This window comes from Papio anubis, chromosome 8 (genome assembly GCF_008728515.1).
Source record: "Papio anubis isolate 15944 chromosome 8, Panubis1.0, whole genome shotgun sequence".
In the NCBI taxonomy this organism is placed as follows: domain Eukaryota; kingdom Metazoa; phylum Chordata; class Mammalia; order Primates; family Cercopithecidae; genus Papio; species Papio anubis.
This window is the reverse complement of record NC_044983.1, coordinates 14656360-14728448: the sequence shown is the minus strand read 5'-3', so window position 1 is coordinate 14728448 and position 72089 is coordinate 14656360.

The window sequence follows — 72089 nt, the reverse complement described above, 5'->3', positions numbered from 1 at the left end:
AGCTAACGATAGGTATAGTTGCATTTCCTGACATTAGTTTTGTGTTACAGATGAGAAGGCAGTTAAGAATGGTCTAGTCTGGATGTTAATTATGCCAAGAAATCCACTGGCTTTGTTTTGAAGATAGCTGAGAATTTGGGATAGGATTAGAGGGGTTATAATTGCAAAGGAAAGCCCTTGCTTGGGAATTCCTTTGGCTTTTCTGACTTAGGTATCTAAATATTGCAAAACAATTAAAATAAGTGTAACTTGAACATTGGCTTTAGGCATAGTAGGATTTTAGAGATGAGGAAAAGTTGTCCATATATGAATATCTGCCAACATTTCCTCCATCATCTCAGTATTAACTTTCTTTTCTGAGAAATGAATTCATTCATTCATTCCACAACCAGAAAGAAGGATGATTCATCCATTTTAGGTGGAGTAGAGAGGAAGGTTCAGGTGAATTTCCTTTGGACAGGTGAGAAATTTCTAAACAGGGCCTCAAATTGGAACCTGTGTATATTGCTGTGCAGGGAGGTGTAAGCAAGCTGGGTGGTCGTTCTGGGAAAGTCAGATCTTTTGTTGCATCACAATTTATAGCCCTGACTTTAAGATATGTGTAATAATTTCGCAAGTATTTTCAGTCTCTTGGGCACAGTGGCTCTAAATGAAAGTGTGAAGAAGGTGGTTACATCAGCATACTCCCACCTGCTTTAAAATATTTCCTCCTTTCCCCACTTTGGCAAATGGCCTAAAGGTGCTGCTAGCTTCCATGTCCCACCTGGTGTCCTAAAACTTTTCAGCAGCTCTCTTTGATCTATGTTCCTCAGTGTCTTCTGAAGCCTGCTTTAAATCCGGGTATTCAGTACTAATTCATTGACTATAGTACAGTCAATACCATACCAAGAATCTGATGAAATAATACACAATTATATACCAGTAGGTAAAAATATCTTTCTTTCTAGGGTTTCTTGCATTTTAATGAAGAGCAATCGTGATTAACTTTAAAAGACCTACTGTGGTGGAATTTGAGGAACAAAGGTAGTCCAGTTAGAGAGATGGTTGGAAAAGAGTAGGTTCTAGGAACTCCCAAATAGTTGTTTAGTTAGCTTTCATTTAATGTGGGCTCTATATCTGGGAATATAAGAGAAACCAAAATGTAAAAATAAAATATTCCTGTCATGAGGACATTAGGAGATTGGTATTAGGACAGTTAACATGCTTCAGAAATATAGGCTTAAATATGCTTTGATTTATTTTCACGACCAATGCCAGCAGCATTATGTGATGATTGCCTCAAAATTGTGAATTCAAGTAACCACAATGCAAATTATATTTGAAGAGCTGGATACAGGTTTCCTCAAATAGATGTCCCAGCTAAATGTAGGGATTTAGACAGTTTACCTAGAACTTTGCAATTTATCTGTAGTTTAAGGTTTAACAGTATTTAAATCTATTTTTTCTTTTGTAACATATTTTATTGCTATTTTTATGAAATTCAACTTTTATTTTAGATATGGGGGTACATGTTTAGCTTTCTTACATAGGTATATTGTACCCAGGTAGTGAGCATAATACCCAAATAGTTTTATCAACCCGTGTCCCCCTCTCTCCCTCCCCTCTCTAGTAATCTGCTGTGTCTATTGTTCCTATGTTTCTGTTCGTGTATGCTCAATGTTTAGCTCCCACTTATAAGTGAAAACATGCCATATTTGGGTTTCTGTTTCTGTGATAATTCACCTATGATTATGACCTCCAGCTCCATTCATGTTGCTGCAGAGGACAGGATTTCCTTCTTTTCTATGGCTATGTTGTAGTCCATAGTGTATATATACTACATTTTAAAAATTCAGTCCACCATTGATGGGCATCTAGGTTGATTCCATGTCTTTGCTATTGTGATTAGCACAGAGATGAACATATGAGTGCCTGTGTCTTTTGGTATAATAATTTCTTTTCATTTGGGGTCATACAAAACAATGGGATTACTGGGTCAAATGGTAGCTCACTTTATACAGATATTAACTCAAGATGGATTTAAGATTTAAATGTAAGACCTCAAACTCTTAAACTTCTAGAAGAAAGCCTCGGAAATACCCTTCTCAACATTGTCCTTGGCAAAGAATTTTTGGCAAAGTCCCCAGAAGCAATTGCAACAAAACCAAAAATTGACAAGTAAGACCTAAAGAACTTCTACACGGCAAAAGAAACAAAGTATTGATAAACAGACAACCTATACCATAGGGAAAAATATTTACAAACTCTGCATATAGCAAAGGCCTAATATCCAGAATCTATAAGGAACTCAATTCAACAAGCAAGAAACAAGTAATTCCATTAAAAAAATAGGCAAAGAACATGGACACACACTTCTCAAAAGAAGACACACAAGTGGCCAACAGACATGAAAACATACTCATCATCACTAATCATCAGAGAAATACAAATCAAAACCACAGTGAGATACTGTCTCACACCAGTCAGAATGTCTGTTATTAAAAAGTTAAAAAAAAAAAAAAAAAGATGCTGGTAAGGGTGTTGAGAAAATGCTTTTCCACTGCAGGTGGCTATGTAAAGTAGTTCAGCCACTGTGAAAAGCAGTTTGAAGATTTCTCAAATTTGTTTTTCATTCTTTACTAAAACAAAAATAATTTTAAGTCAAGTTTTAAGTCAAAATTTAAAGTAATTTAAACTTTAAACTATAAAACTTCTTTAATTTATTCTGCACTTTAAAATTGTCTATCTAGTCCATTCACTTGAGACCATATTGTTAAAGGAATTAACAGTTAAGTATTCCAGCAGGGTAGTCACATGTAGAATTAGATGTTTGAGGTTTCTTCCAGAATTTGGATCTTATATATCTCAGAAGACTATTCAATAGTCTACTTTGAGTCTATTACGGCAGTGTTGTCTTCTGTTTCCTGTTCATAAACCCGCTTGGAGGAGAGTTTCCAATTTATGCCAAGACTGCAAATTAGCACAAGCTGCTGCTGCTCTCCAGCAAATCAACCCGAGGGAAACTGTGGGGGAGAAGGAAAACTCGATGCAGACTCATAAAAATGTGAGAAATCCTTAGAAAAGAAAGATGGCTACATTGAACTGGTATGTGGCAAGGCAGGTAGGTGCCTGTAGCTGACAGCAAAGGGCTTTTGGCTCAGCTGTTAAAGCATAAATTAGTAAAGAGCAGTTGAAATAGTGTCTTGGCTTCCCCCTTGCCTTCTTGTTTGTTGCGGGATTTGGCAATGGTTGCCCAAACCTTTGAAGGCCAATACTTCCAATGGCCCATCCTTCTGCTGGAGGTGCCAATAGGGATAAAATCAAGGCAATGCAAAATCCCTGACACGGTGGAGAATTGAGGAAAACTAATGGATGAGGACTCACCAGCCTTGGCTTTCTCTCTTTCATTCAGTTTCCTCCAAACTTCCAGGACTGATGGATGACAATTTAAGCAGTCTTCCTTTTCCTTGCTGTTTGAAGGTAGCAAGTTTGACTTGAAAAGTTACTTGGTGCAGTGAAACCAAATAGGAGTGGTTAATTCTGCTTTGTGGTAACTTGAGTTCTTCACCTGAAAGCCCATCCCGTCATAAACATTGGACCTCTAAGGATTGACCTAGGTTCCTTCTTCTGCCCTTCCCCAGTTCATATTAACAGGCAACATATCTATCTCGTCAGGGATAAGCCAAATTAATACTATTATTAAATGCCAAAATACTAAGATATAATTTATTTAAATTAAAAATTTCAGGAATATATCTTCTTTAAATTAAAAACTGTAAATTAGACAACGTATCAGCAGATGTATTAAAATTGAAGAGTCAGAATTTGAAATAGACAAAATATGCAACAAGATACAGGGGAAGGTATTATCAATAGGAAACAAAAATAAGATATAATGAAAAATAATCAAATAGAAACACTAGAGGCAAAGAAGTTAACAGTTGAATAAAAAACAATAGATAGATTGCATATGAGAATAAATATAGCTGAAGAAAGAATTCCTCAGTTGTAAGGTGGGATACCAGTACATTCTTAGAAGGAAACAAATATGATTGAACAGCTGAGAAATATCCACAGAAGTGCAAATATTCAGATATAGAAGTTCTAGACAGAAAATAATAATAAAGGTAATGTCTAAGAATTAAAATTCAAAAGTCCATAAAATTAAAATATCCCTTACAGTGTAAAACAAAAACAAAGGCTTGGGCTTTTTGCAATGGCTTGGTGAAGTGATCTGCAGGTGGTATGCAAACTTCTTAGGGTCACCAGATACGGAACTAGATGTCCAGTAATCCCTGTGTGGCATACAGAAGATGCTCTGAAAGCAGGGTAGGGGTACGTTTGCTAATGGGAAAATGTGACTGGAGACAACTTTGGTGGTATACAATAAATACAAACTCTCTTGAAGTAATGAGAGATTGTTGTTCTGATTAAGGAAATGGTTGAAGTAGACGTTTTGGTTCCCCTAACTCTCTTTTCCAAAGTCTTGTCTGGTCAGTGCATAAGACAGATGGATCTTTGAGGTGAACAGTATCAAGGATTAAGCAAGTTGGTATTTCTGATGACCTTCATTGTAACTGGTATTGTACTAACTATAAAGGAAGTGCCTCAGATCATGGGGGATGGTATGCTATCGTTAAGAAAAACTTTATAGACAAATTAAATTTCATAGACTTTAATTGAGCAGAGAGTGATTCACAAATTGGACAGCACTCAGAACCAGGGAAGGTTCAGGGAACTTCGTCCAGCCATGTGGCAAGTAGTTTTTATAGAGAGGGAAAGGAAGTAACATACAGAAACAGATTTATTGGTTACAGTTGAGTGTTTGCCTAATTTGCATGCTGTGATGAGGCGTTGGCCCTATATGGACATGGTCTGATATGTTGGCAGCCTGTGCTTGTCTGGAGCTCAGTGGCTGTGATTGGCTGAGACTCAACTATCTGTTATAAAAATAAACTCTTACTCAGGTTGCAGTTCATTCCTTAGGGACTCAATGTATGAAGGTTCTTCAGGCCAAATTTAATTTAATTTAGCAGTATTATAGCCATTCCAATTTTGGAATTCAGCCAGTCACAATTTGCATTCTTATAGAAAGTGAATCAGTATTTATTTCATGCATTGATATGGGGATTTTAAAATTTAGTAGCCTTTTGTCATATTCTCATGAAGGATTTGGAGTTAAAAATCACTAATAGAAAGTCAGTTTGCTACACTGACAGTATGAGAATTGCCTCTTCAGAGAAAGATCAGGTTGAGCTAAAGATGAGAGGCACCTAAATGAAAATCAGAGGCTGGCTGAGAAATCCTGCTAAAATTTAAGGTCCAGTCCAACCATGAAATTCTGAGGAATTTATATAGACTGGAGAAACCAGAGATAGTTCTTCTACTTTGAGAAATAAATTACTGATTCTCCCATATACTGAAAATAGGCAAGAAACTTAAGAGACTAGCAGGAGTTTTGGGGTTTTGGTTGAATGAACCATAATGTCACTAAAACTAAATCTGAATCCGAGTGGGGCTTTTGCAGAAACAAGTGTTAAAGATATACCAAGGGTGTTGGCACAGACATTTTCACTGGACACTTATGATCCATCTACTCAGATAATATTTGAAGTTATTGTGACCAGTACATGTGCAGATTGTAGGAATTTGCAGAAATTGAATAGTCCAGTGAGTTCTCTTGAAGTTTGGCTAAAACTGCTGGAGTTGTTTAGCATATACCAGTTAAGAGAGAAAAGTGAGATTGTTACTGAAGGTTGGTTCAAACCACTCCCACGACTGAAGAGCATCAGAAAATTCTGAGGACAGAAATACTGATTGGCCATGGGTGATAGCAGGGAGACCTTCAAATAGGAAGAGTGCAGCATAGCAAATCTTGTTCACAAAGTAGAGACAGTATATTAGAAGGATGCTAAGAGGATAACATCAGGGGAGCCTACTGTTTATATTAGCAGTTGCTTCACTGACTATAGAACCAAAAATAGAGCCCACTAAGGATACTGTGTAGTCTGGGTCTTACGATTTTCTCCCAGTCATGGGAAAGGTGGCTTCTTAGTCCACTGAAAGGGTCCTACAGAGTGAGAATACAGAATAAGGGCAACAGGGCTGTTGTGTAAAGCCTTGAAGAAGAAAGCAAGTTCGGGTTTGCACAAGGGCAATAGCAGTGGAATTAGCAGGGGAAGAATTGTTAGACGTTCACAGGGGAGTGTTTGGATACTTACAGACTATTGCACTTTAACCGAAGGTCCTACTGTATGATCTGGCAAATGGGTCCTAAATGAATGAACAGTGAAGCGCACATCTGCATGGTTTCTTGTGTGGACATATCTGGAAGCTTACAGGAAAAATTAAAGTGATTGTCTTTAATGCCTGCCCACAATAACAACACAAATCCTAGGTCTTGTGACTTCTGCCTAAGAATGTAGACATCTAGAAGGAGTACCCATCTGCCTTATAGCAAGAAAAAGATTGATGGTGCTCAAAATCCTAATTTGTCTGGAACCTATTGGAGAGCTAATGTTGCAGGACAACAAGTAGCCTGGAATCTGAGGAAAGACAGGTGCCTCTGTGGACAGATAGAGAACGAGCATGGATTCATCTGTGTAAGAGCACAAGAGGAAGGGAAGACCACCATACAAGTGAATAAAAAGAATTCACAGTGACTTTTAATTAATTTTCAAGGACTGCTTGTCTGATACTGTAAGAGTATGGAACCTGTGAAGTCAGCCAGTTGCAGGCATTTCTCCACAGACCTCAGTGTGTGCTGATGAAAAAAGTTTGTTGGCAGGGCAGGTACTGATATAGACTACTTTGGAGATGCAGCCTGAAGAAGAGGTACATCAATCACTGTGGGAAACACAGGAACCCCTCTTTGGTTTTTTCTCACATAAGGCAAAAAAGACTTATAAGATGCTAGGGAATAGCAGAAAGCTCTTGGCCCAGTGCAAGGAGAAGATGTCTTTATTGTAGGTAGGGGAAGGAGAAAAAAAAAAAAAAAAAGAAAAAGAAATGCTTTATCCATAGGTAGGAGCAAGAAATGTGCTCAGAAGAACCCAGACCATTAAAGTTCTCCTTCCATTGAGCTTGGAACGAGATCACTGAGAAAAATCCATATTCTGAGACTCAGGGAGACAATGATTGCTTAAACTGAGGCTGAATCAGGATGACAGAGAACCTCCTCCACAACCATGACACCTTAACCTCCAAGACAGAAGCAACAGATTAACACTGGAGAGGACTAGAGAGTTTCCCTTTGAGGGGCTGTTGCACAGGGAAGCCCTAATAAGTGGAGCAGAAACATTGTGAAAACCCACCAGCAAACTATCTCCAACCTAAGAACAAACAGAAATTTAAAGACAGTGGTGAACAAAACTAAATATTGCAACAACAAAATCCAAACCGGGCTCAACTCTTGAGTTAAATTTGCTCAATTTCCCACAATAATAACCTACTAGAAAAAAATGACATTTACCTATTGCATAAATACTACTTTTATCAGTCTCTACCACTCTGAATGCTATGTCCGGATATCAATTAAAAAAATTAACAGACACAAAAATCCAGTGAAAAACAAAAGAAAGCCACCCTTACTGTCAAGGAACAAAGCAATCAACTGAACAAGACTTAGGGATGATCCAGATGTTGTAACAATCAGACAGGTAATTGAAAATAACTATGGTTAATAGGTTAAAGAGGCCGGGTGCTGGTGGTTCAAGCCTATAATCCCAGCACTTTGGGAGGCTGAGGCGGGCGGATCATGAGGTCAGGAGATCGAGACCATCCTGGCTAACACGGTGGACCCCCGTCTCTACTAAACAAAATACAAAACATTAGCCAGGCCTAGCGGCGAGCACCTGTAGTCCCAGCTACTCTGGAGGCTGAGGCAGGAGAATGGCTTGAACCCGGGAGGCGGAGCTTGCAGTGAGCTGAGATCCGGCCACTGCACTCCAGCCTGCGCGACAGAGCTAGACTCCGTCTCAAAAAACAAAAACAAACAACAACAACAACGGAAAGAAAGTGCCAGAAATGAAAACTTTGATAAGAAATATGGAGAATGCCTTTGGTGGGCTCACCAGCAGACTTGACACAGCTAAGGAAAGTGATAGAGGAAGTGAAAGTGAGTTAATAGTAATTACCTAAACTGTCAAAGGGGAAACGAAACACACATGTGCCATAAGAAAATATCATCGTGTGATATATGTGTCCTCGAAATCCCAGAGAAAACAGAGAAAGAACGTGAGGCAGGACAAATATTTGAAGAGGTAGTGGTTACGAAACTTTAAAAAATAATTTATCAAACTACAGATCCAATAACTTCAGAGAACCCAAAGTAATTGATTGGATAGCAATTGATTGACTAGAAATTAATAAGGAATTGGCAGATGTAAATAATATTATCAACGCCTTCACCAACCAAATCGACTTTTATTGAACACTAAATATAAGCAGAATATACATAATTTTCAAGTGCATGTGGAACATATTGTATAGTCTATATATCATGGTTCTGGCCATAATTCAGATCTCAATACATTTAAAAAAATGTACATAGTATATTCTTTGATCATAATGGCATTAAAATAGAAATCACAAACAGATATCTGAAATAATTACCAGATATTTTTCACTGATGAAAAAACATCTAAATATCACTTTAAATGGCAAAAAACACAATTATTTTTGCACCAACCTAATAACTTACAGGTCAAAGAGAAAATCAGAGGAGACATCTGAAAAATACTTTGAACTGAATAAAAGAAAATAATTTCTCTATCTTGCAAAATTTGTGGGATGCAAATAAAGCAAAATTTAAAGAGAAATGTGTAGCATTTCATGTTTATATGAAAAAATTTTTAAATCAGTGATTTAAAATTTCTCCTTAAGAAACTTGAAAAAAAGTAAATTAAAACCAAAGTAAGCAGGTGCAAAGTAATAATAAAGAACATAAATAAAATTGGAAACGGAAGAGCAGAGAAAAGTCAATGAAACCCAAAGCCTGTGATCAGACTCACCAACAAGGAAGAAGACTTAAATTATTACATCACGAAGTAAAAAGAGGACATTGTTGCAGACCCTACATACATTAAAAAGAGAGAAAAGTTATTCTCTATAGATATAGAAAAATAATTTTATAAAATTCAATATCCATTCATGATAAACTTTGTAAATTTTAGATAGAATGGAATTTACCCAACATAAGAAATGGCTACAGAAAACTTGCAGCTAACATCATACTTACTGATAAAAGACTGAACACTCACTCTAAGGTAAAAAGTAAATGTACTTGCCACTCATATTCAACATCGTACTGGAGGTACTAGGCAGTGTAATAAGAAAAGAAAAAGAAGTACCTATACAAATAGAAAAAAAAATGTGAGATGGTTATTATTCACTTTCAACATGATTGTATTTGAAGAAGATTTCAAAGAATCTACAAAACAAAGTTACCGAAGATACAAGATCACAATTTAAAAATTTAATGGTATTTTTAGGTACTGGCAATGAATAATAAGAAATGGGAATACCACCATTGATGGTAGCAGTGGAAAAACATGAGCTACTTAGGCGTAAATCTAACAAAATATTTAAAAAATATGTATGGTAAAGGCTGCAAAACAGTGAAGAAAGAAATCGAAAAGGCTGAAGTAAATGGAGAGACATATTATATTCTTTCATGTATTGAAAGACTCAGTAGTGTTAAGATACCAAATATGTCCAAATTCCAAATTGATCTAAAGAAATACAATCCAAATCAATGTCATGGCAATATTTGTCATAGAAATGCACAAGAGATTATACAATTTATATGGAATGGCAAGTGAACAAGAATAACCAAAATTATTTTGCCTAGAAAAACAAACTTGACATTCACGTGCTTCCTTATTTCAAGACTTTTTACAAAGCTAGAGATAATAACTCAGTATGGAATTGGCCCATGATTAGGCATATAGAGTGTAACTGAAATAAGAGTTCAGAAACAGACTCACACATATACAGTTAATTGACATTTGCCAAAGTGCAGAGGCAAATAAATGGAAAAAGTGATAGTCGTTTAAAAAATTGTGCTGGAATAACTTAATATCCATATGCAATAAATTTTTTAACTTAATGGGCAAACCCTAAATCTCTTTCTCATCTGTTTTAAGTAACAAGTATTCTTTCATTTTACATTCACGGAGTTAGAAAATATATGTGATATTTTTCCAGGGAGCCATTTCTTACAAATTCACAGACTCAAGGTTTCTTTACCATAAACGATACTAACTAGGATTATTTTACTCAAAAGATTCCTGAGATTAGGACTTTTCTGCTAGTAAGTACCATTAGTTTATTTACCATAAAGTCTCTTATTTACACGTTTACAACACAGTGTGACCAGATCATCTGCCTTCTTTTATTCTCAAAATTGTCTTCCAGATATGGTAATGAAATGATTGAAGAGTAGCCTCATAGCCTCTTCCTTTCCATATCCCTTCCAAAGCCTGTTAGAATATGTTCTGAGGTAATTGTTTCAAAAGGAGTTCGTAGCAGGCCAACTTTGAATTCCTGCTGGTTTGGAAAATCCTTTATTATGCCCATGATTCATTTATAATATGTCTGGGTATATAGAATTCAGAATGCTTTTTGTTTTGTTATGTTGCTTTCTTGCTTGTTTTCTTTCATTTGTTTGAATCCATTGCTGCTTGGCATTCTGGGAGAAAGTGTTACAGTTGAGAAATATGACAATGGTCTTCTTTTCATTCAATTGTAGTCAATCTGATTTTTTTCTTGGAATTTTAGCCATTCTTGTGTATCTTTAGTGTTCTGATAATTTTTAAAAACATACGAAAGTATGAGCCCTACGTTTTTTGTTGTTAAGAACTTTCATTAAAGGGCTATCACTGCTTAGTAATCAGTGTCTCTCTTTTCTGGTTCATTTTATGCTTTATTTTCTCTTATACATTTTCTCACTTTCACTTTATGTAACTCTCATTAGATGAATACTGAAAGTATTCAATACATGCTTTGTTTCTTGTTTCTTTCATTTATTTTATATTTTCATCTCATTCTATATTCTAGATCTCAGATTTATTTTCTATTCCTTCACTGTCTAAAACAATAGCCCTTAGTCATAGGTAACTATTGAAATTTACATTAACTTAATTAAAATTTGTTATAAAATCAGTTTTTAAATGCTTTATAGCCACTGTGGCTAAGGGTTACCATATTGGACAGCACAGATCTAGGGCTGTTCCATCATTACAGAAAAGTCTATTGGATAGTGCTATTCCAGTCTGTATCTATGGAATATTTCATGCTTGATATTTAAATATCCTAGACTCTGAATGTTCAGGTATTTCATTGAAAACTATTTTTTGCATTATTAAAAGAATATTTTTTCAATGCTTTTTAAAATACCAATTGAATTGTTATTAGTATTTTCTTATATTCCTGACTTGTCTTTGTTATTCTCACTTTATGTCTTCAGTTTTTTCTGAAGTATTTTTCTCATTTGCTGACATATTTTTCTTATTTATCTGGGAATCTTTAGTAGAACAAGTATGACTCTCTGGTCACAAATTTAGGCACATGAGAAATATAACTTCTTTATTTTGTTCTAATCAGATTCAATGTCTATTTCTATTTCTTCATCATTGCAGGATATCCTCTCTTTCCCGGTGGTTGTAAATGATAACTTATGGAGTTGCATAGCACTGTGGCATTTGGATGGGGTTGGCATACGTGCTGTTGTTTTCATTTATCTATGCTGGCATGTAGTTAAGTATAATAATTCCCAACTGATATTCAGTTGTTAGTTCATGCATGTGTCTGCTATTTCCACCTTGTCTTAACTTGGAGTAGTCTTTAGGTCCATTGGCTCTCTCTCCGGTGACTTTCGTTACCCTGATAGGAACAAAGGACACTAACTCTACCTTCAGTCCATCCCCCTACTTTTTTGCTGTGCACTTGGCCACTCTGGTACTTTGTTGTCCCTTACACTTATGCTGGGTCTGAGATTTACATCATTTCTCCTAGCTGAAACAATTTTTCCACATACTTTGGGACTTTCTCTGTGGAGTAGTGGGGCGTGGCGTGCTTTCTCAGGAATCCCAATGACATTTCAGTTCTCTCTCCTTTCCTTTCCTTTCTGCTCTCTCTTTCTCTTTCATATATTCTGGGCAAGAGAACATTACTTGTGATAAGTCAAGGATTCTTCGAGACCTTTTCTTATTTCTGAATCATCACTTTTGAAAGTCAAAATATAAAAAATTGGATCTTTTATTGTCTATATTCCTCCTTTTTTTTTTTTTTTCCTGAGAACAGAGCCCCACCTCTGTCAGGGAGGAAAATACAGGAAGAAGGACTGAAGTGTGACTGATATTTCCATTAGAAAAACGGCACTTACAACTAACTTACAGTTAGAACTCTGTCTTGAATAGCTTCCATTGCAGGTATAGCATACATTTATTTTGTGCGTATTCTGGATGGCAACTACCTCTGCTCTAATTTATTCATCAACTCAATAGTATCCTCTTTATGTCTTGCAGAAACCTCTTCAAATATAAAGTAGTTTGATTTAGGCTAACACACTCTTCCATCACAGCTTTATTGTATTGTCTAAAACTTTACTTTTCTTAAACCCTTAATTGAAGCTTAACACATATACATATAGTAAAGGGCAGAAAGTATACTGGTTGTAAATACACAAGCCATTAATTTAAACCTCAGGGCATTTTTACATATACATAAGCTTATAGAACTCCGTCACCCTATAATGTTCTCTTCTGCTACTTCCATGTCATTAACTACCTTTCTTCACTCCCACCAATGAGGTAACCTATATTCTGACTTTTATTACTATAGATTAGTTTTGTCCGTTCATGAATTTTGTATACGTGAAATCATAGTTTGTGTTATTTTTTGGTGACTAGCTTCTTCCACTCAAATAGTGCTTGTGAGCTTTATCCTTTCTGGTGCATCTATCAACAGTTTTTATCTTTCTTTTTAAAACTGCAATGTAGTAGTCCATTGTATGAATATATCAGTGAATTATTTAAATTGAAAATGGAGGACAGGACCTTGTATGTGTGCAGTCAGCTATCTTGCGTGAAAGTTGTATGGTTCTCATAATATAGTACATCAAAGCTGTCTTATGTTGCATGTGGTTATACTGTCACCCTCAAAAGACTGAGTGACTTGAGTAGAGAAATATGGATTGTTATGTTTTCTGTTTTAAAAGTGTCTTACATATATCATGTAGTTAGAATTCAATTAATATATGCTCAAAAGCAGAAACTTTAAGTACATTTTTGCATCAAAAAACAGGTTAAATGAAAAATAATACTTTTTTTACCCCATGGGCTAAGTAGGATGTCCTTAATATCAAATGGTATAGCAAATTAAGCATATTATTTATGTGTGCTGATTTATATCTGCGCCCAAATTACACCCCATTTTGAGGATTTACTTAAAGTCTAATAGCACTGAAAAGGAAATTTTAAAACATAACATTTTTTCAATCTGTATTGTAGAAACTTCCAGAGAATGTATAATTTACATGAGCATTGATGTAGCGAACTGGTTTGGTAGAGAAAAAGTCTAAAAACATTTACAGCATAAATTGTTGTTGCTGACCATCCGTGATTACTGTTACTGAAATTTTAAAATACAAGATAATTTAAATTAACTTTTCCTTGAATGGCCTATTTTCATAAATAGATGTAATAAGGGCTATTACAGCATTTTGCCAATGCATTAGCATTTAAGAGAAGATAAATTGAGTAATACTGTATATCATTTTGAACAGACTATGTGTGGTGATAGAATCTGATCTGCGAAGACAAACTAACGGGGGAAGATAGATGTTGGGAAATATCCGTGAGATATTATTTGCCCTCAAGGAGCAAGAGCCACTGCTTTGCAGATTATACTGTGATTGTATCCTGTGTTCATTGTTTTAGTATTTTCTCCTCATATAGAAATATATTCAGTAACTAGTATTTTTGTGGTAGATTTTCTGGTTACAAGAAGAGATTTTAGCTGAGACAACATAGGCCTGCTTCCAGTGCATTAAATTCAGACACGTTAAAATCTGGGGATGTGCTGAGGAAAACAAAATACTGTTAAAGTTTCTGTGTCTCTGTGATATCCCCAGGGAGATTTCTCTCAGCTGAAAACTTATCTTTCACAAAGCTACTTCTAAAGCCATTCAACAGCTTGCCTCCTGTTAATAGAACCTTAGTGGAAATAAAACCTAATGCATAAGGCAAAACAACAACAAAATTTCTATTGAAGACTTTACAAAAGCTAAAGTATAAACTAAGTGGCAAAATAAATGTGAAGAATGCAGCATTAATTAATATTTGAGGTAGGATTTGACATGAAAAAGAGAATACTTCCTTCAGGTGTGGCTATAATGTCATTTCTATGGCCAATGAAGGAGGTATTTCATGTTTATATGTGAACACGACACTCTTCAGTGGCAAACAATAGAATGTGGATTAGAAAAAATTCCTCATATTAATCAGTTATTGAGATAGCAGTTGTGAGGATTAATCCAAAACCATCCTGTCCTGAAAAGGAAAATGAAATTGTTTATAATTAATTTCATTAAGGCCAAAACTACATAAGGTTTTTATGATCAGAAATCTGCTTTGGTTAGATTCATTCTAATCTTCTGCATTCCAGAGAGACAGCTAAACAGAACCCAATGTGGACATTTTAATCAAGTATTAAAGGAAGTAACAAATACATAAATAGGTACAAAGAACACGGTGTTTTGTCATTTATCTGTATGAATTTTAAGCAAGTTAACTTGCTTTAGTATTGTCTGTAACAATAGATATACTCCTAATTTTCAAAAGAATTTTACTAAATAAAAAGGATAAATATTAGGAAACTATTCAGACAAATGCCTGAAACAGAGTAAGCCACATATCATTTTCAATTCGGGCTTTGTTTTGAAATAGACAATTTTTATTGACAGGCAGACATATAATAAATGCACATTTCTTAACTGTATTTTGACAAAAATGTAGATCCTTTACTGAAAAAATAAACAATGTAGGATTCGACATAAACGTTGTAGGATAGTATCTTTCAATAAGGAAGCTAAAGCTTCTGGTTTTCAAACATGGCTTTTCTTGGAAACATCAGAATATGTTCTTGGGTTCCTCTGGAGTTGGTTATCTCATGATAAATATTTGCAATTTTTCATAGCTTTCCATTTAAGGGAATGAATTACCTACTTTTCTACAAATTGGTTATTTGTTGGAATTTTCCAATAATCACAGTCTCAAAATAAAAGTAAGTTTTTAAGAGAATAATAAATAAATCCCCCATTTCCCTCTCCAAATAAACAAACAAACAAACTTGAGCAAATTCTTGGGAGGGATTTGGATGGAAAATACCTTTAGAAATATACTCACTGTAGCCTTGGTCTCCTGATAAATGGACCCTAAATCGCAGGAAATTTGGCCACCAATTATTCATACAGTTATTTATTATGCTGAAGAGTCGGCAACTCTTCTTAGAAAAGTCACAAAAGAGTATTTCTTGTACCAAAAACAATGAGCGATTATCTCAACATTGTTTAGATTGAATTCAATAACTTCTTCAATTTTTACAGGATGGGAAATTGATGTTGCAACCATGAACCTCCCCTCCACTTTTGAAGAAATGTCAGAATAGTTTGATTTTAAAGAATATTCCATTTATAAATATATTCTTCTATACATATGTTTTTCTTGAGACTGTGATTTAGAGTAGGGCAAAATGATGTGAAAATAAGCTAAAAAGCTAGAAATATAATTGAAATATAAAACAATATTTTAAGAAAATTAAGCAAATCCAATTCATGATCATGAAATAAGAGAAAGTCTTATCTGTCACATTCCAGAAATTCAATAATATTTACATCATATTTATGTATAACATGGTGATCCTCTATATAAAATAAGGATAATAGTAATACTTTACTATTGCTATTGGGAGGATCATATAAATAAATAAATAAATCAAAACATATAGAACAATGCTTGACACTTAGTAAACCCTGAAAAAAGGTTACTGGTTCCTTAATTGTATGGAGTTTCAGTTTTAAACTAACTCTATTGTGAATTTTAATTTTGCTTTGGACATTTTAGTTTCTTGGAAATCTTTCATGAACCTCAACTCCATAATTATCTCTATTTGTGTTTGTATTTCCCTGATGGAAAAAGTGCTGTAGTGTTAAGTATGAGGCTTTCGGAGCCAGAATCTCTTGATTCAAATCCCAGTTCTACGAATTCACTTTTGTACAATTATGGCCAAGTTACCTAAATCTTTTGTTTCTCAGTTTCCATGTCTGCAAAACTGGGAGAGGAGTAATAACAATTTCATAGAGCTGTACAGAGAGAATTGAATTTATAAATCGCCATAAAAATACCTTAATCTAGCATGCGACTTTAACTGTTATTTTCACTTAAAAAAATAATAAACAAGCTTTATTCCTAGACATGCTTTTCTGTTCTTGTCTATTAGCATCTCTTTTGCATCTTATCACAGGAGAGCAAGCTCACATTTTAAGTTTCTTTTTATTTTATGTTAAAGCATTTTTATGTCTGCTTTTCAATATGACTCCTTTACACGCTTTAAAAAATGGATACAAATGCTCACTTCTTTTAGGGACAGGAGAGATTTTATTGGGCCCCCAATTTGCTGTTGAGATATTAGAAAATTTGTAGATTACACTTGGCTTGGTCACTTTGTTCATGAACTGGCTGAATCCTTTTTCCTATTTATAGCTGAAGGGAGTTTGAATGTGAGTGCTTTTTTTTCTTCTTCTTTTTCTTTTTCTTTTCTTTTTTTTTTTTTTTTGAGACAGCGTTTTGCTCTTGTTGCCCAGGCTGGAGTGTAATGGCACGATCTCAGCTCACCGCTACCTCTGCCTCCTGGATTCAAGTGATTTTCCTGCCTCAGCCTCCCGAGTGGCTGGGATTACAGGCATGCACCACCATACCCGGCTAATTTTGTATTTTTAGTAGAGACGGGGTTTCTCCATATTGTCAGGCTGGTCTCAAACTCCCGACCTCAGGTGATCCACCCACCTAGGCCTCCCAAAGTGCTGGGATTACAGGCGTGAGCCACCGAGTCCTGCCATAATACGAGCGCTTCTTAACCCAAATACTGCAGCGTTGCAAGCCTTTAGTGGATTCTGTCTTAATTCCAGTGATTACTTCTTTGATGGAATCTGCGGAGGAATTGTCAAACTCTAATGCTTGAAATCAGATACTCTTTCTTTCATGTGATCAGTAGTAATCACTCTTTTGTTTTTCATGAGTTTCATGAGTTTCTAGTTCAATGCAGTCTCAACCTCCTGGGTTCAGGTCCAGCCTCAACCTTCCGAGTGGCTGGGAATATAGGCACACACCACCATGCCCAGCTAATATTTTTAAAATTTTTTTGTAGCGATGGGGTCTCACTATGATGCCCAGGCTGGTCTCAAACTCCTGGGCTCAAGTGGTTCGCCCACCTCGGCCTCCCAAAGTGCTGGGAATATAAGTGTGAGCCAGTGCACCAGGCCCTGCAACTCTTAAATAGAAATGTCTACTGTTGGTATCTTTGGAGAGAAGGGTCCATACTTCTTTTTACCCAGTGATCTGAAACTAGGAAAAGTGATTGGTTTATACACACGTGATGCAAATTCTTTCTTCCTTATTGTGGAGCACCCTGTCTGGAGCACTCGGTGTTCCTCCCTCCTTCCTACAACACTTACTGAGACAACTCTCTCTCCAAGGTGACAGTATACCATTGCCCATGTATTCTGATGGTGACCACAGGGGTAAATTTACTTGTGGGGATAGATTATTTATGTTCTGTAGCCTAATTTTATCAGTGATAAAGTTAATGTTTTTAATATTCCTCTGACTTAATTCTCTGCTTGTTTTCCCCCTTTTCTCTTTCTTCTCTCCCTTCTTTTTTTCTTCTTATCTTTCTTCCTATTTTTTTTCCCTCCTCTTCCTTCTGTTCCTTTTGTTTTGTAAATGTTTTATGTCCCATTAAAGAATATGGGGTAGTGCTCTATAATTATGAATGAGAAAGGGTTAGAAAAAAATGTTTAAATATTTCATAGCTTCGCTGATGTTTTATTTTGTTGTTCTGTTAGTTACTGACAGAGGTGTGTTCAAACTCTAAACTCAGGTTAAGAATTTTTCAATTACTCCTCTTAGGTCTATCAATTTTTATTTTGAAGCCCATGTTATTAAATACTTACAGATTCAGGATTATTATTTCTTCATGATGAATTGGACCTTAATCATTATGAAATTCACTTTCTCTAGTAGCACTTTTTCTCTTTAAACCTATTTTGTCTGATATTAATGTAGCTACACCATGTTTAGTTAATGTTTTCATGGTATTCCCTTTCCCATACCCTTTCTTCCAACATGAGGACTTTCAACATATTCTTTAAATATAAGATCCTTATATTTAAAGTGTAAACAGCATAGATTGTGCCTTTTTTCAGAACTCTTCTGAAAATATTTCTCTTTTAATTGAGGTGCATAATTTATTTACATTTATTACAATTACAGACGTGTTTGAGCTTAGTTCTGCCACCTTTCTATTTGTTTCCAATTTTACAATCTTTCTTTGGTCCTTTTCTTATGTTTCCATTCCTTCTTTTGGGTTCATTAGGATTAAAAAAAAAAAAGACTTACGTCCTTTATCAGCATTTTATCATTATGTTTTTAAAATTTATTTATTGATCACCTGGAGATTACAATATGCATTTTGTCTTTTTATAATTTGCCTTAATGATTTTACAACTTTCCATACAAGAAACTTCAAACAGTAATTTCTTTTACCTATACCCCTACCTTTGAGCTATTGTCATATATGGTACTTCAGTATATCTTATCAACCCCAAGACATTTATATTGCTGGTCTAAGCAGTTAAGATTATTTTATATTTGCTCTCATATTTGACCTTTCTGGTTCTCTTTAGTCCTTTCTAAAGTTTTGTCCTTTTTCTCTGGTGTGAGACTACTTATGACAAATGTTCTTGTCTTGACCTCACCTTAATTTTTGGAACTCTTTGTTTTTTGACTTACAGAAAAGTTCCACAGATAGTACTGATTATTCCTATATGCCCTTCACTCAGTTTTCTCTAATGTTAGCATTGTATATAATCATGGTATAATTTTGAAAATTGAGAGTTAACAATAATATGATTCTATTAGCTAAACTATAGACTTTGTGTGGATTTCATAAATTTTTACATCAATGTCTCTTTTTTGTTTAAGGATCCAATCTGGGACACCACTCTGCATTTAGTTGTCACGTCTATTTTGTCTATCCCAGTCTATGACACTTTCTCAGTCTTTATGTGTTTTTTTGTAATCTTGATCCTTTCGAAGAGTACTGGTTAGAAATTTTGTAGAATGTCCTTCATTTGGGGCTTGTCTGATGTTTTCTCATAATTAATTAAGCTTATATATTTTGGGAGAATACTACAAAGGTGATGTGCCCTTATAATTTCAAGAGTAGCATGATATCAACATGACTTATTATTGGTGATGCCAACCTTAAATTCACTTTATTACAGTGGTATCTGCCAGTTTCTCTGCTGTGAAGTTACTGTTGTTCCCTTTCTATTCTCTCTTTGTTGAAAGTGAGTCATTAAGAGAAGTAATTCTGCACTCAAGGAGAGACAAATTAAGTTCCACCCCTTAAAGAGAGAATTACCAAAAATTTCATGAGTGTATATTAAAATCACAAAAAGAATTAAAAAAAATAGGGCGATATTTGAAGCTAGGCCACTATCCTATTTTTATTTTTTACAATGAAATTGTACATAAAAATAATTCATTATAATCTGAGTGTAACTAGCTCATTAAATCTGAATTTCATATGCAGATTTGTTGTATTTATATTCTGTTCCATATTTCAGTTTTGTATTTACCAAAAATTCATTTATGTGTAATTTTTACATGTAACATAATGTTTTCTATCACTGCTACTTTAAAATATGTACTGCTTGCAACTATACTTTTTAGTAGGATAACAACATGATGTGATCACCTAATTATTTGACTGAATTGAATTGGTCTTCCAAGAGTCTTGTTTGAAAAGGGCAGATACATTTTCTTGGAGATGGGCTATTTGACATTTGGCCAAAAGAATGGGTGAATCAATGCACCATGAAGATGTCTCTTTGCTTGAAGTCATATAACAATTAAATATTAATGAAGAAGTTGTGGATATTGTTTTGACACAGATCAATATTCAACTTAGCAAGAATGAGATGAAAGGAATTGATTTGTGTTCAAGCTCAGAAGCAGTTTCATTCAGCGACTTTTTCTGGTGAGACAGCAGTTCCTCTAGTACAGAACATGAAGGACTGACAAGTTACACTCAAGCATGGCAAAGAGAGGAAAAAAAGACATTGCAGAGGGAAAAATAACTCTCTAGTCTTAGAGACCATGGAAGAAATAGAGATAATAACTGTTCCAACAGATTTCTGACAAAAAGAAGAGCATAGAAAAATTTGAAAAGAAATAGGAAAGAACAAAAGTCTAGGATTATAAGAATAGTTGTCTGCTTACCAGCATGTGCCTTCATTAAAAACTGAAAACCATTTAGAATATTTAACTTCAACACTAATTCTTTCAGCACAAGATATATGTCAACTAAGGAGCCAAGCCAAAGGAGATACAATGAGCATTACTGGTAGTACCTGCCAGTAAGCCTACCTTCCAGTCTCAAACATAGGTGGGAATATGGTCTCAGTGGAACCTATCAGACTTTCTCCTGAAATTATGAGTGATAGACAGAGGTTACGAAGCATATGAATCTATTGGGTGCTATGCTATCTTGACAATAGTCAAGGTCCATGAGTTCCTGCTATAGAGAGAAGAGTTGGCCTTGGTTCTAGATTTTATTTTTTATTTTTAAATTTTATTTTTGTAGAGACAGTGTCTTGCTATGTTGTCCAGGCTGGTCTCGAACTCCTGGGCTCAAGCAATCCTCCTGCATTGGCCTCCCAAAGAGCTGGGATTAAAGGTGTGAGCTACCATGGCTGGCTGATTCCAGATTTTTTTAAAGGCCTGATGATTCCAATTTTTATTTGATATTGTAAGATTCTCAGTATCTTTCAAAATAAATTTTCTTAATGAATCATTGAGGTATTCAGAATAACCCAATCCACTGAGAACCTGAACAGAAGAAAAAGGCAAAGGAAGGGAGAATTTGCTTTTTCTGCTTGAGTTGTAGTGTCCATATTCTCCTGCCCTTGGACATGGGATAGGAGCTCCTAGTTCTCCACGCTCTGGACCCAGGCTGTATTCCACCACTGGATTTCCTGATTTTCCAGTTTGCAGATGGTAGATCAAGGAACTTCTTGGCTCCATAATCACTTGAGCCAATTCCTATAATTAATGTCCTATTGTATATGCACATATCCTAGTGGTTCTCTTTCTCTGGTGAACCTTAATACAGCCACACTGTTCATAATGTAGTGGCTCCTTGAGCTTTTGCAGTTCTGCTTCTGTATCATTTTTGGGGTCCTGCATTCCTGGTAAACTAAGAAATATCTGTCTGAGGTCTGAATACCTCATCAGACACTACCTTGGACTAGTTAGTGCCCCAGTCTCTGGTCCAAAAATTGAAGACTCTCTCTTTTCCCTGTTTAGTGGGAACTTGCATCTGCTGTAAAGATATTCTCTCTGCTCCCTTCTGCCCGGGTCTGCTATCAGTCTCTTCATTTTGCTTAGGCTTTTGTGAAAGATAGGCTTCTTTGGCCTTCTCTTAACGTTTTTGCTTCCAAAATCTCTGATTCACAAAATTTAAAAAGTCTGGCTAATTGAAATGAAAAGAGTAGACAGGTTTGAAATAAATTCAGGTTTGAGATAAATTTACAAAGCAAGATAAAATGTAATATCTCAAAAGATCAATGTATCAGAATTAAGTACTAGGCAATGAGTGTGCAATAATTTGAAAATATATTGTGTGGTCACTCAGTAGAGGTGGTTAATAGTTGAAAGATGAGGATGTTTATTGACTCTGGCTGCTGACTTCCATATTTTTCTAAATGCCAAATTGACCTTCACCTGTAAATATAGGCCAACCCCTTCATCTAGATCAATTTTGATCCCAGATAAATTGCTCTCTGAAACAGCCTGGAATCAAAATTGTATTGAAGCCCTTCTAACTCTGATGCTCTGGTTTCTCGATTCCTGGTGTGCCCTCTGGTTATCCACCTCCCTGTGTTGAAATCCCAGATTCCTGATGCTAATAACTTGTCTCTTTGCACCTCTATTGCTGTCAATTGTTGGACACTTTTGCTTTATAACCATCTGGATTGACATCCCAGATAATCATTCTATGTGCATATTTTAACCTCTGGTTAATCTTTCATTTTCTGATCAGTTCTCGGACTCATGTTCATGAAATCCATCCTTAGATTGGCATCACCTTAGCCATATCCTTACAAAGCCTTTCATAATTAGACATATTTGGATCGGACTTAGAAGACGATTTCAGTCAATTCTGCTGACTTTAAGTCCTGGAAATGGCAGAATGGTGAAAAATAATTAGTAGATGTTCCAGATCTCCTGGTACTTAGGCAACCATTGATGGACGTCTTCACTTCTGTCTTTGTTCTGGATATTTAGGTAAGGTATTAATCAAAAGGTAAAAAGGGCCTTGATGGGGACAAACAGTTTCTTTCACAGTGGAAATTTACCCATTTCAAGGACACTGCTGCTAAATGAATCTGATTTGTGATTTTATCCTTGTGAGCTAGTTGCAGTACTTAGTTTTGTTATTAGAAGATGGTTTTAAAAGGGCAGCACAAATTTGTCTGGTAATAAGATAAGCAGACAAAAGGTCAAAGAGCCACTGCCAAAGAGACTGTTTGCTGAGAATTGAAGACAGGCTTCCCATTTCAAATGGTATCTAGGGAAATTTCCACTAACTCCAATGCCGGTAGAATGAAACCAAAAGTGAAATTGGTAGGTCAGCAGTACTGTGCCAACATCAAAGTAGGTCGAAATTTACTTAGTTTCTCCTTTGCTGAATGCACCTCACCAAAACTGCAGGACCTCTAGCAAACATAAAAAGCAGAGTAGCCATCCTTCTACAGAAAAAAAATGCACATGAATATAGCTAATTTATTGGGCACCCAACCCCACATATCACATTAAAACTATGCAGCATACTTTCTCCACATAATTAGTCTCATAAAACTGAGTGGGTACAGGAAGAATCCTGGTGGCAGACAGAAGAGTGGATTTCAATTTTTCTCAAAGTTCAGAATATTTAGTAAATGCTAGGAAGAAATCTTATTTACAACACATGGGTGGCTGTTAAGAGGCTGAAAGTTGTTACAGAAATCCTACTGTCCAACCGCATCTGCAAGGAAGGGATTTGAAACACGTCCAAGTGGTTCTTGAGTGGGAGAATAGTAATCATATGCTTCCCATTTTGACAAAACTTGTGTTTGGAAGGATTTTATAGTTGTTTAAGGATAAATACAAAGGAAATAGCATATTGGAACAGAAAGATTAGGTTTAGAGGGTGTATTAGTTTTCTATTGCTGCTCTAATGAATTACCACAATTTAAAACAACACACATTTATAATCTTAAAGTTCATTAAGTCCTAAATCTGACATGGATCTTTCTGGGCTATAATTAAGGAGTCAGCAGTGCCACATTCCTTCTGGAGACCCTAGGGAGGATCCATTCCTTTTTCTTCTTGTGCAGATCACCCACATTCCTTGGCTCATGTCCCCCTTTCTCCGTCATAAAACCCAGCATATGACAGTCTGTCCTACTGCCATCTCTCTAGTGTTTTCACATTTCTGTCCCCTTTCACTTATAAGGACCCCTGTGGTTACACTGGCCCTGCCCTGTTAATCCTACATAATGTCCCCATCTCAAAAGTCAATTAACTTTAACTATCTCTGCCACCTAAATTCCTCTTTGCCCTGCAATTCTAACTTATTTGTGGGTTCTAGAGATTTAGACTTGGACACCTCTGCATCTCTGTTATTCTGCCAAACATAGAGGGCAATATAATTAAGGCTGTACATTCAAAGCTCTATAAATTACTTATTATATGAATGGGAGGGAAATTTTAGAAATTAAAATCTCAAAAAATGTTTTTAATAGGTAAATGACAATATACTCTCTGTGATAATTGCTAATTTTACTTCTTCCTTCTTAACTTTTATAATTATTATTATATCATCTACATTTCTGGAACAATAGAAAATAATAGTGATGATGAAGGAAAAGACAAAAAAACCCCAACAATATCAACAGTATAAAAATTAAATAAGTGGCTGGGTAAAAAAGAAATATATGGAAATTATTGAAACAGGAAAAGTTTTCCCTTATCCCCTTCACAGGGCATGTGAGGAGGGGAGTGACTCGCTTCTTCAGTGCCCCACAGCAAAGAACCCCTAAGGGGAAGTGTGCACAAGGGCTGGTCGTGGAGAGCGTGGGCTTCAACCCTACCACAGCCTCTAGCGTTGAGTGTTTACAGCTCCCAAAGCCCCAGTGGGCATGTGTTACAGTGCTCTCTTTCAGCTTAGCAGTCCACAGGTGGCTTGTGTTAATTAGCTCAATGAAACCCTCTGCCTTATTCCAAGGACAGAGGGCTTTCTGTATCCTGGGGTTCTTGCCCTAGCATGCCAGAAAAATCGGATCAAACGTGGGCTTGGAGAATGAGTGCGAGGTGTTATTGAATGGTGGAAGTGGCTCTCAGCAGATGAATCTCAGCAGGTGGAAGTGACTCTCAGCTAGGAGAGGGATGGAGTGGGAAGATGGCCTTCTCCTGGGTCTGCCGCTCATTCAGCCGCCGGTTCTCCTCCCACTGCCCTTGGCTCAGTCTTCCTCGGCATCCATGTGGTTCCCGCCGGCCTTGTCTGTTGGTGTGTTCTTCTGCTGGTGTTCCTCTCAATGTCCAACTGTTTGTGTGTGCGCCTGCTAGATTCTCAGGGTGGTTTTTTATAGGCATAGGAATGGGCATGGGGGGTGGTTGGCCAGGGTGGTCTTGAAAAATGCAACAGTTGGGTGTGAAAACAGGAGTGCCTCTCCTCACATAAGTCCATGGGCACAGGCCCGAGGGTGAAGCCTTCGCCAGGGACCCTGCTTTTCTTTACCCAGCACTTCCCTGCCTACCTCTTGTGTCATTACAATACATAGATACAAATATAATGCAATTTATTTATATGTGTATAATATCATATACACAATAATGTGCATATATAATTTAAGTGTAGATATTATAATATAATCATATACATGTTTATATATGCACCTATATATATCATTTTTATACATGTACAAATAATATTTTAGAGCAAAAGACCTCATATCAATAGGAAGAGAAATTTCATTCCCATGTTTACAAAATGACATATGTGAAACAGTACTCCTTGAAGCAATATTATAATAGAAAAAGATTAGAAACAACGTAAAATTTTTAAGTATCTCACAATCAAATAATCTCATGACAAGTAATGTTTATTGTCCCACACTAAAATGGAAACATTTCCAGTTTTCAGCAGTAAGTATCCTACTGGCTTTTTATTCTAGGACTAAATTTAGTTTAGGAATAGGAAAATGAAGAAAGCCATTCTTCTACAAACCCAAGGCTATAAATATAAATTTTAAATTCATCTCTATATGCACACTAAGAGACATTCATGTCATATAGGCATAGTAAACATTACATTAAGGAAAATGTTAACAGGGTGTACTTCTGGTGAATGCAAATTAGATTTCCGAGAAAAGATTTCACTTTGTCATACTCTACACTTCTAGATTTTACCATGAATATTATTAAAGTTTAAAAATGTTACGATACTCTTAAAAATAACAAGATTGAAATGGGCATTTTCTGTCATAAGAAGAATTGATACTTCTTTAAGCTACACAGTGTCAAAAATGAGGAGCTCTTTAAGAAGGTGTAGAAAAACCATAAATAGTGTAAAAACTGTGAAGGAGAAAAAGGATGTGGAAGACAAAACAAAGAACTGACAAAACCAAGTAATGATATTTCTACAGTAGGCCAAAAGTTACAAATAGAAGCAATTTTCAGATACTAAAGAGAACATTTCATTTCTTCTGATTTGAAGCAAGATCTGGATATATACATTGATGAAATCTTAGCATTCCAGGAAAAATCAATGAATGAGCCATATCTACACACTTGTCCTTTGCATTAATAGAAAGGATTCTAGTCATATGGGAACTTTACTTTTGAGAGAATGCATAAATTGGATTTCTTTGGGTTACCTATGGCAAATTCCAAATAAATTGATTTGTAAAACTAAGGGGCACAAATCATTAACTTTTATAGTTTTGAGAAAAACAAATGATGGCCTTAATTTTGGTTTTATTATTATTATTATTTTACCTAGAAATTGGTTAATGTGGTAGGCAATGTAAAAACATGGACATATCTAAGGCTACTGTTAATATTCCACTGTGGTACCTATAACAAAGGAAATGCAAAAATCATAGTTATCATGCTACTTGATTATTTAGCATCACAGTCTAAGTACTTGGCATGAGGACTAACTTTTTTTTACTTCTAGCAGGATATAATTGAGCAGAGTCAAGAGCTCCGTATTATATTTAACATATGCAGAACTTTTTCCTTACAATGTCTCACCTGCAGTGTGTTCTAGTTTTTTCCCGCTCTGCAAAGCCTGATCCCTGCAGCAACAATAGAATCATGATCTGTGACGCTGTTTCTGCTGTGGAGAGGTGAAACATCAGTGTGATATAAAATTTATCATTATTAATATTGGCCAGGAGTCACATATATGTCATATGTATATATAATGCTGTTATTCATCCTGAAATTAGTGTTGTGTTGCCCTGCAGACCTATTCGATTGATTACTTTTAAATTAAAAGTAAATAAAAAAAATTGACCTTTGGGTACTCAAAAGGTACTCTAAAGGAAAAATGAATAAGAAGAACTAAAGTTTTAGAAATAAAATCTTATATTTAATAATTTGGGTTTTAGAATTTGTGAGAGAAGATTTTTCTTGAAGATTTTTTTCCTCCAGGGGAAAAATATTACTAAACTTTATCCAAGTCTATCTGGATGTGTACATCTTCATAGGAACACATTGGATGCCATGGGTGCTACGGAAATGAAATGTGATTTGCTCTATCTGTGATGAGAGTTCAAGATGGAGTTTTTGATATTATTATCAGTCTAGAGAATGGTGAGCCCTGAGGTAAACTTTGGGCTAGTCTTCACTTCCCCACATGATCTCCAGGAATTATACCACTGACTTCAAATTCTTTGATGTAAAACAAATAGATTTTCAGTCTTCTGTAAAGGGTCACCAAGATGTAGATTAAGAAAAGTCCCCATATGCCGCCCAACACAAAAACCAGGCAATCACTGGAAGCCCCTCTGACTTACTAAATCTGTATCTGCCACTGACTACTGAAATACTTCAGACATACTTTGCAATTAGATAATTACTACACTCCAAGAGACACCTTCAGCTCTTAATAGTACATTTTGTCTTTTCTGGGAGCAGCAAAGGAGTTGTGAATGGGTGTGAAAATAGTATTTGTTCAGTAAATATGGTTTTGCTAGAGCACAGTTTTGGTGGCTGCAATCAGTAGAGTGACCCCTTCTAAATCTTGATGTGATATTACTGGAACTTCATGAAATAGAAGAGATCACTCCTTTGTTCTGATTTTTACAGGAAAATGCGTGGCTGGAAGCTTTGTAACCTCTGTTTTCTCTCTGGAGGTTTGATAGTTCAGCCCTTTCAGATGTGGATCAGACATACACTCTATGGGAGGTGAAGTGGGCAGAAGGAAAGACAATAGGAAAAATCATCTTAAATGACATTAGCAATCCGCACAATTTACAAGAGTTAAAGTTCCCATAGGAACACAGAATGGGAAAGTTTACTGCCAGAATTAAGTAGGTACACCACACACACACACACACACACACACACAGAGAGAGAGAGAGAAGCACACAGGCTTCCAGAAGTCACAGATTTTTTATTTTTGTTTTTCTGCTTTTTAACTGTATCCCCAGTGCCCACAACTTTGCTATGAAGACAAAGGCACTGTGGAATTGAGTGTCTGCGTTTGAAAAGTCAGCTTGTACCTAAATGGGGTTTGAAGATATCAGACATTCTAGGATTGAGACTGGGAATTCCTTTTCTTACAACAGGCAAGAGTAAGAGCCAATAAATAAAAGAATGCTACATTTTAATTTTCAAAGATACTATTTTATTTTTACATATAATATCTCACATCAGGATGTATCTTGGAATCAATAGTATGTTCCATGTGAATTGCCAGTGTTTAAAAAAAAATGTTTATGGTAAATCAGATAACAGTGCATCTTATAACTGATGGTATCTTTAGAGAAGATGAAATACAGTATTTTGATAGTATGTAATATGTTTTTGATTTGCAATTTATCAGTTTATTTTACTTTTCTGTGGCTGCTGATGTAGTTGCCTGGTGATTTATTTCAATTTGAGCTTTCAGAGTTTGAAGGTGAACTCATTAGCCAAGTAAGTGCATATCCATCTCAGTCGGTGTACGGTACTCACAGCATCAAACAGCTACAGCTTTCTTCCTAGGCTATCCAGTGTATTTGTAATAGTCATTTTTTGGAAAATTGTATTTAACATGTTTAGGCTGTACTGCCGCATTTAAAAATCATCAGCTACTTTGTCAATATGGTAAAATTAAAGGTCACTTTTATATCTTTATGTGTCCTTTATATTTTATTCTGTTACTTTTACAGTAATTTAAATTCCAAATATACCCTGATTCTAAATGGAGTAAAGAAGGATGACTAAGTTGAAGAATCAGATGACAAAGGGGTCCTGAAAATCTGAAAAGTAAAGAGAGTTAATCTGATGCTAATCATGTAGACACTTTAGGAAGTTGTGCATTTGATATAAAATTTCTGAGAGATGACATTACTGTAGACACAGATTTTAATAGTTCCTTTTTTGGTTGTAAATATCGTGTTTTATAGAAAATGTATACATTTATAATATAATTTAATTTAATGACATACAATTGACAGCCAGCTGGTCATTTCTATGGTTCTGTTTTTAGAAGGAGAGTTGCTCTTTCTGCTAGTTTGGAAATTACATTTTATTTTTCCGCAGGGTGACAGAAAATTATCAGAACTAAGAGGGCAATTTTATTCCTTCTAAAGTAGTTAAAATTCATTCAGTCAATTTGTGTCTCCCTTGTATATCATTTGCAGCCTACTTTTAGTTTTTCCTCTTCTGTTAAAATGCAGTCCGTACGTTTCTCCCGATAGAGGCCTCAGACATATTTTTCTTGATCTGAACTTGAATTCTTGCTCTGTGTTATTGTAACCACTGCTTTTTTGTTGGAGAATAGCTTATATTTACTTACTCCCATTTAACCGTGTGGAATATGGATTCCCATGAAGAAAAATCAAGCATATTTCAGGTATTATCATATTTTCTGTGGTTCGATTATTCATCTGTAATCTAGAGAAGTGGTCATGGGCAGAGGCTCTCTGAATAGCTTCTTTGAGGTAGGAAAGAGAGTGTTTGGCCCTCTAACCCCTATGGAATATGGGAGAAACCACACTTATTTCTATTTTTCCTCTGGATTCTCTCCAAGTTAAAGGATAAAATAGTATGTGGAAAGGAATGGAAGGAAGAAAAATTATGAAATGTTTGCACTGTCAGAGGTAGTTCAGAGAAAAGATAACTTCTAATGTCTATTGAACTCTTGCAATGCTATAAAAAGAAGACAATTATCTTCTTAATACTCTCCATAGTTAGTACTTTACTTCTTATTTAATCTTCAAAACACTTTTTTATGTTAGGTGTTCATACCATGCTTGCTTTAGAGATTAGACAATTGAAGCTTAGAACTTAAGAAGCTTGCCCAAACTCATGCAGCTATTGTTAGAGTGAGGGGATTCGAAATGAGGTTTATTTTGCTATAAAGTTCATATTCACTTTATTTTTTCTACATAATGTTATCTGTATGCAGTGAAGTTATTAAATAATTTAAAACATTTAAGTGACATTATTGGATTTTTGTATTGGAATATCACCCTGGTAGCAGTGTAGAGACAGGTTTGATGCAAGGGAGTAATAAGAGAGCCAAGAAGCCTTGAAAGCCAGGAAGAGACTTAGTTCAGTCGATGATTAATGCGTGAATGACAGTGGTAGTAATAATAACATAAATAATATTTATAAGTAACAAATATTCTTTGTAATATTAGTATTATTGTAATTGTAATTTTTGTCTTATTTATAATATTTGTAAGTAACAAAACACTGGATAAAAGACAATCCTCTGCTGAGGACAACTTGAAAAACTGGATTAAACAATACAAACAAAAGCCCTCTATTTAGAAAGGCATCAGAGTGTTAATGAAGAAATACCAGCCCAGGATTCAAGAACAGAAGAAAACCAAGATTGGCAAATTCTAGCACTTGGGCTATTTTCCTTCTGGATGATTGATAATCCTGGGGCAGTTGACAGGCAGTTGAATTTTGCTATTGACAGCCTCACAGAGCTAGGGTAATAGGGTTTAGAGTCCAGATCCCGTCAAAAGCAGTGGTTCTGCTAAGCACCCTTTACCTTTAATGAGGGGCCGAAAATTACACCTTTGGAAAAAAAAAAAAAAGAACTAGGAATAGATAGACCTTTGCAGGGACTACAGCTCAGCTATGAATCATTTTAATCTTCAGAATGAAATTGAGTGATCCCAGATTGTTAGTGCATCCAAGAACCTGAGAAAAGCAGTCTAATTCTTTTCTAGAGGAAGGTGATGTGGTAGCTCTCAAATAATTTTCTACAACAATTTTACAAATTTAATGTCAGGTACAAAGAAAGGAATCAGGTACAAAGAATACAAGACACCGTGGATGACAGTGAAAAGCAGACAAAACAAACAGATTCAGAAGTGCCTTAGGTAATAAAGACAGATTTAAAATAACAGCTTATCTCCTAAAAGAGAAAATAAGCGATTGAGAATTTTTTGAGAAAAACTTAAAAAAAATGTAACTGAAAACTACAATGTTGTTATTGAAAATATCAAAGGATTTTTTTCTTTTCTTTTCTTTTTCTCTTGAGATGGGGCCTCGCTCTGTCACCCAGGCTGGAGTGCAGTGGTAGATCATAGCTCACTGCAGCCCTGACCTTCTGGACTCAAGCAATCCTCCCACCTCAGCCTTCCCAGTAGCTGGGACCACAGGTGCATACCACCATGCCTGGCTACTTTTTAAAATTTTTTGTAGGACAGAATCTTTCCATGTTGCCCACCCAGCCTGATCTCAAACTCCCAGGCTCAAGTGATCCTCCCACCTTGACCTCTCGAAGTGTTAGGATTAGAGGCATGAGCCACTGCACCGAGCTCAAGGATAGTTTTTAGGAGAAGAAGAAATGCAAATGAAGAAAAAAATATATAAAAGATACCAAATGTGAATGAAAAGGTAAGAAACCCTAAGCTTTGTAGTTAGAGTTGGGAAAAACCAGATGGATGCAAGATTTGAAGGAATGTTTTGCTTTGCTGATACTTATTAAAATTAACAGAAGATATCATACAACAGAGGCAAGAGGTCTTATGTATGAGAAAAACTCAAATCCGAGTATACATCTTTCAGCTATACATTTTATGAATAGCTTAGAAGGTGAATTAGAAAGTAATCTCAAAGATCACATTCTATAGTTGTCTTACTGACATTTCACTTTGACCATGTTGGGTGTTTACTTCATAAACATCTCATTCTTTCAACCTACGGCCAAATGTAGAAGAAGCTTTGGGACCTTGATGTTCATTCATTTGTATATTCTAGCAGATCTAAGACCATTTTCTGAGAAAAATCCCATCGCTGTCATCAGGTTTTACCTTAGTTTGACTTGGAAGGGCTTTTCATGGCCCCTTGCAATCTCCCTCTCTTAGAGATTCACGGTGCAAACTGCTTGGATGACTTGAAGACATTCTAAAGTGAAAAACAAAATTGTTTTAATTGTTTAATTTAGCTAAACCTTAAACTGTCCAAGCTAGACATCAGAACCCTTTTTGTGTATTAACAGTTGTAACCCAGGGACATCCCTTGGGGAACATTATTCAACTCAATTTTGTTCTTACTAAGTTAAGAACAGCTGACTCAGAGTTAAAAGTGAATCTCTTAAGGTCTCACAGTGAAGAACAGAGCAAGGATGAAAGTTTGCTTATTATTTGGTTTGATTTTTGTTTTTCTTTTAATTTGGCCTAGTTTTTTCTTTTTCTTAAAAAATATAGCTCTGTTAAAGTGAAAATCCTAAAGTGCTCAGTCCCACTTGACAACTGAAATCACTTTGTAACCTTACTAGCTATATCTTCTGGTGGCAATCGCTATATTTCTAAATTATATGCATGTGTATATAATGTATATATATGTTATATATGTATATATAGTTTCATATGCATATAGTGTTATATATATTATAATACAAATTATAATTATCTATAATGTATTATGATTTATTGATTTTAGACTATATCTAATAATTTGTATTTGTGTTAGATTAAGACTTAACTTACTTGGAGGACCTCACCTCATCCCCTATCTTCTCAAGTAAATTATAACACATTAGTTATATTATGAACTGTTTAGATAGTTCATATTGAACTGTCATATTGTTCAACTTATATATATGTAAGAATTATCCCAATATCTTTCTATAATAAAGACTGATTCCTATTTTGATGTTTGATCACTGATAGCTTTAAAGCTCTACACCTCTCTCTTTACCTTTTGCCCCGCATCTGGGAAAACGTATTTACAAAAAAGCTCCCTCCCTTGGCATTGGCAGAGAAATTCAAACCATGTAGATCCCTGTCTGGTTTCACCTCTTAATCCAAAATAAGCTAGGGTCATCTATTCCCCTTATGGTTGTTTTACTACAGAAGGAACCTGAGCCCTTTTCTCAGAGAATACTTTTGCCATTTACTATGTGAGTAATAAACTTTATTTCGTATTTATTAGTGTCTGTATGTCCTTCTTCCTGTTATACCCAAATTTCTAGGCAGAACATAATGGAATATACTAGTTTCCCAAATAAAACACATTCAGCTATTGATCAGATTCCATTGTGGTAAGAGAGGATTTCAATCCTTTTATTATGGAATGAGATTTGTTTTATGGCCTCGCATATTTTTCATTTGGGTTGAATGTTTCGTGAATACTTGAAAGTAAAGTATTTCCCGTTGTTCTTGGGTAGAGGATTTTGTATATCTCAACTAGGTCAAAATGGCTGATAGTGTTATTGAAAGTTTCTATGCTCTTACTAATCTTATATCCATGTATTCTGTCAATTACTGAGAGACGGTAGTTTAAGTCTCCAAGTAGAATTGTAGATTTGTCTATTTCTCCTTTCATTTCAGTTCCATCAGTTTTTGTTTTACATACATTGGAGTTTGTAATGTACACATATTTACCATTAATTTTTTTGATGAATTGGTTTCTTTATCATTAGGCGATGTTCTTCTTTATCCCTGATAACATTTTCTTTTCAAAAGATATCCCCAGTATATCTTTTCTCTTCAAAAGATTACTTAGTATGATGTTCATGGCACCACTCCAGTCTTCATTTGATTAGTGCTTGGTATGTGTGTATATGTATATTTGTGTGTATATATACATATATATGTGGGTATGTGTGTATATATATATTTGTGTGTTTGCATATATTATTTCTGTGTACATATTTGTGTGTGTATATATATATATGAATATGCATCTATATTTATGGATATATGTGTATTTGTGTGTGTGTAGATATATGTGTGTACACACAAATATACATATACACACATGTATATATACACATATATATACATATACACATTTTTTTCCTCTCTAATACCTTTATTTATGTCTTCATAAAGTTTTTACCCCTACAACATGTAGTTGGATCCGCTGTTTTATGCAATCTAGCAATCTCTCCTTTTCATTCAGGCTGTTTAGACCATTTATTATTAATGTAATAATTGGCATAGCTGGATTTCAGTCTGCCATTTTAATAATTGTGTCTTTTCACCTTATCTAGGGCTTTGGTCTTTTTTTCCCTTTCAGACGTTTTAAAAAATAGTGAGTGGTATGTATAATCCCTTTTTATTTCTACCATTGGTTTACTAAATACATAGCTTTATTACTATTCTATATATGTGAATTTTGATAATATAAATGTTGCTAAAGGTTGCTAATATACAGGCATACCTTGGAGCTATTGCAGTATTGGTTCCAGTTCATCACAAACATAAAAATTTTACAATAAAGAGTGTCACACAAATGTTTTTGTGTCCCAGTGCATATAAAAGTTATGTTTATACTATAATGTGCAATGGCATTATGTCCAAAAGATGTATACACCTAAATTTAAAAATAATTAAAAATGCTTTCATTAAAAAATACTGAGAAAGAGACAGTACCTGCTGTTGGGAAAATGGCTTCACTGATGAATTTTCTTCATGCAGTTTTGCCACAAACCTTCAATTTGTAAAGAACACGGTGTCTGCAAAGCATGATAAAACAAAGCTATAAAACAAGGTATGCGTGTATGTCTTTAATTTACCACAGTTTACTTTCAAATAATATTGTGCCACTTCACATATAGTATATGAACGTTGGAACTGTATACCTCAATTTCCTTATTTTATCCTCTGGGCTATTGTTGCCGTATAGTTAATTAATACATATATTATAAACCTCACAATATATAGTTACTCTTCAGAAAGTAAAATTCTTTTAAACAACTAAATTTTTTTTGGGAAAAAAGGACATTTACATCTACCCTTATTTTAACAATTACTGGCAGACTTAATTCTACCCTTATTTTAATGATTACTGGCAGACTTAATTCCTTTGTGTAGATCCACATTCCTTCTGCCTGAAAAAGATAATATTTAATCTAACATTTCTGGTAGTGCAGTTCAACTGGCAATGAGGTCTTTGAACGATTGTCTGAAAAGTCCTTTATCTCACTACCATTTTTGAATGATAGTTTGCCAGATATAGAATTTTGAGTTGACAGATTTTATTTTAGTGCTTTAAAGACTTCTTTTATGTTTGGGTTTGCATAGTTTTGAAAAAGGAGTCTCATATCATTTCTCTCTTTTTTATTTCCATGTAACAGTTCTTTTTTTTTCCTAGCTGTCTTCAAAAGCTTCCTTTTTTCTTTCTTTCTTGATTTTTTTTTTTAGCAAAGTAATCATGATTCATCTAGGTTTTTAAAAAGTTCATCTGATTTTTCAAGTTCAGTAAACTTCTTGGATCTATGATTTAACATTGTTCACTAATTTTCTGAAGAAAATTCTTGGCTATTATCCCTTCAAGTATTTATTTGCCCCATTCTCTTTCTTTATGCCTTTTGAGACTCCGGTTGCACATGTGATAGACTGGTATTGTTTCACATATCTTGGAATCTCCATTTGTTTTCTTTCTTTGTTTTCCCTCTTTGTGTTTCAGCTCAGACAATTTCTATTGCCTGTCCTCTAGGTCTATGATTGTTTCTTTAGATGTGTGTAATGCCCTGATAATTCCATCTAAGGAATTACTAATTTTTGACATTGTGATTTTAGGTATATTTCAATTTGGCTGTTCTTAAAATAATTTCTTACTTTTGGTTGAAATACCCCATCTATTCATCCTTTTTTTTTTTAACCTTTTCCCCTAGATCTTTAACATATTAAATACAATTACTTTAACGTCCCTCTCTGATAATTTCAACTGTGCAATATAGTTTACTCCAGGAATTCTTGGTTAAAGGATAGTGAAGGTTCCTACTTAGAGAATAGGTGTATGGTTCCTAGTTTAGGTTGTTCCTTCTTTCCCCATTCAAAAAATTGGGTTTCTCCTCCTGATTCTTATGTTTTGAGTAATTGGTTTAGTTAAATAAGCTCCTAAAAAAAAGAGAAGGGAATAATAGAAGAAAAGGCGAGAAAATGTTTCCTGGGATACCTTGACTCTGGAGTTAATAAAATCAGATATTAAATTTTCACCAAGATGAATGCTGCAAAGCACTCAAGGATGAAGATTTTGATTTTGATTTTTAACTTTTAAGTTCAGGAGTACATGTGTAGGCTTGTTATATATGTAAACGTGTGTCATGGGCGTTTGCTGTACAGAATATTTCATCATCCGAGTATTAAGCCTAGTACCCCTTGGTTATTATTATTGATCCTCTCCCTCCTCCCACCCTCCATCCTCCAATAGGGTCCAGTGTCTGTGGTTTCCCTCTCTGTATCCAAGAGTTCTCATCATTAAGCTCCTACTTATAAGTGAGGACATGTGGTATTTAGTTTTTGTTCCTGTGTTAGTTTGTTAAGGATAATGGCCTCCAGCTCCATCCATGTTCCTGCAAAGGACATGAATTCATTGTTTTTCATGGCTGCATATTATTCCATGGTGTATATGTACCACATTTACTTTATCCAGTTTATCATCAATGGGCATTTAGATTGATTCCATGTCTTTGCTATTGTGAATAGTGCTACAATGAATATTCACATGCCTGTGTCTTTATGGTAGAAAAATTTACATTCCTTTGGGTATATACCCGCTAATGGAATTGCTAGGTGAAATGGTAGTTCTGTTTTTAGGTCTTTGAGGAATTGCTACACTGTTCTGTACCATGATTGAACTAATTTACACTCCCACCAGTAGTACAAGTGTTCCCTTTTCTCTGTAACCTCACCAGCACCTGTTATTTTTTGACATTTTGATATATAGCCATTCTGACTGAGGTGGTGAGATAGTATCTCATTGTGGTTTTGCTTTGCATTTAGCTAATGATCAGTAATGTTGAGCTTTTTTTCATATGCTTGTTGGCTTCATGTATGTTTTCTTTTACAAGTGTCTGTTCATAAACTTTGCCTACTTTTTAATGAGGTTGTATTTTTTTCTTGTAAATTTGTTTAAGTTCCTGATAGATGCTGGATATTAGACCTTTGTCAGATTCATAGTTTGTAAAAATTTTCTACCATTCAGTAGGTTATCTGTTTGCTGATAGTTTCTTCTGCTGTGCAGAAGCTCTTTAATTTAAAAGAGAGAAAGATGGATATTTTTATTATGATAGGGATAAGAAGCAAATGTTTTATGGTACCACAGGACTTTGCATATGGTACTCAGTGGTAGAGGGATAAGAATAAGTCTTCAGAGGATAAAAAAATGCACTAAACATTCATGTTGCTTATTTCTCAGTAAATATATTGGAATTAGTGTTAAATGCTAAAATATTTACCTTTTCCAACTCCAGCCTATTTTTTTCATTGAAAAGAATTCCCCCATCCATCTCACCATTATTTTATATAATTCTTTTATTGAAAGAAAAATTAAAGGTAAAAAGTAGTTTGAGGGAGAGAAAGAGCACAATATAAGTAAAATATCTCCTCCATTTCTGTAATGGTGTACTTTACTGTACATAAAATCTATTTTTACCACATTCAGAACATAACCACAGTTAGCATTTGTATAGTATGGTAGAGATTGCAAAGTGTTTTTAGATGCCCTGCGTCATTGAACCTCAGGCAAAAACTTGAGATAAGCAGCAGATGAAATAGATCGTAAAAGATAATATGACTAACCCAGAGTAATATCACTAGAAAATGGCAGAGTTAGGCCTCAAAAATAGCTTTTCTCTCAACATCCCTTCATGATAAAAATGCTTAACAAACTGGATACAGAAGAAGCATACCTTAACATGATAAACACCTTATACAGCAGATGCACAACTAGTGTCATACTGAATGAGGGAAAACTGAAAGCCTTTCCTCTAAGATTTGGAACAAGTCAAGGATGCCCACTTTCACCACTGTTATTCAATATAGTACTATAAGTTCTAGCCAGAGCAATTAAACAAAATAAAGAATTAAAGTATATCCAAGTTGGAAAGGAAGAAGTCAAATTATCCTTGTTTACAGACAATATGATCTTATATTTAGCAAAACCAAAGACTCCACCAAAAAACTCGGAGAGCTGATAGTCAATTTCAGTAAAGTTCTAGGATACAAGATCAACAAACAAAAATCAGTAGCATTTCTATATGCTAACAATGAACAGTCTTGAAAAACACAATAAAAAAGCAATCACATTTAAAATACCTATGAAAATAATTAAAATAAAATAGAATACCTAGGGATAAGCTTAGCCAAAGTAGTGAAAGATCTCTACAATGAAAAGTATAGAACAATAATGGAAAAAATTAAAGAAGACACAAAGAATGGAAAAATGTCCCATGTTCATGGGTTGGAAGAATCAATACTATAAAAATGTCCATGTTACCGAAAGCGATCTATAGATTCAGTGCAATCTATATCAAAATACCAATGACATTCTTCAGAGAAGTAGAAAAAAGAATTCTAAAATTAATATAGAATCACAAAAGACCCTAAGTAGCCAAAGCAATCCTGAGCAAAAAGAATGAATCTGGAGGCCACATTACCTGACTTAAAATTATACTATGAAACTATAATAACCAAAACAGCATGGAACTGGCATGAAAGCAGACATAGACCAATGGAATAGAATAGAGAATCCAGAAATAAACCCATGCATTTACAGTAAGCTGATTTTTGCCGACGACATCAAGAACATTGGTGAAAAGGACAGTCTCTTCAATAAATGGTGCTGGAAAAACTAGATATATGTATAACAAAGAATAAAACTAGACCTCTGTTTCTTACCATATATAAAAATGAAATCAAAATGGATTAAAGACTTATATATAAGACCTTAAAGTATAAAACTACTAGAAGAAAACGTTGGGGAAATGCTTTAGGATATTGGTCTGAGCAACAATTTCTTCAGTAAGATCTCAAAAGCATGGACGACTAAAGCAAAAATGGGCAAATGGGATTATGTAAAGCTAAAAAGCTTCTGAACAGCAAAGAAAACAATAAAACAATAAAGCAAGGAGACAACCTCCATAATGGGAGAAAATTGCAAACTATTCAACTTACAAGGGATCAATAATTAGAATGTACAAGGAACTCAAACAACACAATAGCAAAAAAAAAAAAAAAATCCAATTGAAAAATAGGCAAAAGATCTGAATAGACATTTTGCAAAAGAAGACATCCAAATGAACAACAGGTATACAAAAAATGCTCAACATTATTAATCATCAGACAAATGCAGATCAAAGCTACAATGAGGTATCATCTCATCCCAGTTAAAATGACTTTCATCAAAAAGACAGAAAATAAGAGAGGCTGGTGAATATGTTAATAAAGGGGAATGCTCATACACTTTTGGTGGGTATGTGAATTAGTTCAGTCACTGTGGAAAACAGTATGGAGTTTCCTCAAAAAACTGAAAATAGAACTACCATATGATTTGGCTATTTCACTGCTGAGTATATATCCAAAAGAAAGGAATCAGTATATCAAAGAGATATCTGCACTCCCATGTTTATTGCAACTCCATTCACAATAGCTAAGATGTGGAATCAACCTAAATGTCCATCAATGAATGGATAAAGTAAATGTGGTACATATATATAATGGAATATTTTGCAGCCACAAAAAATGAAATCCTGTTACTTGCAGCCACATGGATGCTGTTGAACATTATGATAAATGAAATAAGCCAAGCACACGAGAGAAAAATGTTGTACTTTTTCACTCATATGTGGGAGCTAAAATTTTAATTTTATGGAGGTAGAGAATAGAATGATGGTTACCAGAGAAGGCTGAGAAGGGTAGTGTGGTGGGGATAAAGAGGGTTGGTTAATATGTACAAAAATAGAGTTAGATGGAAGAAATAAGATCTAATGTTTGGTAGCACATTAGAGCAATAACAGATAATAATTTATTATATATTTCAAAATAACTAGAGGAGTAGATTTGCAATGTTCCTAAGGCAAAGAAATACATGTTTGAGGTGATGGATATTCCAATAGTCCAGACTTTATAATGACACATTGTATGCTTGCATTGAAATATCACATGTATTTCATAAATATGTAAAACTTTTATGTATGCATAAAAATAAAAAGAAGACGTCTTCCAATTTAACATCTCATGGACATCACCATCCAAATTTCTTCCCAGGCCTTTGGAATATGCTGAATTTATTTAAGAATATATGTGATATTATTAAACTACATGAATACCCTGAGGACTCCATAATAATTATGTTTTATCTTACATGTTAATAGTGTTAAGGTAGAAGGAATCTTAGTGGTTTGGGGTTTTAATTCTGGATCACATAAACATGCTATTAAAACTTCTAATATCAAAATAGTTTCTATTAGTCCATCTAAATTTTTGAGCAATAGAATAACTCCTCAGTGCACTTCTGGAAATAGTCTAAAAACACCTAATTTTGAATTTCTAAAACAATAAGCATTTGTTTCTGGTCTTAGGTTAGTTCATAGTAAAATTAGAAGTTTACTAAAGCATCAGAAAAGTTTTCGTGCCAGTGAGATTACACTTGGTATTTGTACCGTCACTGACAAAGGGGAATGTATTTGTAAAACTCCCGAGAAGAAGTAGTTTATAGATAGGCATGTCACTATTCGTTGATATAATGAATACGGGAGTTTTTGAAAAGACTCTACTGGAAATATTACAGATTACAGGAAAAAGCCACATCATTCTGTAGCAGATTTTAGTGTCACAACAACCATGCCAAAATGTATTTCAAAGCACCAAGAATGGAGATGAAACAGTTTATGCCTGGCCTATGAGCACATGAAGATGTTAAAAAGCTGTCTGACAGTGGAATGCTAGCACCATTGTATCTGTCAGGGACACTGATTGTGGGAAATCAATATAAATCAAACTTTCAGATTTTACATGGAAATGAAATTTATTTAAAGTATATTTGGTACTCATATAATATACAGAAAGATTAGCTCATCATGCTTAAGAACAAAGGGAAGCTTTAGGATGCCGCCAGTAGAACTCCCACCACTGGCTGTTCCTCTGAGAGGGCTCAATATTGATGGAGGGTTTTAGATTCTATCATGACTAGTGTAAATAGTTCCAATTGGCTTTGTGACTGCATCATTCCTGAAAAATTCAAACTGTTGGACATGCAGTTGGCTGAGCCCAGATCATTTGTCTATGATTCTATGATATGAGAGGGGTATCTGCTGCCAGGGTTGGATAGCTTTTAAATGAACAACTTCCCTACATGTGTCAGCCAAGGTTTGCAAGTTTTGTCTACCCCAAGATCCCTGACTGACAACAGTGATGTGTGTTTTATAGCTGTTAAAGTATTTTCACTTATTTACTTGGGAAAGAAGCTTATACTTTGCATATAATTTTGGCAATATTCAAGAATGATATGGTTTTTCCATGGAATCTATAGTAATTACAGTTGACAACTTTGAAAAAAAAAAACACTTGCTGGATAACAATAGCAGTAAGTTCTACAATTACATTTTAATTTTCCATTTCCTAGCCTTTTGATTAAGATTGTCCAATATTTCCTTAACTTTTTTTTTTTTTTTTTTTTTTTTGGTGGGGACAATAGAGTTTGCTAGAATTTTTAGAATTTTATTTTATTTTATTTTCTATTTTTAACTCTATTTTAGGTTTATAGGTATATATGCAGGTTTGTTATACAGGTAAACTCATGACTTAGGGTGTTGGTGTACAGATTATTATGTCACCTGGGTACAAAACTTAGTATCCAACAGTTATTTTTACTGATCCTCTTCCTTATCCTGCCATTCACCCTCTAATAGACCTCAGTGTCTGTTGTTCCCGTTTTTGTGTCCATGTGTTCCAATCTCTTATCTCCCATTTATAAGGGAGAAAATGTGGTATTTGGTTTTCTGTTCCTATATTACCTCGCCAAGAATAATGGCTTCCAGCTCCATCCTTATTGCTGTAAAGACATGATCTCATTCTTTTTCATGGCTGCATAGTATTCCAGTGTATATATGTACCACATTTTCTTTATCCAGTCTAATATTCTTGAGCATTTAGGTTGATTCCATATGTTTGCTGTTGTGAGTAGTGCTGCAGTGAACATATGCATGCATTTGTCTTTAAGTGGAACGATTTATATTGCTTTGGGTATATACCCAGGAATGAGATTGCTGGATTGAATAGTAGTTCTATTTTTAGCCACATTGCTTTCCACCATGGTTGAACTAATTAACACTCCCACCAACAGTGTATAAGTGATCCTTTTTCTCTGCAACCTTGCCAGCATCTCTTATGTTTTGACTTTTTGATAATAGCCATTCTGATTGTGAGATGTTATTTCATTGTGGTTTCAATTTGCATTTATCTAATGATTATAAATATTGATTTTTTCCATATACTTGTTGGCCATATGCATGCCTTCTTTTGAAAAATATCTATTCATGTCCTTTGCCCTCTTTTTAATGGGTTTGCCACAAAACAAATAAAATACTTAGGAATACAGCTAACCAGGGATGTAAAGGATCTCTACAATGAGAATTACAAAATACTGCTCATAGAAATCAGAGATGACACAAACAAATGGAAAAACATTTCATGTTCATCGATGGGAAGAATCAGTATCATTAAATTGGCCATACTGCCCGAAGCAATTTTTACATTCAATGCTATTCCTATGAAATCACAAGTGACGTTCTTCTCAGAACTAGCAAAAACTTCTCACAGTTCTGGATACTGAGGAAAAAGAACTAGAAAAAATTATTTTAAAATTCATATGGAACCAAAAAAGAGACCGAACAGCCAAGGTGATCCTAAGCCAAAATAACAAAGCTGGAGCATGACATTACCCAACTTCAAACCATACTGCAGGGCTACCAAAACAGAATGGTACTGGTACAAAAACAGACACGTAGACTGGTGGAACAGAATAGAAAGCCGAGAAATAATGCTGCACACCTCCATCTGATCTTTGACAATGCTGACAAAAACAAACTATGGGGAAAGGACTCCCTAATCAATAAGAGGTGCTGGGATAATTGGCTAGTCATATGCAGAAGATGGAAAATGGACCTTTTCCTTGCACCCTATACAAAATTCAACTCAAGATGGATTAAAGACATAAACATAAACCCCAAAACTATGAAAACTCTGGAAGATAACCTAGTAAATACTATTCTGGACATAGGAACTGGCAAAGACTTCATGGCAAAGATGTCAAAAGCAATTGCAACAAAAACAAAAATTGACAAATGGGATCTAATTAAACTAAAGGGCTTCTGCACAGCAAAAGAAACTATTAATAGGGTAAACAGACAGCCTATAAAATGGGAGTAAATGTTTGCATACCATGCATCTGACAAAGGTCTAATATCCAGCGTCTATAAGGAACTTAAACACATTGGTAGAATTTTGTAAGACTTGGTTGCGTGTTGGGAAAGAGAAACTAGTAACTGAAAAACTAACAAGTAGAACAAAATTCTCAAAGAACAATGCCCTACATTGTCATGGGACCTTCCACCAAGCAGGAGATGACTGGGATGGGGATGAAAATGACATGTGAAGCAATGAAGCCTTATGGCTTTAAGACTCAAGATTCTCTAATAAACTGATTATGCTTTTAATACAGAGAACTTGGGATAAATTTAAGGGATTTCTACAAATACACATTATTAATATTTAGTATTTCTCCTTCTTTTCTTTTTTTTTTTTTTAAGATGGAGTTTCACTCCTGTTGCCCAGGCTGGAGTACAATGGCACAATCTTGGCTCACAGCAACCTCTGCTTCCCAGGTTCAAGCGATTCTCCTGCCTCAGCCTCCCAAGTAGCTGGGATTACAGGTGCCCACCACCACACTTGGCTAATTTTTGTATTTTTAGTAGAGACAGGGTTTCACCACATTGACCAGGCTGGTCTTGAACTCCTGACCTCAGGTGATCCGCCCACCTCGACCTTCCAAAGTGCGAGGATTACAGTCGTGAGCCAGCGCACCTGGCCATTTCTCCTTATTTGCTTAAGCATAAAGCATCCACAAACATACATACATACTGAATTTCCTGAAAATGATACTTGATTTCTCCATCTCACATTTACTGTGACTGGAAGAACAGCATTTTTCAAAATGGAAAAATTCAAGAGGCATACTTAATGAAAGGAACAATAGCTCAATTAAGTGCAATACAGAGAAATGACTACTTAACATAAATAAGTGAAACCAGATTTCATTTGCACTTCAGACATCAGCATGAAGCATTACTTTCTGAATTGGTTTTGTTGAAAACTGCCAGGAGCAATTTTTCAATGAAGTATATTATTCTGACAGCCTCTGTTTCCTGTGGCACCTTCCCCACATCTTAATAGTATAAGGCAGATATCCCCTGACCTATGATTATGCTTCATTTCAGATATTTGAATATCAATATCTCTTTAAGTAAACTGTATTTAACAATATGTAGTTACCTAAAAGTAAAATGAGATTAACGTATGGTTAAACTTTATAAATAATGTATACTCACTCGTCTGGGAAAAAATGAAAAGCTATTGTTTTCATAGGTTTTATTTTATTTATTTATTTATTTTTAAATTATTTTTTATTATTATACTTTAAGTTCTAGGGTACCTGTGCATAACGTGCAGGTTTGTTACATATGTATACTTGTGCCATGTTGCTGTGCTGCACCCATCAACTCGTCAGTACCTATCAACTCGTCATTTACATCAGGTATAACTCCCAATGTAATCCCTCCCCCCTCCCCCATCCCCATGATATGTTTTAAGAACATTGAGTGAAATTACAAAAGTTAATAAATAATGTACTCAGTATACTAAGTCTTATCCTTGAAAATAAATTGAGTATCCTTTGAATATTGAAAAGGCAGTTTTTATGAATAATATTCTAAAATAGATGCACCCTCTTTCATTACTGAAGGTGGCCACCTTAGAATTTCTCCTGGTAGACATGGCGTTTGTAGCATTTTGCACAAAAGACACCAGAACATCTTGGAAAATAAAGTAAAAAGTACGATTAAATTGAGAGACAAAGACTCATTAAAGAACTCATTTGAAGAAATGGCATCTCCACTCTATTACACAAAAATTGCTTCCAGGCACTAAATAAGCTCTGTCTTTGTGAAAAAAGCAAATCAGTCATGTTGATTTTGTGAACATTTATCTTTAGTTCTTAGTGCAATTAAAGAAACTAGAAAGACTGCCCTATTTAAGATGAAAGACATGAAAAATCTTTGCTTTCTTCATTTTTCATAAATTAGAATGCATTTAAGTAAAATAGGACTAACAGAATCTCTCACCATTTTCAGTATTAGTTATCTTCAGCTTTCTTTCTCAAAGAAAAAGTTTGATATAAAATTTTAATGCTACATGTGCATTTTGGGTAAGTTAAACCTGTCAGTCTGTCAATACCACTTTAAAACTTATCTTTAGGATCTTATCTACTTATCAAATCAATTCTATCTTACAGACTTGAAATAAAAATAATTACTTAGAAACTTACTTTGAGCTGAGCTTGTAAATGAAAGAACTTTTATATTGGCAAGTGACTGTTTTAATTATGGAGCTAAATTTTTAAAGATGAGCTTTTAGCAGTAATCATAGTCCTTATAAATTTGTTCATGTAGTATAATCCTTTATTATATGTTGTGAGAAATGTTTTGCTAGTATGTGTCAAGGATTTTTGCTTTTGTATTAATGAGATATATTGGTCTGTAGTTGTCTAGGTTTTTGTTTTTGTTTTTGTTTTTGTTTTTGTTCTTTTGCTATCAGGGTAATGCAGGCCTTAGGATGTGGGAGGACTAATACTATTTTTTGAAAGAATTAGTGAAGTGTTTGAGTTAATTCCTCTTTAAACATTTAGTAGTATTCACCATTTGGTCCTGGGATGCTCTTTCCGGGATTTTTTTTTTTTTTTAGTAAAGAATTTTTTTTTTCTTGTTATGTCTATTCACAGCTTTCATTTATTCTTGGGTCATTTTCAGTAGTTTGTTTCTTTTTAGGAATATATTAATTTCATTTACTAATTATGTGGCAAATAATTGTTTAATAGTATTCACTTATAATCCCTTTTATTTATATAAGGTCAGAAGTAATACCCCTTTTTCATTCCTGATTTCAATATTTTGACTCCTCTCTTTTTCATTCATATGTTTAGCTAAATTTTCTGATTTTGTTGATCAATACAAATAAATTAATTTTGGTTTTATTGATTTTTGTCTATTTTTAAAATATTCTGTTTAATTTATCTACACTTTAATCTTTATTATCTCCTTTTGTATGCCTACTTTGGGCTTAAGCTATTCTTCATGCTTCTAGTTTCTGAAGGTGAAAGTTTCAATTATTGACTTGAGATCTTTCACCTTTTTTTTAGTACAGGTGTTTACATCTACAAATTTTCTTCTATGCACAACTTTGGATTCATTCTATAAGTTTGGTATCTTTTGCATTTGTTTATTTCAAAATATTTTCTAAATTCTATTTTAGTTTATTCTTTGGCTTATTGATTATTTAGCAGTGTTGCTTAATTTCCATATATTTGTGAATATCCCAAATTTCCATGTTTTATTAATTTAAAATTTCATTCAGTTATGATTAGGGTATGTACATTGTATAATTTTATTCCTTTTTAATTTATTGAGAATAACATGTTTTATGGCCTAACATATAGTCTATTCTATGTGCAATTACAAATAATGTATATTCTGATATTGGAGGAAGTATTATGTAGATCCTATTAGGTCTAATGGATCTAGTTATGTGTTGTTCAAGTTTTCTATTTCCTTGTTGTTTTCCTGTCTAGTTGTTCTATCCATTATTCAAGGTAGGTTATTTAAGTTTCCAACTATTATTTTTGAGTTGTCTATTTCTTCCTTCAATTTTTTAGTATTTGATTCATGTATTTTTGAGGCTCTGTTTTTAGTGGATGTACATGTTAAAAATTGTTGTATTTTCTTGAAGAATTGACTCTTTTATCAATTTATACTGTGCTTTGTTTTTGTAACACTTTTTGATTTAAAGTGCATTGTTGTGGTATTAGTACATCAACTTCAGACCTTTTATGCTTACTTTTTGCATATTTTATTTTTTTTCCTCATTCTTTTACTTTCAAGTTATTTGTGACTTTGAATCCAGTGTGTTTCTATATACAGTATATGGGACCATTGTGTTTATTTTATCCATTTTGCTAATCTCAGTCTTTTGATTTGAGTGTTTAACCCATTTACATTTAATGTAATTACTGATAGGACTTATGCCACTCATTTTGCTACTTCTTCTTCGTATTTCTTATGTTGTTTTGGTTTCTGTATTCTTTCATAATTCTTTCTTTTGTGTTAAATTCATATTTTCTAGTTTGCCATTTTAATTCTCTTGTTATATTTTATAATATTTTTGACTTATTTTCTTAGTGGTGCCCTGGGAATTAAAATACACATTTTTACTTATAATAATCTAGATTGGATTAATAACAACTTAATTTTAGTAACATATACAAATTTTGTTACTGTATACTTGTATATCCTCCTCTTCCTTTGTGCTTTATTGTTATATAAATTGTGTGTTTATACATTGTATTAAAATCAATACAAATTTATGACAATTGTTTTGTTCAACTATCTTTTAAATCAGATAGGAGAAAAAATTGTTGCAAACAAAATATACACCTATAATAGCTCTTATATTTACCTATATTCTTTATTTACCTTTACCAATGCTCTTTATTTCTTTATGTAAATTTGAGTTATTGTCTAGTGTACTTCCATTACATTTTGAAGGACTCTGTTTAAGATTTCTTGTAGGGAAATCTGCTCTTAACACATTTTCTCAGTATATGTAAATCTTGAAATGTACATACTTTTGCTAAATATAGAATAATTTTTTGACCTTTGAGTATAGCATATCACTTCCTTCTGTCCCAATGGTTTCTGATATGAAATTAACTGTTAATGTTCCTGAGGATCTTGGAATATAATGAGTCACTTTTATTTTGCTGTTTTCAGAATTCTCTCATTGTCTTTGGCTTTCAGCAGTTTGATTATAATGTATCTCAGTGTGGATTTCTTGAGTTTATTCTCCCACTTTAATGTTGTTTGAGCTTCCTGGTTGTAGAGATTAATGTATTTCAGAAATTTGAGAATTTTTCTACAATTATTTATTCAAATATTCTTCCTGTCTATTTCTATCTCTCTCTTCTGCTTCTGGGACTCTCATTATGCTTATTGGGTGAGCTTGATGGTGTCTCACAGGTCTGTAAGGCTCTGTTCACTTTTCTCCAATCTTTTTCCTTTTTTCCTTAGACTGACTCCTTTGTACGTTTTTGAGTCTTTTGCCTCTTAAAATATGTTGTTAAGCCCATCTGGTAACTTTTTCACTCCAAAATTATTCATTTTAATAATTTATATCTTCTTGTTGATGTTCTTTATTTGTTGAGACCTTATTTCTATGAGTTGTCTTAGAGTTTTATACATGGTTTATTTTAGTTCTTTGAATACGTTTTACATAGCAGATTTAAAGTATTTGTTTAGTATGTTTAATGATGGGATTTCTTCAAGGACAGTTTCTATCAATTGGTTTTTTACTACCTCCATATGGGCCATACTCTATTATTTCTTTGAATGTCTAATAATTTATTTTTTGAAAACTGCACATCTTTATAATACAATTTGAAAACTCTAGAAATCAGATTTTCCTCCCTTCCCTAGGGTTTGTCTTAGGCGATTGTTGTTACTGTTCCCACTTTTTTGTTAATTACTATCTTGAACTAATTCTGTAATATCTATATTCCTTGTCATGTATCACCTCTGAAGTCTCTGCTCTATTAGCTTATTTGTGAGCTAGTGACAAGGCAGATTTCCTTAAATTTCTAGAAACGTTGTCTCCTAATCTTGGTGAAGGGCTTTCTGTGAGTGTTACAGAATGCTGTTAAAATTCATCATCCGGGCAGTTTATAACTTTGTCTTACGCATCACTTCCTCCTTGTGCAGAACTTCAAGGTCAGAGACAAGAACTGAGGGTCTTCTCAGGTCTTTTCTAAGTGTTTACACAGCCCTACATATGTGTGTGGCCTTCTGGATTCTCAATAATATTTAAGAACTTTTTATATCCTCCTATGAACATCTCATTTTCCAGATCTTCCTTTTTATAATTTTTTTTGTTGTTAATTTGTTTTTTGCCCAACTGTTTTCACTGTGTAAGGCAATGTTAAACAATTGCCACTGACCATTTTCAGCAAATGCTCTTGGAGAACAGACTGTTTCCAGTTGGTGAGCTCTGAGTGAGGTTACATAAATACAAGACTTGTGAGTAGGTTTTTATGTACCTGCCAGACAGATAAAATAATTAAAATTGTTTGAGATTAGGGATTTGAAAGAGCATCAGCCCTGTTCTGACCCCTAGTGGCTACTAGGCTACTGGTTTTCACAAAAATTGATGACTGGATTTTCCAGGCTACCACAGACTGGGAAGAGGGAATGGGAATAGCATAATTTAAAATATCACAAAATTGATCTCATTGTTCAGTTCCCACCTATGAGTGAGAACATGCGGTGTTTGGTTTTCTGTTCTTCTGATAGTTTGCTAAGAATGATGGTTTCCAGCTGCATCCATGTCCCTACAAAGGACACAAACTCATCCATTTTTATGGCTGCATAGTATTCCATGGTGTATATGTGCCACATTTGCTTAATTCAGTCTGTCACTGATGGACATTTGGGTTGATTCCAAGTCTTTGCTATTGTGAATAGTGCCGCAATAAACATACGTGTGCATGTGTCTTTATAGCAGCATGATTTATAATCCTTTGGGTATATACCCAGTAATGGGGTGGCTGGGTCATATGGTACATCTAGTTCAAGGGGAACATCACACACCGGGGCCTATCATGGGGAGCGGGGAGTGGGGAGGGATTGCATTGGGAGTTATACCTGATGTAAATGACGTGTTGATGGGCGCTGACGAGTTGATGGGTGCAGTACAGCAACATGGCACAAGTATACATATGTAACAAACCTGCACGTTATGCACATGTACCCTAGAACTTAAAGTATAATAATAATATAAAAAATAAAAAATAAAAAATAAAATAAAATAAAATAAAATATCACAAAATTATCTGTTCTTTCCAAGGTTTAGTCTCTTTTCTTGAAGAAATGCTCCAAGTATGGGTACAAGCTTTTGGTTAATTTCTAGAGTTTCAAAAAAGTTGATTTGGAGAATTTTTACAAGTCTTCTCATTGTATTCTTGGAGGAATGAATCTTTGAGGGTCATTACTTCATTATTTCTGATTATATCTTGACAATTTTAAGTAAACTAATATTTCAGTTCTAACATACTGTTATTAGTGTATACTGCAGAATATTTTATAGTTTCCATGTTCTTATGGTTTTTATTGGTTACTTATCCTTGAAAGAGGGTGATTTTATTCTTGCCTGCTAACAGTAATATGGATATATTAAAAAGTAGGTCATATTATTTTTTTTCTTGGTGCCATTAGCATTTTAAAGTAAGATCTTAGCTGGCTGAATGGAAGAATTAGTTTTAAATAATTATTTCAATCACTTTCCGTACTCAGTGGTTGTGACTCATAAATTGTGGGACTGAGCAGTATTGAGCAATAGATAGGAGGTAGGGAATTTTACAAACTCAGGAAGTGCTGTTTTGATGTTTTTCTTTATGCCTATGGAAACTGCTGTGGAAGAAAGAAGGTGCATATGTGTCTGGCATTATTCACAGATTTTCCATCCACCAACTTGAAGTTGTGTCTTTCCCTCTTAAGGAGAAACAATTCTCTAGTGATAGAAATTACTCCTACACATTAAGAACAAACATGCCAGTTAGTGAGAAATTAATCAGAGGGAAGCTCTATCCCTTATATTTTTTGACTTACATAGTCCTATGTATTTCCATTCTGAACTCATTTAAAACTGTTTAAATTTTAACACAAAGACAGAGATACCCATCCCCCTAGAAATATAAACTGGGAAGGTAAAATCAACTTTAAACAGAAAAAAAAATGCTTTGAAATTCCAATAGCACTTAATTTATGCCAGGCTGTGGTTCAAATGAATGAGAGAAAACAAAAACCTACAATCCAGTATTATATACTTATCTACCACTGACATAAAGTGTTCAAAGACATATTAGAAAATAAAACTCATTCATATATTAAGAAAATAATGAAAATAGTTAATAGGAAGTTTTTCAGAAATGCAAAATTGGACCAATAAAAGAAAGTGATTTTATTCATTTGTATCACTGTGACTAAAGTAAAAGTATATATCTGAGCTAAGTAGGAGTACTTTACTTTCATAACTATAAACCTCCAATGGATATTTGAAACTGCATATCAATTGAAGCATATTTCCCTGTAAGGTTAAGCACTCCTCTCAAGGTTACAAAGAAGTGAGTCTGAGCTAGAATGCATAACTTCTTCTACCTAACTTGAAGTTTTAAGGTTTTTTTTTTTTTTTTGTACTATATACCATGCTGTAGTAGAGAAATGTATTATTTTCAAGCTGTTATTATTGGCACCAGTAAGCATGAGTACCTACTGTTTTTGCAGTGGGCAAGTCAAGACTTGACTTGAAAACTTTTCTGCAACCTAGGAAGGTTCATTGTGCCCCAAGTTTTGCTGTTTCTTGTGACAGACACAAGCCCCTTTGGGGTTGGGGAGGGAGCATTCTATAGTTGCCATTCTCATATTTAAATATAGACTTCCAGACTTTCTCGGTTAAAAGAAACCTATTGAGCATCATCGTCCTTCAAATTAAATAAATACAGACACCATATTTATGCATTGTTTAAATTAGTATTGCTAGACCACAAATTATGTTCCAGATAGGAAGCAGTGAAAAAGTAAAACACTCTGCTCTGATGGTGCTTACATTCTAGTGGGAAAGACAGACAACAGATAAATAACAATATAATAAAATTTCTGAAAGGGATTAGTACATGACCTCAAATACTACTAGGTAAGGAGTAGAGAGTCATGGGGTGGGAGGGTCTATTTTAAAAGTGGTGGTTAGTAAAAGCCTTTTGGATGAGGAGGTATTTAAGCAGAGCTTTGCATGAGAGGAGACATGAGCCCAGCAGATAAAGGACTATCTGCAAGTAGGAGACTCTACAAAGACAGAACAGCAAAAGCAAAGGTCCTACAGTGGAAATGTACTTGGAATACTTGTATCACCAAGTCTGGACAAGTAGGGAAGAGAGGCATTAGGAGGTGAGGCTGTAAGAGATAGGAATAGTGAGGACTGAGGTTCCAAAACATTATTATTTTTTTAAATCTCAGGACTCTTTACATTCTTAAAAAAAAAAAATGAATGAGGATCCCAAAGAACTCTCAGTCAAGTGTGTTATATCTATCAGTAAACACTCAGAAACATAACCTAAGCACTTTAAAAGATAAATAATCAGAAATTTAAACTGAGCACTTTATTTAATTCAATTAAAATTAATGAAAAATCTATTGTTACTGTAAATAACATACTTTCAATGAAAATAACTGTATTTCCAAAACAAAAAATAGTGAGAACAATGACATAGCTTTGCATGTGTGAAAAATCTCTTCAATATAAGGCTCGATAGAAGTTAGCAAAATTCTCATATCTGTTTCTGTATTCAATCTGTTGAAATATGTTGCTTTGGTTGAAATATATGAAGAAAATTTGCCTTCACAGAGATATGAAACTAAAGGAAAAATATTTCTATAGACCTTTAAATTGACTCTGGATATTCTTATTTGATACTACTTCACAATTCTGCACATGGTAGTTTCTTGAAGATTTGTTGCAATGTGAAATAGGAAAGCACATCAATGATATTGTTGTATTTTGTTGCATTAAAATCCATCGGTTCATCTTGCACTTTGAATGGCTCTTTTTACCCCTGGATGATTTTGTAACATCATGCATTAAACATTTGGAAAGTATTGGTCCACTGAGCTATGCATCTTCTAAATGTTGACACATCTTATTATATAATATATCGTTTTTAAGCCACATCTTTTAAATCACTATCCATCTCATCGGAAGAGTCTTTTAAGTATTGGAAAGCTGTCAAACTCAGGTGACTGGTATGAGTGACAGGCTTACTCTGTTTTCAAGAAAATGTCTGCCAGATATGCAATTTGAATAACCATAGTTCGTATTGGTCAGTGTTTTTTTGCAAGTGAAAATATTTTTCTGTGAAAAAGTGGAAGTTTCAGTTTGCAACTTAGTGTCATCCAAGTGTCTCTCTGGAGACAAATCATCATACTTGAACATCAGATGTAGCAGAAATGCGTTATACCTGCTTCCCATTTTATCACACTGAATATTAAAAAGATGTGTGCTTAAGTGTTGAGACTTAATAAAATACTAATATTTTACTAATGAATAACACCATCGATATTCTTGAGCGAAATTGACTTTTTTTCTTTTTTTCTGTGTGTGGACATGAAGAATAAATGATTACTCCAACAGCTTAACGCACTGCCTCAACCTTGATGTTGCTGAAGCTTCAACAGTTTTTTACCTGCTGTTATTTTGCATCGTCAGTGCAAATGAAAACATATTTAACAATTCTTTTTTGATATCATCATAAAAACAGTCTTGATATCAGAGATCCTGTGAAAGGGTCCAAGAGAAGGGAAGATATGTGGGGATTACCTAAATGAAAAAAACAGTAGGGGAGTTTACTTTCTTCAAAATTTTTGACAGAGAATTTATGGAGATAAGTCTGTTCAGATTATACTAGTCTTTTTTGTTCAACTCATTTTATTCCAACTGTTATAATTACAATGCAATCAGATTAAACAAGCATGATGGAAAGACAGTCATTGAAATGGCTGTAAACGAAAATATAAATAGTTCTATTAGAATAAAATCAAATAAATCCACCGAAACAAGCAGTAGTATTTCTAAACCTGGAACACAAGAGAGAAGATATTGAAATTAGGTTATTGATCCAGTAGCAATGAAGCTGTGCCTGTATGTAAAGCTAAATGATTCCTTCAGGCCAAATAATGGTGTGGGAGTCGGGATCGCTTCTGGTCAGAGTCGTTTCACAAGGGATCGAAAGGGGTAAAGTTCAAATCCAAAGGTAAAGGGACAAGTCAGAACAAGAAACTCTCAGTGAAAACCACAAAGCACAAACTAGAAACAAAGCAGCATTGAACAGATGGTGTTACATTGATGAGGTTGCTTTTCTTGGTAAATTAATAACTTGGAATTTTGAGCGGACTCAGGTCTTATTGCACTCTCGTAAGGCCACAATTCTGTCTTTATTTTGCCAATAATTCCCTAATGGTTTCAGTGTCTTGACCAGAAACACCTATTTTGAAAGATTTGTCATTTCGCAAAGCTGTGATAAATTCATGTTTGGTTATAAGCGCATTAAAGATCATCTTGTTCAACCCCAGTATTTTATAAATGAAGAAAATGAGTTCCTTATAGGTGTAGGTTACATAGTTTAAAATATTACAAATCAATACCAGAACTCAGATATTCTTGTTGTTTCACATAGCAGTGTTAGTTGAATATCATCTGAGATTCATCAGAGTATTTCTAATCTATTTAAACATGTTTTTTAAAGGTTAAAAAATCTACAATGTGTAATTTTTTCCTACATCTGAGTGATCTTAATAATGGACTGAACTATGTTCAAAGCTACTGGACTGTGAGAATGTAGGTTTCTCAGGCAAGGCAACGAGTTCCTTTTTACATATTATATGGTAGGAACATAAATAAGCCTTTGTTCTATATTGTCATTTCTTGAGCTGAAATAATAGGTATTTATTTTTGCTTTTTTATACTGTTGTTTTTTAAAATTTAACACATCAAAAACAAATATGCTTCATTTCTAGAGCTTGAATTCTAGAGCCATTCTAACAGATTTTGAAGACTGATTTTACCACAGGTCATACATATGGCCTTGGGTAAGACAGTTAATCAGTTTGTACCTCCGTTACAGTATCTGTAAAATGGAAGTAATAATAGAAAGTAAAGGTCAAATGAATTAATACATGTAAAGGACTTAGTACAGTGTCTGGTAAGGCATCATCACTACAAAAGTGATAGTCATTATTGCAATTACAACCATTACTTTTATTATTACAATTTATAATTTTTTTGAGAGAAAAATAATATTCTTTTGAGATGCTGCTTAAGTTCCATAATATTTAACGCATCCTAGGACGACACAAATTCTTACAAGTTAGTATCCCGTGTTTTTTTATGCTAGAGTGTGCTGTAATAATTTTGTTGTGAATCTCTTTCAAAAATGAAAACGTGATATGTAACTCCCCCGCCCAGGAAAAATATAAGAATACAGGCCACACATAACTTGGAGTGAAGATTTATTTTGTTCCTATTGCTGTAGAGTGTTGATATCCATGGAGTGAGTTTGCTCAATATTCTGCTTAAGGGTTAATCTTTCTGAAACTAAGTAGGTATGAGCTCTGTAAGCTGATATTCCTGTTAATGTACAAGTGTTGACAAAACTAGAAGCTTTTCAGTTATTTATATTTAAGCTATATTTTGAACCATATCTGCACAGATACCAACCATTAATCTACAGCAAAAATTCACAATTACTAACTTGTTACTTTCTTTTATGTATACATATGCACTATATAAATTTTGATTTTTAGTAGCATAGTTATTTAAGTACAGACATTTAATTCTCCCCAGTCAAAATGCCTCCGTGAATTATCCAGGAAATTACAAAACTGGAAAAAATATCTCTTAGTTAAATAAACCAAGAAAGTATAAAGGGTATATTAGAAACTTCGAGAGTCTGTGCTTTCTCTTTGATGCAGTTTAGATATATGATCCTGAAGAAAGACATCAGAGATTTTACTTGGGTACAACTAATATCCCAATATCCACTAATCTGAACAAAACAATTATACATTATATTTCAAAAATTTATTTAATAACATAAATAGCCCTGTAATGCAAATAAGAATTGGAAATACTTCTAGATATTGTTACAAACAATGAAGATATTTGAATTCAATGGAAGAAAAAACAAGATTTACAAATGTTTCAGATTTACTCATGTTTCTAATGGTACCTTAACTTCAACAATAACCCAATCAACTTCAAGTATTCCTACTTTGAAGATTGAGTTTTTAAATTACTAACTAGTTTGGAACATTTTATGTTTGCCAACATTAGAATCAGGATTGAAAATTTGGAGTCATTTATCTAATGTTTAGGTTTGATAAAAGGTGGCACACTGCAGAATAAATTCAAGTTGAACATGAAGAGGCTACTGCATAGCTAATGAAACTATTACCATGGTGCCTGTACAATCAAGGTGACATGAGTGTCATAGCACACTCTTGAAGTTGGATGCAGCTTTCCTATTGAATTCTCTAGAAACTAATCCGGTGTTCCATCTGATGAACTCCAAATCTTTCCAGTTCTAATACACAGCAGTGACAATAAAACATTTTTATTCTACTCTTCTTCTTAGACGAATAAGAATAAAGATACTTTTCTAATTGTAAGTGTTCATTTTGTTGTATTTTTGTATATCAGAGGAAATTCATATTAGGCAAAAAGCTGTACAAAGAACAATTTTAAATTATTTCTCCTTAAAAATAAAAGATTATGAAGAAAATCATCAGAAGGGATCTTCTTTAAAATCTTGCCCATTCGGGAACATCCTAAAATAATAAATGAATTAAAAAACTTCAGTGTAGTCGTTTTTCTGTTGGTAGCCCAAGAGTCAAAGTTTAGCATAAAATTAAGCTGATGACTATAGAAAAAGAAGGGCTGATTAGCTAGACTGCTAGACACTTTATTTACTTTTTAAAACTTTCCATTAATAAAGGGACCTCACCTGCATTTTCATCTTTTTACTCAAGAAATTTCCCTAATGCCTCAAGTAGAAGTTGCTGCTCTAAAATGATTTTCTTCTTCACAATGTTATGTAAAGACATTAATGGCCACATCTTGGTCATTGAATAGGGTCTGAGTAGTAGTCAACAAGGTGACAGAGGACTTGGATTATGTATCACTTATTTCTTTAACCTTTTTGGTGACAGTGGAGATATTGTTTCAAATCCCTGGGCCTTAATTTTTGTCATTTATAAAATGAGCAAGAAACAAGTAAGAAAATTCCCTTCCAGCTCTAAAATTCAAAACCTTCATTTTTATTTATTTATTTATTTATTTATTTAAATTAAAGTTGTCCTCATCTGAATGTGTAGAAAGAACTCTCACTGAAGGAGCTAACCACTAGATCTTTACATTTTGTCTCAGGTTTCCTGTTGTTGTTTTACTAGTTTAAAAATTTCCAACATGCAAAGTTGAGGTCTCAGGCAAAGTTCTGATTTCTATGTAATGATATCTGAGATTTGAGCTCATGGAGATTAGAAGGGTTAATGAAAAGAGGTTTATAACAAACTCATGCCACGTTCACAGTTTCAAAAACTGACAGAAAAGGGTTAAAAGAGGCCATGTGTGGTGGCTCATGTCTGTAATCTGAGCACTTTGGGAGGCTGAGGCGGGTGGATCCCCTGAGGTCAGGAGTTCGAAACCAGCCTGGCTGATATGGTGAAACCCCGTCTCTAGTAAAAATACAAAAATTAGCTGGGCTTGGTGGCAGGCACCTGTAATCCCAGCTACTTGGGAGGCTGAGGCAGGAGAATCATTTGAACCCAGGAACTGGAGGTTGCAGTGAGCTGAGATCGCACCATGGCACTCCAGCCTGAGAGGGAAAAAAAAAAAGAGAAAGAAAGAAAGAAAAAGGGTTAAAGGGCGAGGCTGTTTGTTCTTGTCTCGGTTTAAGGGACTTTTCTTAAGCAGTGTCCTGAGTACAAACCAGCTTATTTTGGTGGTTGTAGAATGTCAATAAAAAGATTGGGGATGGAAGGCATATTTTGAGTCCCAATTCATTGGTCCAGTTAGAAATACATGACATTGTAGAGATAGACTGTAAAACTAATACTCCACACTGTTTTCTGTAAGACCATTCTTTGAAGAGGAAAACTTGAAAGCTATATCGAAGAGCTATGGAAAACAAAGGAAGAATATTTGAAATCCACTCTCTCTATATGTCAAGCCACAATACTTCAGAGCCAAATATCTATGGAAATGGGAGATGGGCCTGTAGTTTCTAAATGTGTCATTTCCGCCTGCACAATTGACATAGTGTGTTTTCTTGAGGACATATTCAGTTAGAATGGTCCTTTCAGTTAGAATGTAAGTTTATCTGAATATAAAATTTGCATAATAAGAATGCAACTTTTTGAAATTAATTTGAATTACATCTTCCCTTGTTGAGTGACTAGCTGAAGTTTCATAATCCAAGGATTTGGGGAAAAGAAGCCAAGTTGAATTCTTTAAGAATATGAGTCTATGCAGTTGTTCCTGAAAGAATTTTGATTTTTTTTGGTATTTTTCTCTTACCCTACAAAGATTGTACAGAACTATTGCAGCATATTCAGCCACTGAATACCTTACCTCATTACCCATGAGTTCAATTGGAGCTAGGAAGGATTTCAGATGATTTATATGCTAATTAGAATTCTCTTGAAAAACAAATAGAAAACATGGGTTATGGTGGTGTAATGAAATCTTCAAAACAAAGATCCAGAGCTTTCTTGTGGTATGCACTAAATAAGACAGCCAGTAAACTGGGGGATGGAATGTTTTTGTCAATAAAATTGATGTCATTTTGTACTACTTGTATAAGGTCCATCTCTTCTTACAAATAAGAATCTGCAGTTAATTTGAGCTTGTCAATGCAACAGTATCTGTTGTAGTTCATTGATTCCTCTGATGATAGTAAAGGATGTTTATGGTTTTCATGGGCATACATTTTATATTTTGAAGTTGTAGAAAAACTTCCAAAAAACCCACACTTGTTTAGTTTTAGTTTAGAAAGGAGAAAGCTTTTAAAATAGTCTTACTTCTATAAACTCAAAAATTCAAATGTGAAACCATTCTTTGAAGTTATTTGCAAGAGTACAATTGGTTGAAAATATTTCTCCAGCTCTTAACAAAGTTTCTATCACCTTGAAATCATTACAAAATACAATACAACTTTGGGAATCTAATGGTTTTCTGAGTGTATTGCTGTGAGGGTTAGAAAATGCATTCATTCTAAATACTGTCTTGTCTGCCTCACTGAGAAGTTGCAATATTGTTTGTTTGTCAAACAGCTTGAAAAGCTAGACAATGCTGTTAGGAATGATATAGAAATGATAGGTAGAGAGATTATTTTTACCTGCTGCTTTGTTTTTTGGTAAAGTCATGATGGTAATTGTTTTCTTATCCTTTCATTCATAATGAATTGGCATAATAAGAACTGCAGCCTACTTTAAAAAATCACCGTGTAATCACAGCAGTGATAGCAAATTCATTTCAGAAACAACATCCAGTCACTTCTGTGAAAGACATTTATAAACTTATTTGAGAAACAATGAACTCTTCTTATATTAGACAAATGAGTTTTATATACTCTTCATTTAAAAATTCTTTCACTGCCCTCTGCTACCTGTACAGATGTGGTGTTCTATGAATGATTTTGACATACTATTCAATTGAGTATTTTATTTCTCACTATTTATACTTCTTTGTACATTTTTTCTCATATAAAGTAAGAATATTAAGATTGGAATTTTAATGGTTTCATATAGAACAATTAATATGACAACATCTTAGTTATTTGGTTTATGGTTTAGCAGGACAAAGTATAAAATTTCATGAATGTGATTACGAGAGGACATAATTCTGCTTTCCTTTCCAATTATTTATTGACACCATCTCAATGCCTTATAACTATATTTGTTAGCCAATTAAGAAGTAATCATAGGGTTGGATTCATGCAGAACAGAAATATTTAGGAATTCTTTTGGCCAAGGTCAAGGAGAGGGAGGGAGAAAGTACAGGTAATGTTTTACTTTCAGTATTGCAGTTGTATTATATCAGAAAAATCCCACCAGAGCATAAGAAAGAGAGGTTTGGGTGCTAGATGGAATAACAAGTTGGCTGCTCTGTGGTTGAGAGCAGTAACACAGATATGAGGCTCAATAATGCAGGACAAAGAGAATTTGAAGACATATTTGTTATGCTAATATTAAATTTCTTATCTTACATTAATCTTTCTCTAGGCCTCAGGTATATCTTTTTCCACGGTGAAATCATCCCAAAATGATGTTAACATGATTAATAGCTTCTCCAGACCTGGCTAACTCCCTAGGCTTGCAGCAAGGTAGGCGTGGAGGTGGGACTGGCATATGAAAATATCTCCCCCTCCGCCTCTACATCACAGAGCAGTACTTTCTTATTTCTAAGAAGAAAAAAATCAGTAATATATTAGCAACAGAAAAAATATGAAACATGAGAGTTTAGGGAAATACATTAAAAAACAAGTAAAATCAAGTGAAACTTCATTTTGTTTGAGGACAGTGTGAATAATGCCTTTAGTTTCTCTAATGAGAGAATTTGTTTTCCAAAACCATAGAAATATAAATACCTTCTGATTCATCTCCTGGCAAGAACTAACTGTATTACTGTAGATTATTATTATCTTTTCTCACTGCTTCTGTTAACACTGATTACTATAGATTATACCTCTCCAATTGTTTTACTTCTTTTAGTGGCTCTGATTGTAATTTTTAGGACAGGAGAAAGGATATTTAGCAACTAAAAGTTAAGGTCCACGTACTCTTACAGCAGTATTCTAAAGAATACCCACTCATGTCATCCACAAAGGGCAGGAATATCCTGCTCACACTTCCTAAGCAGAAAGCTTGCATTTTATTTTAAATTACAGTAGTCCCCCTTTATCCATGGTTTTGCTTTCCCTCAGTTTCAGTTATCCATGGTCCATTATGGACCAAAAATATTAAGTGAAAAATTTTAGAAATAAACGATTCATGAGTTTTAAATTGTGTGCTGATCAGAGTAGCTCGATGAAATCTCATTCAGGTGCTTCAACATGCTTTGTCCAGTGCATCCACACTGTCCAAGCTACCCATCCATTAGCCACTAACAGTCATCTCATTTATCACATGAACTGTTGTAGTGTTCAAGCAGCCCTTATTTTACTTAATGATAGCCCCAAAGTGCAAGAGTACTATGTCTAATTTATAAATTAAACTTTATTATAGGTGTATATGTATAGAAAAAATATTGTACACAGGATTCAGTACTATCTGCAGTTTCAGGCATCCACTGGGGATCTTAGAACATATCTCCTGCAGATAAGCTGGGCTCCTGTACTCCTTCACCTTCTTCCTGTTAATTTATAGTAAATAGATAGCAATACTGAACTTTATCAAAGGCCAGTGAGCCCTATCTGGCATGTCCGGAAGGTATTGCCAGAGCAGGGTGAAGACTGACCAAAGGAAGTCACCCAAAGAGAAAGGCAGTATCAGAGAGCCTTCCCCATCTTCCCAAATCACCTTTTCCTTAAAGTAGGGGAACAGTTTATTTGACTCAAAAAATTCCTGAGAGTCTCGTGTCACTGGGCTTATGTGGAATGTGCTCCTTCCTTTTTCTGTGTTTCTTAAGGATTGACTATGCTCAGCTGCACTGGGCTCACCTTTCAGATGAAGTCCTCATGAGGTAAGCAGATGAGGTCAGGCCAAGTCACTTCACTGTGCTCTTTGTTCAGCTTCCTTTCCTCTCATGACATATGTTAATTCAGGTTCCACAGTCACGGTGGTCTCAGGATTGGCGCAGGGAGCATTTTTGTTAGGGTCCATGCTGTATTTTCCATCTGCTTCATCAAGGATCCCTGTCATGATGCTGATGGTTCTCTCTGAAATTCTCTCTCTGCTTTTTCTACTTCACTGCACAAAACCCTTGAGGTAAGTAGGAATGCACCTTGCAAATGACCATAACTACATATATTAGCATAGAAGTGGTATTGTAATTGAAGGTAATTCCTTTACCAGAGATCAGTTTACATTGTTTTACATACTTGGCTATGGGTGATTTTTCTGCTGATATAAGTGAATTTATACTAAAATGAATGAAATATAGGTTTTTGAAAATCAGTTCCTTAATCACACAGAAACACTCAGCCTTAGAGCTATTTAGTGAATAATGAAATTAAGTAGGTAATAGTGTAATTAATTCTAATATAGTTATTTGTTTACTTCCAAGTGCCAATATACAACTGACTATAATAAATTGTGGTACCTCTGGGATGTCAATAAATAGTAAAGTAGACAATTCCAAGAATGTGAAATATGTGTTTGAATATGCGTATCTACTTATAACTTGTATTAAATTAATATAAAGGTAAATGTTATAATTATATAATTCTTAATTTTTGAGTGGTTTTAATATTGTAGATGTATAGTGAAACTGGCTAGGAATCTCAAGCTGTAAATATATCCCAAGTGCATTCAATTTGTGCAAGCTTATAATGATTTTAAGAAATAATATGAAAAATAAATCATCATTCCTAATAGTTAAATGTTCAAAAGATTGACTATATTTTGACCAAACATTCTCTATCTGTTAGCAATCTAAAAAGCTTGAGTTGTTTTATAATTATTTGTTTGTATGTCTAGTGGTGTTTATTTTTTTCTTTTCCATAGTTATTAAATACTTGGTTTAAATTAAATTTATTAAGTTCGGACTGAATAAATATTACAAACTAATTAATGGTCTTATGTGAAAGAACTTTGTCTTAATTCCCTACCTTGTTTGAGTGATTTTCTAATTTCTAATTCTTCTTTAATTTTATACACACTTTGCATTAATTTTATTAGTACAGTATTCTAAGTACATTAATCTTCTCTGTCCTAATTAGATTGTCAAAAAAGCATTAGTATTAGTTTATTTATAACATCCATTTAACATTTACATATCACAAAAACAAAATCAAAAAATTATGGGTACATGACAAAGGCTAAGGAATGGGAGAAGTTAGTTATACAAGACAACTAAGCAAAAAAAAAAAAAAAAAAAAAGTTAATAGAATTGAAAACAAAACCTGTCCTGGAGCCTTTTGACTTCCAGTGCAAAAAGGGATACATGACTTGCATTTGACTTGCTCTTATTAGGTAATAAAATGGAATATACTAGTTCAAAAGGTAAGAAAGTGTTACTTTGATACAGATTTCTGAAAGGGATTTATTGCCTGAGTTTGTTTTTTCTTCTGTAAGTGCATCCCTCATGTATATTGACCGTTTGCAGCACCAGAGTGAAATGTTGAAGCACATTTATAAAAAGGGAGTTCTGAGATTAGTTAAGGAAACTTGGAAATTATCCCTGATTCCTTCCTGTGCTTCACTTAACCAGATAGTCTTCCAAAAATGTCCCAAATCACCATTTTACATCATCATCTTTCGCATTTCACAGTGTTGCATCATCTTTCAAATTGTCATTATCTATGTCACATGCAACAGGCTCCTAAGTGTTTTCTCTCTTCCGACGTTTGTGCCTCACCAACTTATTCCTCACATTGCAATCAGGGTGAGTTATCTTAAAATCCAAATCTGAAAATTGCTTCCCGTATACCTCATTCATTACTCATTGCACTTAGCACAAATTTAAACTTATTAAGCTAACATACAAAAGACTCTCTGCAGTTCAAAAAATAAATTGTCAAATAACGATCGTATACATTTACAGGGTACAATGTGAAGTTCTGATACATGTGTGACATGTGGAATTATCATATCAAGGTAATTAATATATCCATCACCTCACACATTTTTTTTGTAGTGAGAACACTTAAAATCACTGTTTTAGCAATTGTGAAATATATGATACATTATTACCAACTATGGTCACTGTATGGTGTAATAGATTTCAAAAAATTATTCCTCTTGTCCACCTGAAATTTTATACCTTTTAACCAGCATCTCCTCATTTCCCATCCTCACCACCCTCCCACCCCTAGACTCTAGTAACCACGATTATACTCTTTACTTCTGTAACTCAGACTTTCTCACATTTCACATGTAAATGAGATCACGTAGTTTGTCTTTCTGTGCTGGGCTAATTTCGCTTAGCATAATGTCCTCCAGGTTCAGCCATGTTGCCGCAAATGACAAAAGTTTCCTTTTTAAGGCTGAGTAGTATTCCGTTGTATGTATGTACCACATTTTCTTTATCCATTCTATGGAAAAGTATTCTATGGACACTTGGGTTGATTCTATATTTTGCAACTGTGAATAATATTGCAATGAACATAAGAGTACAGATATCTCTTTCACACTGATTTAAATTTCTTTACACGTATTCTAAGCATTGAGATTGCTGGATCATATAGTAATTCCATTTCTGGCTTTTTGAAGAACTTCTGTTTCTTAAAAGTGTTTTCCATAATGTCTGTGCTAACTTATATTCCCACCAACCACTTCTCTGCATATCCTTGCTAATGCTTATCTTTCATCTTTTGGATAACAGTCATTCTAACAGGTATGAGGTGACATTTCATTGTGGATTTAGTTTGGACTTCCCTGATGATTAGTGATGTTGAGCATTTTTTCATAAACCTGTTGGCAAAGTACCCTCAGTTTTTTGTCTCTGAATCTGATGGCTTCATTTCTCCAAATTTTGAGTATAGAATGCAATCTAATTTACTAAACTTCTTAGAAGCTCTTCGTGATTCCTCATGGCTCTAATCTTCTCCCTTGCATCCGGATATTTGCCATTGTATTTCCTCTGCCTGTAATACCTCCACAGCCTCTTAAAGTATCCTTTATCAAGGTAAAGGGTACAGAAACACTTTCAGCCTTAGAGCCATTTAGTGAATAATGAAATTAAGTAGGTAAATAGTGTAATTAATTCTAATATAGTTATTTACTCGCAAGTGCCAAGGATACTTTATCATTTAATATTAACTGAATATTCATGAAGTATAATAGTCTAGATATCAATTTGTGGAGAAAACTACCTTCATGTTTGAAGGCAAGTTAGGAGGTCCCACCCATGTGCTCTTCTAGTGCAAAGTACTTATCTCCACAACTGTATTAACTGGACTTAATTGCAAGTAACACACTGACGTCAGTCTTCTCCTAGTGTCTAGTAGAATAAGGAAGGTCTTGGACTCTGAGCCAGGCTGCCCAGATTAATATCCTGACTCAACTCTTAAGAGCTATATGATCGTGAGCAAGTTATATACTCTCTATGACTCATTATTACCATCTGTGGATTGGAGATAATAGTAGTATTTACTTCTTAGGGAGCTTGGAAAGTTTAAATATGTTAATATATATATTGTTTATTACAGTGTTTAGCACATAGAAAGTGCTTTATAGATACTGGATGTTTTATTACAATCCCAGTACCTAGTACAAAGTACATAGTATATATGCAATAAATGATTGTGGAATGAGCAATTATTCCCACTGTGAAGTAACCCAATTCAGAATTGATATAGTTTTTAAGTCTTGGGGAGGCTAAATAAATGAATTAATATGTCACTTAGACTAGCCCTCTAAAATAGGCAGTGCCATTCCATGTTTTTAAAGGGCTGTAAGGCAGAAAATTAAAAATTTATATGTGTGAAAAACTATCAAATAAAAATATATTTAAAGTAAGTTTTTTTCAATAAAATTAATAACATACACATTAAAATACTCGATAGATTTTTGTCAATAAATTGACAATTATACATTAAGATATATTCAACTGAAAAATATGAATTAAGATTAAGTAGGATTGATTTAACAATGAACGAAAATGTTTTACTGCTGTATATTCCTTTTTTTTCCATTGCACTAAAAATGGCAAGTAGGCATATTAAAGTTGAGGAATGTGTACTTTGTGTTTTAGAAGATTTTAGAAATGCAGTAGGACAAATATCCATGAAGTGAATACTTGCAATTATCGTTTTAACTTAAAAGCATTTTAATCAAATTTGGGAAGTTTTCAGTCATTATTTCTTAAAATATTATTTCTGCCTCTTTCTCTTTCCCTTCTTTTCTGGGGCTCCTATTATGCATTTGTTGATATACCTGATGTTATCTCACAGATCTCTGAAATTGTGTTCATTTTCCTTCATTCTTTTCTCTTTCTCTTCTTCAGACTGGGCAATTTCAGTGAAGTACCTTTAACTTCACAAATTATTTCTTCTGCCAGTGCAAATCTGATGTGACTCCTTCCAATGAATTTTTCATTTCAGTTATTTTAATTTTCAACTCCAGAATTTCTATGTAGCTATTTTTAAAATGTAATTTCTGTCTCTTTAATGGTACTCTATTCGCTAAGACACAATTCATTCTTTCCTGTAGTTATTTAGACAAGGATTCTTTTAGATCTTTCAGTGTATTTACAATAACTTATTTAAAGTGTTTGTTTAGTAAATACAGTATCTAGGCTTCCTTAGAGACAGTTTTTATTGACTACAGTTTTTCTCTTTGTGTCTTATAAACTTACTGAAAATTGGACATTGTAAAATATAATAATTGTGGAAATCAGATTATCTACCTTCCCCAGGGATGTTGTTGTTGTCATCTGATGTTTTTATTCCTCTTCGTGTAGCAGTTTTGCTGTATGAATTCTGCAGTCTCTATTTCCTGTCATGAACAGCACTGAAGTCATGGCTTGGTTAGTTTGCTGGTCACCTAATGATAGAACAGAGATTTTCTTCAACTGACTTTTTCTTGAAACAATGTATCCTACCCTTTGCAGAGGAGCTCTGTATGTATTAGGGCATGCCTTTAGCATTCAAGCAGTTTAAAACTGTGCCTTAGCCTTTACTTTCTGCTTAAAGATTAGGACCTTTTTGGGGTTCCTGGGCACATGCACAGTTTTGCACATGCATGGAGCCTCCTAGATCCCCAGTAATACATTGGAGCTTTTCCAAGCCCACTAAGAACAACTCATTCTCCTCTTCCTTTTTACCCAACCTCTGGTTTGCCTCAATTGTTATCTCGGCCTCAGGCAGTTGCCATGTTAACCAATTAGTTTCAACGAATGTTTTGGAGACAAGGCTTTTCCTGTTGAACACTGGATTAGATGAAATAAAGAAAAGCCTTGTTAATGGAGATTTCCCAAGGAGCTGCCAGACAGGTTACATATCTGGAGACAAGCATTCTGAGGAGATCCAAAAATCCAGTTAACTCTTTCTAACAGCTGCTGGTCTGCTTGGTTTCACTACCATGGCTGTGAAGCTGCAGGTATTCAAGGTTATTGTGGCAAAAATGAGATGCAAATAGGGCAGATTAAAATGGTACAAGCCTTTCTGTTTTTTACTGAGATTCAGCTATTTTCCTTGAAGAAATTCTCCGCAGAGTGGTGAGAGTTTTGGGTTAACTTCTGGAATTTCAAAAAAGTTAATTTAGACAGTTTTTGCAAGTGCTCTCATTGCGTTTACAGAGAAGCAGATTTTTGAGGTCCTAACTGCCATTCTGAAAGTCACTGCACTCTAAGAGCATTTCACAACTTTATATTTTTCACGTTTCCACGGGGACATGGCACAAGTGCTGAACCTGTAAACTCTTGGAGGTGGGAATTTGCTCACTTACTGGAGGTCATCTTCCCCATGACTGGATGGTTCTTTCCTGGCCTTACCACTATCGGTATTCTGATACCTTAACCACTATCGGTATTCTGAAGGCTTAGGGCCTGTGCAGAGGTTGAGTTCCTGCTTTTTTCCCACTAAGACGTAAAAATGAAGCCTTTGGATCATATTTGCTCTTAGATAGCCTTCTTTCACTTCATCTGAAGTTATTTGGTGCTGAGATAGTAAAGCTTTTGAAAATTTGAGTCAATGTGCTGTGGTCTCTAACAAAATCTTTTTTTCCCCTAAATCTTTGTATGGGTTTAAGGACTTAAAGGATATTATATATTGCATAGCAATAATTACATTATTTGTGTAAGTCTGGGCTGATGGGTTCCCTAGAATTTCCTTTCCACTGTTTTCCATTGTAACCTTGCAAGTGTAAGCTCCAGTAACTAGGATGTTATCACAGGAGCTCAATGATAATGAATGTACAGCAAATCTTTTAATTGGAACTGCTCCTTCAGAGCAGTAATTATCATTGGGATGCAGGCATGTGAGAGTAACTTGTATTTAAAAATGAAAAAGTCCAACTTAATAGTTCAGTAACTGTTCACAACAGAGAAAGAGAGCATCATGATGAAACAGATGAATAAGACCAAGTGAATAAAACATCAATTCTCAGTTGACTTCATAATCTGACATGGCTTAACGTTTTTTGTGTGTAGTGAACTAATGGGGAGACATATGCATATGTTTTACTATGCCATTATTTTTCACATTCAATTAAGACAAAAAGAAATTAGATCAAACTATATAGCAGTAGCTAATCCTCAGATATTTCTTAACAAAAGAAACTTTTCTGACAAAAGTTTCTGCATTAAGGTTGAGTCACTCAACTCTATTTCTCAATTACTTTCTTGGCAAGACAAATATGTTTTTGCAAGAGAAAACTAGTGTTGTATTTAATTATCTCTGTAGATACAGTACATCAATACAATTTTAATTAAGAAATTCTTTGAGTATCTTGGAAGCATGCTATTCGGAAGACTCTTGAAAATTTTAAGTAACAAAGACACCTACAGGCAATGTTTCAAATGCATTTTTCCTTCTTTTTCTCTTTACTCAGAGGGAACACTGTAGTTGCTTTGATGATGTACCTTGGTTCTATTTAGTTATAAAATTACTATATGTGTATCCCGATGTGTTCATAACAATACTCTCTATATGTAAAAAAGCCTCCTTTGTTTTTATAATAAAATAACAAATTTTATTATTGAAAACTTACAGCGTTAGAATTATTCCAATTCGTCCCATCCTTTATCATATTTGTTTCTGTAATGTATGTGCAAATCTAGTATTTTAGGCATTATTTGCAATTGTGAAAATAGCAAAAATGACCAGACAATAAAAACTCAGGGTCATGATTCTGCCATTGTAGAATGATATTATAACAATCTGAGCTAACCCTTGATATATTTATAATATCAAGAGAGATAATATGTTGAAATACTTTAGAAATTAAGCATAATTCAGATGTAATGTGAAATGACTAGCGTTAATACTAAGTTCAGTATACTTACTGGAAACTGTGGTTTTTATGCAGAAAAATGATATAATCTTGAGCAGATAACTGTCACAAGAATAATACAGATTTTAGAAAATAAGATAAAAAGCTTTTATTTTATTTCTGAGGTAGACTGAAAGAACTGTGCTAAGAATAGATAATCTCAAATATATGACATCTTGGAAAGTGAATTGCTCAATACAGTCGTTAAGGTAATGAGATTTTTGTTTTTTAAAAAATACATTTGTCAATATCTTTGTTAAAATCCATATTAATTGCCTATCTTTTTGACTGTTCATTTTAGAAGAGACTAATTGTTGCCAATATCACTGCATTTAGCTAGACAATGAGAATCTGTTTTTGGTCTCTTAAAGTAAAAGCTTTTATAAGTATAAATGGAGCATGAAAGTTAAACTAATGTCAAAGAAATTATCTCTCCAGCAGTAAACTAGATGGAAATTTAAGCTCATTTGTTTCACAAGATGATCAATATCTTTTTTATAAAGTATCATATCTTTACTACTAACAATATATCATTCTGATGAGGTCTCAGCTGAATACATATTTATAACTTTTTAGACTTTTTTCTTCCTTCTGTAAAACTACCACTGACCTAATCTCTTTGCCTAGTCTAACCTCATATTTCAAAATACAAACACTGCTCACCTCATCACCCTGGGGAAAAACAAAAACTTTCCATAAAGTGTAGAGAATGGGAAGCTCTAACACGGGGGAACTGTTTAGAAAAGATAAGTATGTATTGTCTGACTGCTATTTCCTACTTGACCTACCAGTGTAATTTTGATAAAATTTACCAAACATGTTTGAAAAGTGAGATCGAATAGAAAAAAGATGTTTGTCCTATGTGTCAGAAATCTATATTCTGCTCCTAGCCTGATTCACTAAACCAAACAAAATATATAACCAATACAGTTTTACCTTAACCCAATCATCAAACATGCCTGTAGCCTCGATATTATAGTGTAATTGTATTGTATTTTTATCGGGTGGTGGTAGAGATAGAGATTGGCATAGAAAGTGACATTCATCTTCATTGAATTTAATATATCTTAGTTTTAGAAAGTGTCCACAAATATATGATCATCACTTCACTGTAAATCTTCCTTTGTAAATGAAATAATTAAAAACTTGGAGTTGCTTCATATTGAAAGCCACTAATTTCCCCATGACAACATGGTAAAGGTCAGAATTTATCATATTATCTCTGTAGCAAGAGTTCAAGATCATTTGATATTGTTTGTACTTAACTGCTCGTTATATTATTAGCATTAGTGCATCAGTTCTAATATTATTAATGTAAAACTTATGTAAAATGATATATTAGCATTATTAATAGTATCATTAATACCCGTATACTGATATTAGAATTACTTGTGTCATTCAAGCATTCCTTGTGAAGAATAGTTCTGAAAGTAAACCATGCCAACATGCTGCAAGAGTTTTCACCTGTAAAACAGTCTTACTAGGTTTTTTTTTGATGAATATTAAATATTCTGGTTATTAGAATTCAGAAAGGCATTCTTTAAATCTTCATTCTCAATATTATATGGGCTACATGTCTTTTTTTCAGATCCGAACAATTATGTGACAATGTGTTTAAATGGATAAGTTAACATACATACTTCAGGCTGAATTTTTCTTATAATGAAAGTGAAATAGTTGTATAGAAAAGAATATAGCATACTAAAAAAGTAACAGCCTTTGGAATCATGGGAACATTATTTCAAATTCCACTTTGAATTTGAAATTTTTCATATACTAAGTACTTAGCCTTGTGATTTTTGGTGAAATGAAGAAACTAATGCTACCTTGTAGCTTTATTGAGAGGGTTAACAACCGCAGACAGAATAGACTCTCCTTAAATGTAACTTTACTTTTCTTCCTTTGTATTGGCATAAAAAACTTTAAACATTATTTTTCTTATCCAGGAGCAATTTAAGTATATGGCACATGAAGATTTTAATTTATTCAAACTTTAATGATTTCTTATTCTTTCATTAAATTAAAATAATAATAATACAAAACATGACACTACTTTAAAGTGAAGCAAAAACAATTGGAGATATAAAAAAGGAGACATTCTCTTGGTGTACTGTGAATTAAGTTGTTACCCAGGCAGTCTCAGGTTTCGATTCAGAAAATATCATTTTGAAAAACTCAAAGATAATCCTGTGAGAGACAAAATGTCAATGATCTATTGTAGACATAGCTACTTCAGTTATCATTCATATTAGATAGGAAGCCATGTGGAATAAGTAGGGTAAACACTACTTCAATAGCTCAATCTTAGAGACACAATGTAGTGATAGAAATGACACCTATGAGAGTTAATGAAACACCAGAACATATTTATTGTGGAAGCACTCTAGAAAAGAAATGGGATTGCCTGCAGAGTTGTACCATCAAAATGCGATTTTCCAAGTAGTCAGCAAATCACATACCTGAGTTGTGTTCTCAAATATTGGGTAGAAGAGCACTAATCAAACACGTGATTCTCAGAAACAATTCCACACAGTCCTTACAGCATGTAAAGATTATTGTTCTGAAAACAGGGATATCTAAATAAGCTCAATTGAATATGTAGGCATATTCATTAACCTCAATGATTAATACTGCTTGGAAATTGGTGGTACAGTAGACCTCTGACAGTTTCTTAACACACACCTTTAAGAATTCCTGTGATGGGCAGATCACTTTAGGTTAGAAGTTTGAGACCAGTCTGGCCAACGTGGTGAAATCCTGTCTCTACTAAAAATACAACAAATATATATATATATATATTCGCTGGGTGTGGTGGCGGGCACCTGTAATCCCAGCTACTCAGGAGGCTGAGGCAGGAGAATCGCTGGAATCTGGGAGGCAGAGGTTGCAGTGAGCCGAGATCGCGCTACTGTACTCTAGCTTGGGCAACAGAGCGAGACTCCATCTCCAAACAAACAAACAAACAGGAATTCATGTAGCATACAGTTTTCCCCAAAAGTACTGATGTTTTACAAACTTTCTTGTTTGTCTCTGTAAAGGTCAGAAAGAATGAGTTCATTTAGATTATTAATTGAAGCCACTGTAGAATATATTTCAATGTTTCATTTTAACCATAAGATGTTTTCCACCTAAACATCATCACTTTCTCAGATTTAACTATTTCCTTACTTCAGTCATCAGCACTAGGAGTTGATTTTTTTAAAACAGAAATAAATGCCTTACACAAGGACAAATGTTTT